We start from the raw sequence: 72,089 nt of genomic DNA on the forward strand, positions 1-72,089 counted from the left end.
CTTAATGTCTAATGGGGATTTTACTTAGCTTTCTTAATCAAATCACACCATATTCAACAATCTTAAAAAGGAACAAGATAATCCTTCATCACACTACCTAGTCATAACCGGCCTTGGCCGGCCAGTTACCCTCTACTATCTCTTCAGGAGGGTCTTCCCTCACCTCGGTCACTGTCTCCATCGGAATCCTTCCCACCATAGCCACCGGACTACTACTCTCCTATTCAACACACCTACCTACACCCCTATCGGACTCCACACTCCCACTACTCGAAGAAGACAATGACACAATATCACTACTACTAGACATACCTTTTTTAAAGATGTCGGAAAAAACAGGGAACTAGTCGGACAAATATAACGCACGCAAGTCTCTGATTACGAATTTCTCACAAATGAGCTAACAAACGCAAACTCTTCGCGAAATCCACATTTATAAGCATGAATTCCAAATCGCCAAAAGTCACAACCCATACCAATCGACACAAAGCACACCAAAGGTCATGAGTATTAGGAACGACGGCGCAAAACCCTTTTTTGATTAGACCCCTGACATCCCCTTACCTGCTACAAACCTTATCCTGTCTTTAGCCTTAACACTATTAATTCATCACAGTTAAAGACTGGGGACTAGTGTACTGCACCTAATGGGCCTAGACGAAATACAACGGACACTTATCACCCTTTACCGACATAATTATATCGACAAAGGCTGGGGGACTGGTGTACTCCACCTAATTAGCCTAAGTTGAATAATAGCAAGCACCACGTACATACTAAGGTACCCGGACTAAACCGCTAAGAAGCGACATTGATAAAAGAAACCGAAAACAACAATAGCGGCCTAAGCCGTTAAAGGGTAGTCGGCTTAGGCCGACAACTCTATAAACAGGACGCTCCAATGAAAGCCATCAGCCCCCAATAATCAAACTAAGGGCCTGGGCCTTAGCCCAGGCCCACCTACGGCCCAAGCAAAGGCACAGCCCATGACGTGGCTAGACGTAATTAATGATCTATAAATATGCATGGACCCCACGAGTTAAAGGTACGCATTCATTACTTCCCTAATCATCTGATTTGACTTTCTGAGAGATTTTGCTGACTTGAGCTTCGGAGTCCCTTCTGCAAGTAACCCCTCCCGGGTCCAAGCAAACATACGCCAACCGGGAAGAGACCTACTGAGGAGATGTCGGACTATGGGTAAGGTGTTACTTGTGCCTAACTTATCTTATTTGTTCTCTGCAGGAACATTTTGTAACTTTGAATATTTCAAATCCACACTTTTAATGACCCAAATTAAACTTCAGTTGCATTAACAAACGTTAGAATATCCAATAATATTTTATGCAACTAAAATCAATTTTTATGCCATTTTTACCTTACGTACTTAATAAATGCAATAATTACAAATCCTAATTAAATCAATCCTTAAGCACAAAACTTCAATTAAATCCCCAAATTTAAACATTATATAAGGACAAACATTTGAACTCATCACAGATGTGAGGTGAGTTGGGAGTAGGGATGTCAACGGTGCAGGTAGGGTACAGGTAGTAGCTCCCCCGTACCCTACCCGTTGGATAAATATTTGCCCCGTACCCGTACCCATATCCGTCGGGTATCCGTTATGCGGGTATCCGTCTATTTTTTTCATATCCGCTGGTATCCACGGGTATCCGCGTGTATTTACAAAAATATTTTAAAAAGCAAATATTTAACCATAGTTAGTGTTTGGATCAACAAGCCCACTCTCTCCGATTGATTCCTGTAAAACAAACAAATAAAAAATCACTAACAATTTATATTGTAGTTTATTTTTGAATGAAATATTAAAGAAATTACTAACTTCATCAATCTCAACATCTTGCAACATTGTATAAAGTTTCATGTTGTCCAATTTTAATCTAGAAGAGCTTGAAAACATAAGAAGTTCTTTAAAAATTTCTAACAATCACTTAATTAAAATATCTAAGTAAAAATGTTAATTTCATTACCTTTCATGTTGGTTCATAACCAATCTTGGAGACACATCAATGCCTCCACAATATCTGGAAGTAATCTACTCTAATCCAATGTGGGGTAAGAATCCAACCACCATTACTGAATGAAGACTCAAAATGATTTTTACTAATATATATATATATATATATATATATATATATATGAGGGTATTTTTGTGAATTAAAGTTCAGCGGGTACGGGTACAAATACTATGATACCCGTACTCGCCCCATTAACATGTGGGTATCAAAAATACCCGTACCCACGGGTAGCGGGTATCCATTTTTAATATTCATTTCCTACCCGTTGCGGATTTTATCCACGAATATATGCGAGTACGGATTTTTTTGACACCCCTAGTTGGGAGAGTATGCGTATGATGAGTTGTAGTGAAGGTATTAGGATTTGGGTTGTATTCACTTTCTTCTTCCGTTGGCAGACACACAGGTTTTGGACTCTTCTTGGACCACTTTTTCCTTGCCTTTTAGCATGGCATCTGCCTCTACCTTCCTTTTAAGTTGTGAATTCTCTTGTCTTAGCGCCTTAATCTCATTAACATCGCGCTTCTTAAAGTCTGTGAACTCCTGCTGCATTTTGCCCTCCCATTCCAAGATGGCGGTTAGGTCCGACTGGTTTGCCATAGTGACCTTAGATCTTACTTTAGAATCCTTTGAGATGCCCACCCTGTTGCAGGTTGAAACCATCCTCTAAGATTCTCGGATTGTTCTTGCACAAACAATAGTAAAGTATCAGGGAGCATAAATTATATCTTACCCAATCTTTGATTCCCTAGGTCAGATACTCTTCGATTTCATTGGGTATGTCTTCATGTCCTATTGTCGGATTGAATATTTTGGAGGTGACCTATAGAAAAGGTCTCCAACGCTCAAGTCAACAAGAGCTCTCAAAAGTCAAATCTCAATTTTGGTGTTAATGAATTGCGTATCTTTAAGTGTTAGGGTCCACCTGTATTTATAGAGCATTAATCATAGATTACCTAGCTTATGGATCGGGCCTTTATTGAGCTCAATAGGCCTCCTTGTGGTTTGTATGGGCCTAATCAAGGCTCAAATATCATGCTTATTACTTGATTCTAGGGGTTTAGCTATTATTTTCTAAGTTTGAAATAAGCGACCCTTACTCATATGTGATATGCTTAAAGTAGGCAGCTTTAACCGCTATGTGTATATTATTTTCCTATATAGTTAATCAATGATTTATCCAAAATAGGACTATAGGTTGGTGACTAGGACCATGTATCTGTTTATACCGATCATGTTTGCCTAGTATAATACAAAATTTAATAGTTATTTATATATTATTTAAAACTAATATTCTTTGATGTTAATATTTATATTTTATAAGTAATTAAAATATATTAATTACATAAATATTTAACGTTTACTCACAAAAATATTTAAGAATTAAATATTTTTACGAAAATAATTTTTATATTTGTGCGAAGTAATGTATTTGTTTGGTAAATTAAATCTAAATTTTATTTTGACTTTTAAAAATTTATTTATCTATTTAAAAATGATATTGTAAAAAATATATAAGTTGATTAATATAGATTAAAACTACAATAATAATTATAAAATACATTTTGTTTCATATATAATTTTATACAATAAGTTGTAATAAAAGATATCACATAGATTTAATTAGATGTATTTTTAAAAATATATAAAATGAGGGAAAGAACTTATATTTATATAATATATGTAAACTATAACATGTTTAAAATATGCTATTGAATAATCTTATAAGAAAAAATACGTTTATAATATCTTTTGTTATAGGAAAGATAATATAGAAATTCCATACTCACAGTATTGTGACCGTAAAATTTGAATATAAAGAAAATAAAATATGAATATAAATAAATATAACTAATAAAATATTAAAAAAAATCAATAGATTAATGTAGAAGTTTAGATTGAATTTCTAAAAGAATATCATACATAATAACATTTTTAAAATAATAATTTACTTAAGGATTTTCTTTAGGTAAAAAAAAACATATTTGAATATTTATTTTTTGAAACCCTAATATAATAAAAATTAAGTTTTTTCAGGAAAGAAACATAAATAAGATAAGCATTCTAAATTTTCTAAAGATTTATTTTATCTCCAAAAAAATATACATTTGTAAAAAAGAAAAACAGCTGCTAATGTATTTTTCAAATCTTAACTTAATTTAAATTTAATCTTTTGTTCCAAATTTTCGACCAAAATTTAAATAAGTTCATTTATATGAGCCCTATGAGCTTGGAAGCCTTCATCGATCTGGGCCAGGAGAAGAGAAGGGGAAAACCCTTTGTTGTAGTGAGAAGCAGCATAAAGCAGAGAAGAAGAGAAAATTGGAATAAAGGTAAGATCTGAACTTTTATTTCATATATCTGAAACTTGTGTTTATAAAACTGTGTGTAAACAGAGGGGAAAACCTATGCTTAAATAGGTTTCCGAAACTAACTAAAGGTGACAACAAACAGTTACCTTGCTAACTGCAAACCCTAATCTAACATCCCCCCTCAAGCTGGACGATGGATGTTTAGAAGGCCAAGCTTGGAGGTGATGGTGTGGTACTGTAGTCGATGAAGGGCCTTGGTGAACCCGTCAGTGAGTTGTTCTTCAGAGCATATGGCAAGAAGATGGAAGAGATTGGCTTGCACTTTTTCACAGACGACATGGCAATTGATGTCAAGGTGCTTAGTGCATTCATGGAAGCTCTGGTTATGGGCAATATGGCGAGGAAATTTGTTGTCGCAGTACATAACAGTTGTATGAGTAGGCTGGATCTGAAGATCACAGAGGAGATATTTCAACCATTGGACTTCACAGGCTGTAGTTGCTAAGGCGCGATACTCTGCTTCAGTAGAGGATCTAGAGACTGTTCCTTGCTTCTTGGATCGCCAGGATACAAGGGAAGAGCCAAGGAAGACGCAAAATCTAGTGGTGGATTTTCTAGTTTCTAGGCATGTGCCCCAGTTTGAGTCACTGAATGCTTTCAGTTGTATATTGTTGTCTGCAAGGAAAAATAAACCCTGTGAAGGATTAGCTGATAACGTTGTCGTTGACGCGATCAAATTAGTACTACTAAACCATAGCAACATCAGTATTGCTAAGATAGTAGTCAACAAAATAGAAAGGGAAAAGTAACCCAAAGTCGTCTCCCAATGAACACGGAATTGATTTTTAACAAATTAGTTCTTATAAAATCTATACGAAAGAGTTAGTCAAATAAACTAATAAAATATAGGAGAATTAAGATAAACAAGAAAGAAATAGAAAAGATAAAAAGAGATAAAAACAATTCTAAAGAAAATAGATTGATTCCATTGCTTTTCCAAAATAGATTCATCATCGGTTATCTAAAGATTATTCCTCAATTAATTATTGTTGTAGATTTATGAATTAATCAATGTAAAGTCTCAATTAATTTGTTGGCGTTTTCACTTTTAACCAAAGTACAGTCTCAATTAAAAGTGAGAACTTTTAGATTATCCACAGTAAATTCAACTAAAGTACAGTCTCAATCAAATTTTACTATACCTAATCATATCTATTCTTTTATCTCCTCACGAAATAAAAAGCTTAATTAATCAAAGTAAAGTCTCAATTAATTGTAGTTAGAGTAAATACCTTTAACCAAAGTAAAGTCTTAATTATTGGTAAAAACTCATTCAATCACATGAAAGTTTCTAAATAAAATCAAAGTAAAGTCTCAATTAAATTTAAAAACCCTTAACTCATATGATCAACATGCATATAGATTTAAAATCATTACTTTTTATGTGATTCAAAGATAAAAGACATAGATGAATGAAAACCTCAACAATATTAAAAAGAACAAAGAAATTATTTCATTCTAACCTCATAATCCATAATAAAATTACAATGGAATCAACCCAAGAAGCTTAGCAATCCATGAAATAAAAAATAAAAAGAAGAATAGAGAGAAGAAAAGAGAGAGAAAGGAAACAAAATTAGGCACCCCTAAGGGTTCCAAAACTCCGAAGTCCCGAACTTTTTTTCTTTTCTTCTACTCCTTGGTCTCTTTATATAGGACTTGGACTGAGCTTCTCGGTTGCTAAAACCTCTCAAATATCTTTTAAAATAAAGATAAAGATAAATATTCAAAGATATTTGGAGAGATCTAAAATAATTGACAAATATAGTTTGGTTAATAATTTATGATATAATGAAATAAATTAATTATTTAAAGATATATAATAAATTATTAACAAATAATATTTGCATTAATTTTCTCAATAAACCATTTTTAATTCCTATAGTCCAAATTTGTTGGAAAATCCAAAAAGATAAATATTTGCACTTAAGTCCCTCTCCTTTGACCAGTCTTTGACCATATTTGAATATTTGACCAGAGTTTAACTAGTTGACCATTTGACTGTCTATTGACAGGATGACACATGGCAGCTCCTCTCCCTCTCCAAAATTAGAGTTTCGCAGATGCTTGTGGTTGTGAATGACGACTGTTGTGCTTACAGGTGAGTGGTGCGCTGCTCTCGTTGCAATGGTGATGACACTTTGTTTTCGCGTTTTCTGCAAGTGAGAGAATGGTGTGGACCACGACGGCTTCGCTCCAGCGGCATTTTTCGGCGTGGCTGCTTTGGCGTTGTAGCGATGGTTGCAAGTTTCACGGTGAAAATGGTGCAGTCCAGATTTGCGTTGATGCTGGGAGAGATGAAGTTGCGCGTTCTTCCTCTTCTCCAGCAACGTGGGTGCTGCGTTTTCAGGTTGGTGGAGTCGCAGGTGCAGGTGATCGCATGGTTTGTTACAGTGGAGGCGCTGCCATGGTCAGAGATGAAAACAGAACTGCAACAAATGCGTGAAAAAGAGGACGCGATTTACGTGGAGATGATGGTGGTTGCGCGTTCGCTCATGGTGGCATGAAGATGGAGGCGTTGCTCCGGCGAGTTGCTGCAGGGACGGTGGTTTGACTGCCGACATGAAATATGGGAGTTAGGGTTTTTGGTTTATGGGAGAGATGGAAGATAATGACGTGGCACCATTCCATTGGTTCTACTTAGTGTGATAGGATAGTGACACGTGGCAACACATGGTTGGATAGTTTCATTAGTGAAGGATTGCCACATGGCATCTTATAAATGGGGCTGAACTTTGAGTGGAAGGAGGTGTGTAGATAGAAATATTAGGGGTGATAGGTTTTTGTGAGACCCATTTGGAAACAGGGGAGTGTATATGTAATTTAGGAGGTGCATAAGTGATTTTTCCAGAACTTGCTAATTTCAGCCTTATTTAAAGGTGATTGTAACTTCAATCAATTTATTTTCCCACTTTGAATGAGCTTAATCTTAACTTCAGCTGCATCAACAAACGTTAAAATATCCAAAAATAATTTATGCAGCTAAAAATCACTTTTTAACACATTTTTATCACACAAGCTCAAACAGTCTAATTATCAAAATTGTTAATTAAATCACTCTTTAAACACACAAATTCAATTAAATACCTCGAATTAAACACCGAATGAGGGCAAAAATACGCACTCATCATTAGCCTTTATGTACCTTAAGACATGTTGAATAACAACATAGTGAGTTACACTAGGAGCCGCATAAATTGGCTAAGAAGATGAATAGAAAAACAGAGGTCAGGTATAATATTAGTGAGGTATAGAAGCTTCCCTATGAGTCTCCTATAGATAATGGGATATGGTAGAAGATCAGCAGGTTCATAGAAGGCATTTGTATCCTTGAGATAGGATGTTGAGCATGGCTTGCATCCAATCATGCTAGTCAACTTTAAAATGTCGATAGCATACTTGCGTTGGGATAGGTGGATGCCTTTGTGAGATTTGACTACCTCAAACTCAAGGAAATATTTGAGATTTTCGAGATTTTTTATTTTTAAGGCTTGATGTAGGAGTTTCTAGAGAGTCTCTTACTAAAATAACATCATCTACATATACAAGAAGAGCTATAAAAGTGTCAGATTTGTTTTGTGTGAAAAGAGAGTGGTCATATTGAGATTGAGTGAAACCAATAGAGCTTAAGAAAGATGAGATTTTTCAAAACCATTGTCTATTGGTCTGTTTTAAGCCATAAAGGGATTTTCTTAGTCTACACACACGTCCTTGGGTGTTAAGGCTTGATGGAGGAGTCATGTATACTTCTTCATTTAGATCTCCATGGAGAAAGGCGTTATCTACATCTAGTTGGTGTAGATGCCAGTTTTTAGTGGCAGCTAGAGCTAGAAGAAGCCTGATTGTGGTCAATTTCGCAATAGGGGAAAAAGTATCCAAGAAGTCTATTCCTTGAAGTTGAGTGTATCCCTTTGCCACCAGCCTTGCTTTGTGTCTCTCAATGGTTCCATCTGCTTTATGTTTAACTTTATATACCCATTTGCAACCTATGGCAGTTTTTCCACTAGGCAGCTAAGCTAACTCCCAAGTCTTATTGAGTTGTAAAGCTTGAATTTCACTTTCCATTGCCTTGATCCATTCAGGTTGAGTGCAAGCTTCATCATAAGTTGCAGCTCATTAGTAGAAGAAATAACAAGAGTAAAGTTTAGTTGATTTGGAGATAGAGAATGATATGAGAGAATAGTGGATAAAGGATAAGGTGTTTTAAGGGTATTTTTGAAATGGGTAGGGTTGTGATCAGAGTTAGAATAATTGACCTGATGATGGTAGTCCTTGAGGTAATCTGGGATGCGTTTAGCTCTGTCTGACCTTCTGATTTGAGCATGGTCACCATCAGCCTCTATTGTGACCCCTACAGGATCTCTTTGCTCAGCAGTACAAGCAGAATTATGTTCAAAATGTACATTAGAATCAATTTGAGTAATAGAGGTAGTGTTATTTTTAGCATTAATGCAGTCATAAATACTATTGTAAGCAAATTCAACATTATTATCTATGACAGGTTGAGTTTTAGCTTCATTAGTTCTATAAGGAAAGACATTTTCATAAAAAATAACATTTCTGTTTATGAAGATCTCCCTTGTTTCAATATCCAAGATTATGTAATCTTTTACCCCAGTTTTATAACCAATGAAAATACCTTTTCTAACTCTAGAATCAAATTTGGTTCTACTATTCTCCATAGTGGAAGCAAAACAAAGACAACCAAAGACTTTTAAATCAAGTAAGGTAGGGGGATCATCATGAATAATCTCATAAGGACACTTGTTTTTAAGAACAGGAGTGGGCAGTCTATTAATCAAGTGAACAACATGTGCAATAACATAAGTCCAGTAGGCTTTAGGCAAATTAGACTGAAACATCAAACCAGGAGCCACATTTAAAATATGCTGATGTTTTCTCTCCACAGCAGCATTTTGCTGTGGAGTCTCCACACAACTTTGTTGATGAGTAATATCATTTTCATTATATAAATCAGGCCCATTATCTTATCTAATGACTTTGATATTTTTCCTATATTGGTTTTTAACATAAGCAACAAAATTTTGTAATAAAGTTCTTGTTTCAGCCTTGGAATGCATCATAAAAGCCATGTATGCCTACTTAGGTCATCAACAATGCTTAAGAAGTATTTGTGACCATGAACAGATATAATAGACATAGGACCCCAAATATCTACATGTATAAGGTAAAAGACAGCATTAGATGTAGTAGAGTTGTGAGAAAAAGGAAGTGTGTGGTGCTTAGCATAATAACATATGTCGCAAACAATTTTATTCAAAGAATGTATGTAAGGAAATCTGATACAGATTTGTTCACTGGTTTTATTTCCACGATGTCCTAGTCTAAAATGCCACAGATCAATATCAGTCTTGATACAATTTAAAGCTAGACTAGAATAAACAAAACCTTTATGTGAAGTAGGAGGTGATTGTGGGTAATAAAGCCCATTGACGAACTTAGCATGCCCAATCATCTTCAAGGTAGAATTGCTTTGTATCTGACAAGTCTTGGTAGAAAAGGTTAGAACATAGTCTAAATCTTTAATCAAGGTTTGGACAAATATCAAATTGAAAGAGAAATCAGGAATATAAAAAACATTAAAGATAGTAAAGTTTTCTGAAAATTGTATTGTTCTAGCAAAATGTGCAGTGACAGTAGAAGAGTTAGGCAACTTTATACATATAGGTTTAATTTTATGGAAAGTAACAAAGTGATCTTTTGTAAAAGTGACATAGTCTGTGGCACCAGTGTCTAAAATACTAGATAGCATGGTTGCTGGTACTAGAATCCTTTCTTTGTACTTGATTTACACTATGCTATGTTTTATCTGTATGCTCAATGATCTGTAGGAGCTTTTGTATATGTTCAGGGCTGAATCCCATAGATTCCTGCTTGACATTCCGATTCCCATTATGTGTAGAGTCCTCCTTGGTATTTAGATTGCACGTAGAATGATATTGGTTACTACTTTCTTTATCTTGATTGGCATGATCTTGTCTCTATTTGATCCAAGGTGGATACCCATGCTTGGAGTAACACTCATCAATGGTTCATCTTATGACAGTAGGAACATTGCTTTCCAGCATTGGGATTTCTTCCTCTCCCTCTGCTCTGTCCTCGCCTACCATTATGACACCCTTGTGGCTTCCAATTATTCTATTCAGATGGTTTCCAACTATTCTGATCTTGCTTTTGATCCTGTTGCTTCCAATTACCTTGTCTATCAACAACATTAACAATGTTCTTAATTTCACTATTATAGCAAGGATTGCCACCAATCTGTCTCCCTTGCTGAATTATGAGAGAAAAAGCACGATTAATGTTGGGAAGAGGTTCCATCAACAATATTTGAGTGCACACAAGGTTGTAACTATCATTTAATCCCTTTAGAAAGCAAATCACATATTTTATCTCCTTGTATTTCACAGAACTCCTGGACAAATCACATTTGCACTGAATATCACAGCTGCAGTGTGGTATAAGTCTTAAAGATTCTAGTTCCTCCCATAAGATTTTCAAATTTGTGAAAAACTGAGTTATATTTCTTTCACCTTGACGAATGAAGTGAATCGCCTGCAATAAATCTGAAATCTTGAAGTAATCCCCCTTGGAAAACCTCTCTTTTAATTCATCCCAAAGAATCTTGGCATTTTCAACATAAATCACACTTTCAGCTATGTATAGAGATAGAGTCTTTATGATCCAAGATAGGACCATCATGTTGCATCTTTCCTATGCATCGTACATAGGGTCCTCTCTTTTAGGAACCTCAATGCTACCATCCACGAATTTTTTATTAATTTTAGAAACAAGACCCCGTTTTAGATTTCTGCTGCAAGAAGAGTAGTTGGTCTCACTGAGGGGTTGGATGACAAGGACAAGCCCTGGATTTTCTCCTGGATGCAGATAGTAAGGACTACATGGATTGAGAACCTGATCTGTTATTTACTTTTGTGCAGAATCTTGATCTTTGCTGAGGTTTGCCATTCTTCAAGATAGCTGAAAGATTGGAAAAGGAGAGAAGATAGCGGAAGCAGGGCAGGTTATGAACCTGCTCTAATGCCATATTCAGTTTGCTGAAGGTGTGAGAGGAGCCCTAGGAGCTTGGAAGCCTCCATCGATCTGGGCCAAGAGAAGAGAAAGGGAGAAACCCTTTGCTACAGTGAGAAGCAGCGTGAAGCAGAGAAGAAGAGAAACTGGGAAGAAATGTAAGATCTGAACTTTTATTTCATATATCTGAAACTTGTGTTTATAAAATTGTGTGTAAATAGATTGGAAAATCTATGCTTAAATAGGTGTCCGAAACTAACGAAAGGTGACCACAAACCGTTACCTTGCTAACTGCGAACCCTAATCTAACAATTTAAATATTTTGAAACACAAATAGTAACCATGACATATGTAAAAATGTTAGTATATTCATTTTAATTGTTAGTTACGAATTTATAATATCACTTATATTAAAAACATAACATATTGTAAATATATTTAAAATTCTAATTGATTAATATATACTTTGATTTCTTTAATGCACTTTTTAAGTGTGTATAGTGATAAATTATTCAATAGACACAATTAACGCTATGCATTATATATTTTTTGTAAAAGTGTGTATATGTTTTCAGGATCGAGTGACAAAAAATTGTTAGTTAAGTGTAAAAGGTGCATTTATCGGATATTTTTCAGCAAAATTGTTCATCGACATAACCTCTGGTAATAAAGTAGGATGGGGTGGAAGAACAAAAGCTTCTCTTGGAGCTCCTAGCCCTCAAATGGGGTCAGGACATTTTCCTTATGGAAATAGTACTCCTTCGGCTTACTTTAGTGAAATGTTCATTGTAGATGCAAAAGGAAAATCTTATAGACAATAACTATCTCAAGCTCATTCCTTCACTGATAAACCTAATGTTTTGGTGTCAAATACTTTGGGTTTGCAGGACCCAGATTTGGTAGCATTCTCCAATTTGGAGGACCCGGTCGCACATGTGGCAATTAATTTGCTTTTCGATTATACTTTATGTTAAGTCAACAAAAACTAATGATTTGGAATAAATTTCTTTTGTATTATTTTCTTTTGTGCCTTAAGATTTAATAATCTTGTTAATCTCTGCTCCTTTTGTAACTTGAAAGTAATTTGGAGAACAAAACTCAATCAATTCATTCGAACTAGACATAATTTATACTATTAAACGGACCAATAAAAATCAAAAGAGTAAGTTTTTTTTTTTCCCATTGCATATTATTGTAATTGTATAATATTAATGAAATGGAGAGATTTGCAAGAAAAACATTTAGAAACGAGTATCATTTGTTAACCCAAAAATATCGTCTAACTTTTGTCTATCATACGTTACTTTACAAAAAGTTTTGAAAGTTTTGAATCATGATTACACCATTCCTCCTTTTTTCGTATGATAAGGAGAAGATTAAAATAGGGAGTTTTGTAAAATATGTTATTAACTCAAGAAATTTATTAATTAGTTTCATTGATTCTTGGAAAACAATATTCAAAAGCACGGGAAAGAAACGAAGAAAGAATAAAATATATATTTCCTTTTGTTCATTACTTATAACTTTCGTTTATATAAATTAACAAACATGATTTTTGTGAGATCTCTAACTGATGCAATATAGTGCTATTTGCATACTTGCAAATTAATTAAAACATTTTTTGGGAAGAGAAATTATATAATTGTGAAAAGGAGTAATTTGAATTTCAAAAATGACAATTATATAGAAAATAAATCCAAGACTTAAAAATGAACCAGAATATAATTGGTAAATCAAATTTAAATGTATTCTCTTTATATTTTTATTCTCTTAATATTTTTTCCAGTTTAACAATCAAGTGATTGTTTCCTCCCTCAGGGAAGAGAGGACTTAATTTATTTTGTTGGAAGTGGCATAAGTTGTTTTTGTTGGGCTGATGAAAATAACATGTCTTGAAAAGTCTCATATCGCCTAGGACAACCAAGGGGTGGGTGTTAGTAACTATATAGTGAGCTTCTCACCCTGAGTCAAAGACACTTCAAGCTTGTATTTGACTTTTCTTATATCTTATACTCTTGTAATAAGAGTATTGTGAGGTTTGGGTTAAATTATTGCTTTGAAGAGTCTGGGTACTCGGGTCAAACGACATGAGAGAGTTGTTTATGTGTTTCTCTGTGTTTATTTTATTTCTCTATTAATAAAGTGATTCTCGGGGTTTTTTCCTAACAGCGGTATCAAGAGTTATGGTTCGCTAGGATTTTTTCTTAGTATGCTTTGTGGTTGCAGTGTAGTTTAATCTTCCACATAAGAAAAGACTAATTCCTTGTTGTTGGAGAGTCATATTTGGTTGTTGAAGTTGCAATGAGAAATTTGATGGAAGGATCATTGTTAGTGTTGTGTTGACGCATTGAATCTACAGTTGGGTTCATGGAGGTGCAAGGAATGTGAGTCGTGCTGGATTTGTAGTGAAGTTTGTGTGTGGCAAGATGCTCCTGGATCTACAAAGGACGTCGTAGTTGGTGCTCGCATGGCTCTGTGAGTGATGTACGATGGAGATCTAATCTGTGTGAGTCACAGCTTGGGCATGTGCGTGGAGGAAGTGCTCTACGATTTACAGATCTGCTTCAACAAGAATCAATTGAGGTGTTATGCTGGTAGTTGTTGCTTCTCCGGCGAGGGAGTCAGACGACACGGTGGCTGTAAACTGCAGATGTTTGATCTATGGCTTTCCGTAATGTTTTATGGTTTTGCATCGTGAGTTGCGGCATGGTTCGAACAAATGGTGTATGGTGTTTATGCACAAGCATTAGCTAATATTTATGCAATGTGTGTAGTGATTATACACGAGCATTGGTTAACATTGATGCAGGGTGCATGGAAATTCTTGGGATGACTTAATTCAAAGTGGAAATTCTTGGAATGGTTTGATTCTAAGTGGAAATTCTTAGGATGGTTTAATTCCAAGTGAAAATTTTTGGGATGGTTTGATTCCACGTGAAAATTCTTGGGATGGTTTGAGCCAAGTGAAAATTCTTGGAATAGTTTAATTCCAAGTGGAAATTCTTAGGATTGTTTGATTCCTGTTAATTTAGAAATGGTGATTGTAACGTCCCTACTGTAAATTACTTAATTAAATAAATAAATAATAATTGAAAATAATACGATGTAATTTTATTATTCCCAAAATGCTGGAAAATTTAAAAATTGTACAACGTGCTAAAAGCTATTTAATAATAGTAGTAAAGTTATTACAATTTTCCAAAATCCAATGAAAATAGCAGTAAACACAAATAAGTTCGTAGCTCAAATCATAAGCTAGCCCCTCTCTCCATCTCAAGCGTCAGCATCATCACCTGTAGTATCATCTACTCTTGTGTGAGAAATTACACGATCATCGCCAAACACAAAAAAAGGGTGAGCTTATAAATAAAATAACATATAAGTTAACAAAAATATAAGCAATACACCCATCTAACTCATCCTAGTTAGTTCTTGTCCAAGACCTTAATCCCCAAGGCTTTTCAACCTTCACAACTCAAATAGTTAGCCTTAGATTTAGGATTTATGATGCTCACACGAACCTGCCCGCTCATGGTCCTGCGTCTATGAACTTTCCCGCTCGTAGTCCTGCTCTATGAACCTCCCCGCTCGTAGTCCTCCTCTACAGACATGCCCTCCCATAGTCCAACACATGTGATCCACCAGCTACGTACCTCCCCGCACGAAGCATCTCTCACGTGTGAGCATAAAACATACGAACCTACCTTGCTCGTATCCCCACACGAGAGTATCAGGATATGAACCTCCCTGCTTATATCATCACGTGTTCATCACCATCCATGAACCTACCCTCTCATGACACAACATCCCCGATCCAAGTATCGCATCATTGCGTGAAAGCAATACACACAAGCCACTAACCGCAACATTATCGCTTGGCACAGCCTAAGCGCTGCCAAGCAAAACCTGCGCATACCACTTGACAGTTCACCCTCATCGCTAGGCTCCAGACAGACCCACTGTTTCAGGGTCTATCGCTTGGCAAATCACACCTTGCCGCTAGGCGCCACGCGATGTAGGGACCTCGCATGTTGGTCCTATCGCCTGGCGCACACACCCGTGCCGCCAGGCGCTATATCAGTAGCAAAAACTCTACTAGATTTTAGCACCCAAAACAGACTGTTTTGTATTCTCCATAATACCTCCTAAGGTATTATCACACTCTCGTTCCCAGTGTTGAACCTTTGGGAACCTCTCGCCCTCACATAAATCAAGTACCTAAAACTCCAATGGCCAATTCCTCTATTTAAGGACTCTAATTCACCAAGTGTTCCTTCATTGTATAATGCTCAATCAAGTATATGCAATTCACCATCAATCCAGTACCTTAAAATAGGCAACCTACTACTCTTGCACTGTAATACCACCTGAACTTTTCCTTCAATTAACTCTCACGTGATAGATACAAATTGACACAATTTTGCACACTAAAGCACCCAATTCTTCAGCTCTCTCTCACTCACTTTCAATATACCCTTATCATCTTGTCTTCAATACCTTACACCACCAAAACAGTTCATATTTTACATGCAACCTCGTTTCCCTCATCATTCGCACACCAAACGATTCCATTCATTAACTTTGTCACAATTTATTCTCGTGCCCTTTTCATTCCAATACTACAATTATGTTCCCCTTCCAATTCAGTTCTAAAAACCTCATCCACAAACATCCAATTAAACCCCAAAACAGTACTGACTCATTGCTATCGCTTGACGGCCAATGAGATGCCGCCAGGCGACACATTAGTTTCTAGAATTCCAGGTTCTTCTACGCCTTTAGTTACCATCCTGTTTTAACCTTCAGAGTCTAGGAATTCACGCAAGAACCCATGGTTCACAATCATTTTATTTCTAGCCACATACTCAACCCACCACATCATACTAAACCAACCAATTCGCAATTAACCCCTATTTCTCTAATTTCGACTCATCCATCAATTTAACATAATTGCTTCATGTCTATATTCCCAATTTAATTCCCACTCATCATAATTATAAGCATGCGATGATATCACACAATACACAGAGTTAGCAATTCACTAGAGAGTCATAGTATCACAAAAATTTGCAGAACACACAAAAACAAAGACAATCCTCAAACGTCGCCTGGCGGGTCCACCCTCGTCGCCAGGCGGTTCATAACAGAACCTAGAAAACTAGGTAGAAAATGATGCATCGCTTGGTGGCACACTCATGACCACCAGGCGGTTTCTGGACAAAAACGTAGAAACCACGAAACACAACGTAATTCTAATGAAATTTCATGCAATTGATCAAATTATCATACAATCTATCAAACACGAATAAAAACATGCAAGGACAACTCCCCTTACTTGGATTTCCTTGCTCCAATTGAAATTCTTGCTCTTCTTTCACACACCTTCTTCCTTTTGCTTCTAAGAACCAACACAATCTCATGTTCGTTGCTTTCTCCACAAACCCGAACTTCTCCACTCACACACCAAACACTCTCTGCACTTTTCCAGCCTATTTTCCTCTCCTTCTCTCTTCACTCCTATTTTAATTACTTTAATTAAAAAAACGAAAATCATTATGTTAAGGTTTAGTAACCATTAGTCCTCATTAACTTGATGGTTTCCAAGACCTTTTGGTTGCTCCCTCTGACGGCTAGGGTTTTCTGACCCTTATCATTCATGCCAAAAGAAAATTTGAGACAAAGAATGTTTAATTCGTTCTTAGCAAGGTTTTGAACACACAACCCCCTAATTACAAAGTCAATGTACAACCAATTCAACCAAATCATGTTTCGTGATAATTCCTATAATTTTAGGATTACATTATCACTAATCACATCCAAATATAACATAAAAAAGGAATGCACCATTTAAAACAACATACAATTAGTATACATAGGACTCAAACACAAGTCCTCTCACACAACCAAGTATTTAAGCTAGTACTTTTCATGTCATAACAATTTGCATTTAATGCCACAAAGGCTCCTATTATCCGCATTTATTAAATAATTATTTATTTAATTATTTAAATTTCTCGAGTCTTACAGTGATTTGAGCCAAGAAGGGGGGGGGAGGGGTTGAATTGGCTTTATAAAACTTTTTCGAAAGCTTAAACCTCTTTTCAATTCAATCAAATAGACTGGAAAGTTAGGATGTAAATGCAGTAGACCAATACACTTTCAATTGATTAAAACATAAAACAACATACTAATTTGTTCTTAACAGTCAATTAAAAAGACAAATCAGTCGGCTAAAATACTAGAGATTTATGCAGAATGCAGAATTAACAAATTCAACTCCAACAATAATATTTTACATACAAGACTTGTTCCAATCAATATTTTTAACAAGTATACAGCCTCAGATTACATAAGAACGCATTAAATCACACCAAAGATCGAATTGCTTAGTTTTCTTGGGTTTTTAAAGAGATTCAAAGTGAGTGAGATGAGGGAGAGAAAATTGCACAATTTTTTTTATATTGGTTTACTTAATCATAGAGCTACATCCAGTTTAACAGGACAACCTGAGCTTGGTTTCCACAATATTCAAAAGTTTTACAAATCACACACCAAGATTACACTTTTGAACAAAGAAACTCACAAAAAGCTAGACACACACCCTGCAAGAATCACACTTACAAACCTGAAATCACATTAGGCAAACCAACCAGAGGAACAAGAACATCCAAACCTGATGGTAGCTGTCCCTAGCCAACCATACATGTGATCTTCAAGCTACTCACAAGCCAAAATGCCTCCAAGATCAACCAAGATCTTCAAACCACAAGTTGCAGCTGTGTATTGCACAGAGAGAGAGTTTTCCAGAGAAGAATGATAAAGTTTCGTGCTCAAAAACTCAGATTCGTACCTCTGCTCACGAAAACATAGCTTATATAGTCTAGTTTAAGTGAAAATAGTTGATTGAATATTTCGTACAGTCAGCTAATTTCACTTGAATTAAATGAAATTAGTCGATTGAAATATAATTCAACTGACTGAATGCATTCATACTAGAAACTATATACAACAAGCCTTTTAACCTGTTAAAACCCATTTTAACAAATTAAAAGAGACACACTAAGGCACACAAGACATCTAACCTATGTCATATAGCCTACCAACAAGATATAACACTAAAAGATTACATTTAACATGTTATTTTCAAATTTAACATACTAAAACTTAATCTTCAAGTGGATCTTCATTAATCTTAATAAAACACCTATGATCTTCATGCACATGGCTTTATCAATTCTTTGCTTCAAGCTTGCTTGTGCCAACAATCTCCCCCTGAATTGATGAAGCAACATCCTCGAGTTGAATTGATGAGCTAAGATCCATAGAGAAACCTGAAAAAGCTTTTGCATACAAGATACCAATATACGAAACATACATCAAAGCATAAGCACACAAGCATACATAAATATCAAATATGCACATGCTCCCCCTATCACTAATAATGTGATTTAACTTAAGATTTTAGATTAAGTTTGCAGTATTATATGATTCCAGCAGATTTATTTGAGGTTTTCCAAATCTAATACAATTTTACTCATTTTTCACATTTTTCTCCCCCTTTAGATTCATCAAATGAAAGTAAATGCATGGATCATTTTGGAAAGATGAAATTTTCATTAAAATAGTAACATAGGGTGGTATCAGGGCAACTAATACGCAAGACAAACAAAGCAGAATAAAAACATAAATGAAAACTACATCATGAAGCTAGGACTGATATAATCAGTCGATTGAAATTGGAATTTAGCCTACTAAAAATTTGGAACAAACATATAGACACAAAATACAACACGAAAATGCAATGCATGACCTATGAGCCATCCCCTTCACTCATTCTTAGGGTTGTCTATGTTGTAGACATTGGATAGGAGGTCATGAACATTGTGGAGTTGGTCATCCAAGTCTTGGAACCTAGTTGTGCATTATGCATGATGTGCATTTTGTGCAATGTTGAGCTCTTGAAGCTGGTTGAGAACCATTCTCTCAAACTGGAAGTATGTAGGTCTAATATTCTCAAGAGGGTTATAAAGCTCAATTGCCATGGGTTGTGGTTCATCTTCCCCTTGGTTTCCTCCACTAGTTCCCCCTTCATGGTCATTGGCTCCAACTTTAATATTTGCACCATGATCTCCTTCAACCAACCAAGTGTTTCCTATCTTGGTGAATCCCATCTTGTGCATATTCAGTGTTGAAACATGATTTAGAAGACCAGTAGGCTCCTCAAGATCTCCTTCCACATCCACACCAAAATGCTCAATAACTTGGAGATGAGCACCACATATGGAAGCTTGAAATCCGTGAGCCTCTTTTCCTTCATCATGTGGTCACGAATGGTGCATATCCAGTCCACCATCACACCATTTTGAATGCAATACATCACCACAAGATCACTTTCATTCAAGGTTGCATGATTGCTCCCCTAGGCATGATGATCTTGGTCACCACCATAGCTAGCAACATTTCCTCTACATGAAGGCTTCCCACATTGCATTTTGTTGAATTCATCCACTACACTAGTTTCACCCTTGCGAACTTGCACACCTCTTTGCCTTAGACCAACCACATCCTTCCATGTTTGCTTAGTGATTTCCATCTCCACACCTTCACCAAATCCGGATAAACATTACCCAAAAGTTCAAGGAATGACTTCAATTTTTGAGCTTTGAGATGTTGCTCAGGGTTGCCAAAGTTTTCTGCCCTTAGCCATGACATACGAATCACCTTAGGAAGGATGATTTGCTTCCTATTGATCTCAATCAAGAAGGTCTGAATTTTGTCTTCATGGCCTTCAAACCATACCTCAAGCCTTCCTTGATTCATGGCATTGGGAGAGGATGGAATAGGTGGGGTGGAGCTTTCATCATCTGAGGGGGTTGTTCGTGATCTTCTAGGCATGGTGAATTATAGGTTTGGCTCTTACTAGAAAATGCCAATGCCAATGCATGATGCTTATGCAAGAATTTGTAGAATCAAAATTTTTATTTTCAAAATCAGTCAATTAAATTGTACAGATATTCTGTTTTCAATGCAATATAGGAAATCATAGCTAGTTAAATGTGAGGGAATCTGTATCGGAGTATGCAATGATGTGTTTCCCATGCATTTTATGAACAATCCACTCACAAACACTTCACATCTAATGCATGCACATTGGAATCATGTAATTAAAGCACTTTATGGTTAATGCGATATGAAAACTTGATTTTAGCTGATGTAATAGTTGTTACATGCTGCTACTACAGTCAAAAAATAGTGTCGCAACAGGGATCGCGGTGGGACGACGAAAATAATTTAAAAAAAAACAGAGGAGTTGCCACCATAGTTTATTATGCGAAACTATAGAAAAACCTTAAAAAAGAATGGTCTTCAAAACCAAATTTGGATTTGGGAGTCAGTTACGTGTGGGGAAGGTATTAACACCCCACGACGCCCGTCTTAAGATGGTTCCCTCTTTAATTAAATGTGCAAAGTATAATTTGATGCTTAAAATATTTGTTATTCCCCAAAAAATCAAACAAAATAAAAACACATACAAAAATATTAAAGATTAAAATAAAATTATTTTTTATTTTTTTTGGGCTCGACGAGGATTGTACCTCCCTCCTACGTATTTCCATTTGGAAAATCATGGATAACGTAGTTCTTTGTAACAAATTTGTTGTTTGATATTACTATTTTGTTTTTTTTATTTTCTATATTTTTATGTACATGTATATTTTATTAATATGAAGAGAACCCGAGATTCTACATGATAAAGATTTAGTTATCAAGGAAATCTGAGATTTGACATGATATTTAAGATGATTTTATATTTTATTATTATTATTATTATTATTATTATTTAGAGAATTAAAGCCTACGAAAAATAATATTTTTAATTACCAAGATAAAAATAAAGGGAAAGAAAAAAGGTTGAGCACATAAACTCAAAATCATCTAACATAAGAATCCCGAACACATTTCATCATACAACAATTCAAATGATCATATATTTGATGTTGTAAGAGAATCATGAATAACATACTAGGAGCAAAAGAAAGTTTACCTTAAGGTGACCTCTTTTGTGTGTGTGCGCTCTATAATAAAAAAGGAGAGGGGTTTTTTCGAAGTTTTCTCTGTCCCTTGCATTAGAGGAATTTTGTGCTTATATAGGCCCTTTGGGGTACCATTGAGATCCTAGTCTTTAATTATGATCAAATATATGAGGAAGGAATTGGTCTTATTAAATCATTTCATAATATCCACGGTATTGATTATAATTATTAACGAAATATTGCCTGTAATGACTAGAATCATATTTTCTGTCACATAGAGATCGTGATCAAATCATAACATATTATTCATATAATTGATTCTAATTATTATTGGGAATATTTGCTTATAAATATTAAAATCGTACCTTCCCAGACTGACAATGCAAAGAGACACATAAGTGTAAATGCAAGATATTTATTCAAATTATTATAAAAAAATTGCTTCTAATATTATACGCTTCTCTAAAAATAGAAATTATGAAACGTCCTTTTCTAACATGTCATGTGAAGAGTGTAAATAGCAAACAGTGGGGGTAAAAATATGTAAAACATTTGGGCTCATGAATAAAGTGTGATAATTAAAAATAAATTACATTCTCCTTCTCTTGTTTTTTTTTTTCTTTTTTCCCATGGTAGAATTAAAGTTAAAAAAACCTACCATCAATCAAAACATATTTTTTATTTTATTTTATTATTTATTATTATTATTATATTATATATTATTTTTTATTATTTTTTTTAACCAAACAAATGCATTTACCCAGACGAAATTGGATGTTGACAAATAGTCATATGATGGATACATTGACTGAGTCAATCAATTAAAATCAATTCAAGCAAATCCACATCAGCATAAGTGATTTTAACGCATAAAAATACAGATTCAGTCGACTAAAACTATACCAGAAAACTAATTTTTGGTGTAGTGGCAGTTTTAAGTGAAATCTGTGTTAAATTTGCAGTTTTAGCTGACTAAAAATTTAAGATCACACGAAATTCTCACCGGACCAATTTAAATGAAATATATGTGTTGTTTTTGTGAGATTTAACAAATTAAAATAGCTCCAGAACATAAATTATGTAGATTTTGACATTTTAAATGAAATCTATGTGTTAAAATTGTAAATTTAGCATACTGAAATACTGGTAGTTTTCAAATTATGCAGATTTGACCACTTTAAATTCAGCACACACATGATCTAATAAGATTAGCAAGCCAAACAAATATCAACATACATTCTTCATGTCAAGAATACCTAATTCAGTTCTAAGCTTATTAAATCTATCACGTAGAAGTGGTTTAGTGAATAAATCTACCAATTGATTTTCAGTTTTCACAAACATGATTTCAATATCACCTTTTTGAATATGATCTCTTATGAAATGATGTCTGATTTCAATGTGTTTAGTTTTAGAATGCTGAATTGGATTCTTAGTTAGGTTGATTGCACTTGTATTATCACAACAAAGAGGTACCTTTTCTAGCTTTACGCCATAATCCATAAGTTGATGCTTTAACCATATGCTTTGAGCACATGCATGTCCAACTGCTATGTACTCAGCCTCAACTGTGTGCTACACATGCTTTCTTCTTGCTATTCCATGAGATTAGGCTTGATCCTAGTATATGCATGTACCACTTGTGTTGTTCCTATCCAATTTGTACCCTGCATAGTCATAATCTGAAAAATCACTAAGAACAATCTTAGATTCAGTAGGATACCATAATCCAACATTAGTTATTCCTTTCAGATACTTGAGAATCTTTTTTGCAACTTTGAAGTGCGATTCCTTTGGATTGGATTGAAACCTTGTACACAAGCAAACATCAAATTGTATATCCGGCCTACTAGCGGTTAGATATAGCAAGGAACCAATTAACCCTCTATATTTGGTTGAATCAACTTGGTTTCCAGCTTCATCTACGTCCATAAGGGAATTGGTAGCAATTGGAGTGACAACCTCTTTACAATCCTCCATTTTGAACTTTTTCAGTAGGTCAAAACAATATTTTGGCTAGCTTAAAAATGTCCCATGCTTGAGTTGCTTCACTTGCGACCCTAAGAAGTAGGTTAGCTCACCCATCATAGAAATCTCAAATTCTCCATGCATGGCTACAACAAACTCTTCACACATGGAGTTATTATTTGATCCAAAGATTATATCATCTACATATACTTGAACAAGTATTACATCACTTGCATGCTTTCTAATGAAAAATGTTTTATCAACAACACTTCTAGCATATCCTTTAGATAAAAGAAAGTTGTTTAACCTCTCATACCACTGTCGTGGTGCTTGTTTCAGACCATATAAAGCCTTTTTCAGTTTGAAACCATGATTAGGATAAAGGTGATCTTCAAAGCCAGCGGGTTGTGATACATACATTTCTTCATTTACGAAACCATTCAAGAATGCACTTTTCACATCCATTTGAGAAAGTTTGAAATTGCACAAACAAGCATATGCTAACAATAACTTCACAGCTTCTAGCCTAGCGACAGGTACATATGTTTCATGAAAATCAATATCGTCATCTTGATTATAACCTTTAGCAACTAGCCTAGCCTTATTCCTAACAATGTTACCATTTTCATCCATTTTATTCCTGAAAACCCATTTTGTATGAACCACATTCATTGCATTAGTTTTAGGATCAAGAGACCACACATAATTCCTAGTGAATTGATTAAGTTCAACTCGCATAGCAACAACCCAATTACTATCACATAATGCATTATTCACATTCTTAGGTTCAATTTGAGAAACAAATACAACATGTTGAAAGAATGCAAGCTTGTGTCTAGTGGATACTCCTTGTTCTATGTCACCAATTATGTTGTCCTTTGATAATCCCCTAGGTTCAATCCACTCCTTGCGTAAGTTGATGTCTGCAACATTTTTAGCCGATTGAATTTCCTTTTCAGTTGGCTGATTTCCTGCAGTAGATTCCAATTTTACAGTAGTTTGCTTTTCCTGCAAAATATCTTCTTCATCTGCAATCTTAGACACTTGATCTTGCAACTTTGGGTTAGTTTCATCAAATACAACATGCATAGACTCTCTAACAGTCATCAATCTCTTATTATAAACTATATATGAATGACTTTGTATAGCATAGCCTAGAAAAATACCTTCATCCTCTTTTGCATCAAATTTGCCAAGACTTTCTTTGCCATTGTTTGAGATGAAACACTTACATCCAAATACTTTTAGGTTACTTAAAATACGCCTCCTCCCTTTGGAAAGTTCATAAGGTGTATTTTCTTCAAAATTGGCCTAATCAACACTTTATTTAAAACATAACAAGCAGGGTTGATGTATCAGCCCAAAAATGCTTAGGTAGTGAATTTTCATTTAACATAGTTCTAGGTAGTTCCTCAAGTGATATGTTTTTCCTTTCAACAACACCATTTTGTTGTGGGGTTCTTGGTGTAGAAAAATTATGCTTAATGACATGTTTTTTACAAAAGTGTTCAAACCTTTCATTTTGAAATTTCCCACTATGGTCACTTCGAATAAATACTATCTTGGAACTCTTTTCATTTTCTAGCATGTTGGCAATTCTTTTAAAAGCATGAAAAGTGTCATTTTTGGCAGCTAAGAACAAATTCCATGTCCACCTAGAGAAATCATCAACTATGACTAATGCATAAAGATTGCCACCAAGGCTCATGGTTCGAGATGGACCAAATAGATCCTTGTGAAGCATCTCTAAAGGTCTTTCAGTTGAAAAAATATTTTTGGGTTTAAAAGAGACCTTGGTCTATTTTCCTTTTTGACATGCTTCACACACTCTATCCTTCTCAAACTTGAGTTTTGGTAGTCCTTCAACTAACTATTTTCTGTTCAACTGATTGAAATGCTGCATGTGTATGTGACAAAGTCTCTTATGCCATAACCAAATGTCATAGTCTTTTGTATGCAAATAATGGATGCTAAATGATGCATGATGTAGATCAAGTAGATATATATTGTTGGCTCTTTTTTCTATCAAAACAATACTACAATATGCATCATATATAAAGCAATTATTTGGTTCAAACATGACTTTAAAGCCTTTGTCACATAATTGACTTATACTTATCAAATTATGTTTCAGCCCTTCTACCAACATCACATTCTTGATGTTGAAAGATGATCCATTGCCTATGACTCCATTTCCAAGGATTCTTCCATTGTTGTTGTCTCCATAGAATACAAACCCTTCCTCCTTCAACTCCAACTTTACAAATTTGGTCTTATCTCCTGTCATATGCCTTGAGCAGCCACTATCTAGGTACCATAGATCCTTTTTTTCTTGTTTTATGACCTGCAAAACAACATAGTATTACATGGTACCCTTTGATAGTTTGGGTCTAACATGGTTATGCCTTTCTAGATACTTTTGGGATCCATTTCATAAATCCCTTAGGTACATCATACTTTCTAGCATAATAATTCTTAAGATCATGACCTATCTTTATAAAATAGTTGCAAGAAATGAATGGCATAGCTTTTGGCTCACTCTTGGAAAAGAAACTAGAGAACTTATTGACTTTCTTTTCATGGATAGGTGTATAACCAAGTCCAGCCTTCCCAAAAACACAATTTTGAGAGCCAAAAACAGCTTCTAGGTTTGTTTTTCCTCTTGTGAACCTTGCACAAGTTTTTAAAAGATATTTCATTTGATTTTTCAAAGTAGTGCAGTTTTCACAAGGTTTTATAACTAGCTGTTTTTCAGAACAATCGATTGAATTACTGTAAATCATTTCCAAATGTTCGAAATCAGTTTTTAAGTCAACTATTTTTTATTCTAGTTGGCTAACTCTGTTTTCTAGCTAGCTATTTAATCCTTTTAGCCGATTTTTCATGACAACAATTTTGTTTTCCTCACTATGTAACTCTTCAAAGTCATGCAAGAATTGGTAATAATCAGTTTTATCTTTAGATGACAAGGAACTTACTTGGCTTGATGAAGATGATTCATATTCGGCCATGAGGCATAAATTTGCTTCCTCACTTCCTTCTTGAAATGAAATGCTTTTTGAATCATCATTGTCCTCCCAAGCTATGTAGGCACGTCTTTCCTTGGCCTTTTTCTCCTTTTTCCTGTCACCAACCTTCTCCTTCTCTTTGTTAACATTAGGACATTCAATCTTGATATGTCCTTGCTTTCCACAGTTATAACATGAGAATGTAGAAGTATTACTTGAATCATTTTGTTTAGAAATGTACCACCTTTGATTACCTTTGTTGCCTTTCCTCTTGAGATACTTCCCAAACCTCTTGACTAGTAGATTCAAGTTCTCATTATCACTTGATTCAATAGCCTCTTCCTCAGTTTCATCACTTTTCTTGGAGCTATCCTTCAAGGCTATGGTTTTTACTTTTTTCTCGCTTGATTCAAGCTCACTTAGCCTTTGCATTTCAATCTCATGCTCTCTTAGTTTGCCAAATAGTGCAGCTGTGGTGATGATGGAGAAATCCTTGGATTCAGATATGGAAGTCACATTTGGTTGCAATTTCTATCAAGACACTTTAGAACTTTGATGTTTAGCTCCTCTTTGTCAGATTATTTGCCTAGACCCATGAGATGGTTGACTATGTGAGTGAACCTCTTTTGAACTTCAACAATGGACTCTCCTTTTTGCATCTTGAAAAGCTCATACTCTTGAATCAAGGCATGCTTCCTTGCTCTCTTCACTTCATTCATCCCCTCATGTGTAACCTCTAGGACATCTCACATTTCCTTTGCACTCTTACATTCTTGAGATAATTTAATTCCAAGGGGATATTCTTGGGATGGTTTGATTCCAAGTGAAAATTCTTAGTATAGTTTGATTCCAAGTGGAAATTCTCAGGACGACTTGATTCTAAGTGATACCCCTTATGTTGGAGTATGATTGCTGGTATAGACAATGAAGATGTCTTTATTTTAATCAGGGTGGAGAATGTTGGGCTGTTGAAAATAACATGTCTTGAAAAGTCCCACATCGCCTAGGACAACTAAGGTGTTAGTGACTATATAATGGGTTCTAAGTCCATGATGTTCCTCGCCTCGAGTCAAAGACACTTTAAGCTTGTATTTGACTCTTCTTATTTCTTATACTCTTGTAATAAGAGCATTGTGAGGTTTCCATTAAATTATTTCTTTGGAGAGTGCGGGTACTCAGGGTCAAAGGGCATGAGAGAGTTTATTTCATTGTATTTATTTCATTTCTCTATTAATAAAGCGATTCTCAGGGGTTTTTTCCAACAATTTATAGTGGAAATTAGGTAGATTAAGTCTCGTTAGAATTATGGAATTTGAAATGTTACATTTTAAGCATAAAAAGTTATAACTTGACTAGCAATTTTAACTTTTGATGTAGTGATAAATATTCAATCTTCAAGATCATGGTTTGATTTTAAACAAAAAAAGAATTATTAATTAGGAGATTGTTGTTAATAATAAAAAATAGTTGTGCGAAAGGCTAGATGGACTAAATATACAGTAAACTCAATCAAAATATATATACACAATAAGAGAAATAATTTTTGTTAGGTTATTTTTTTCATTTCCAACCTCTGCCAAAGGCGTTACCCACAATTTGTTTTTCCCAAGAAAAAATAGAGTCGTTATAACAGATTACCAATGATTTTGACTAACTCCTAGTAAAGCAATACCTACCCGCGGTTTTGAAACCCCATGTACTTACTAGTGATTCTAAAACCCTCGTTACTTACCGATGGTTTTGAAACCCCTGTTACTTACCAACAGTTCTGAAACCTTCATTACTTACTGGCGGTTCAGGAACCTCTATTACTTAGCAACAATTTTGGAACCCTCGTTACTTACCAACGGTTCTGAAACCCCATTTACTTACCGCAGTTCTAGAACCACTGGTACTTTGCAGGGATTTTTCAAACCTCTACTAGTTTCCAATGGTTTTAAATGCTTGGTCGGACTTTTTATCCGTACAATGCAATTCAATATTTATTGGTGTTTTTACTTGGTATTTTAAATCCTCTTAATTTTATTTGTTGCACATTTTTAATGCACATAATTCTAAAACATGAAAAAGAAAAAAAGTTCTATAATTTTGATATTTTTTTTAACTAGATATAACATTCATAAAAGCAAGGAATGTTGTCTATAAGTATAAGGTAAATAATAAAGTTTAAGCATCCAAACTAGTGAAATATTACAATATCGTTGTTCTTATAGTTATAAAGTCAAACATAATCAAAGTCTAATATCATTTTTTAATTATCAATCTTGATTTGAATCCGTTGTTTCTTCATTAATTAATGATCCCTTAATCAGATACTTAACATAAAGTATAATCATAATTATGTAACACTCACTTTCATATAAAATATATATTAATATATTAAAGATTTAAATATTACTAGTGATGGATGAAACATAGGAATTTCATTGACTTGTGATGTTAATGAAGAAACCTCTTGTAGAACACAATTAATAAAAATACTGAAAAGTACACTTATAACAACTTACAGATTGACTTATTAAGTGTGCAATATTGCCCACGTTTGTTGAATCAACTACCACCTCATCGCTAATCTTGAACAACTCCATATTTTATTTTGTTTGGTGTTAATACTAGCAGTAAATGAACTCAAATATTAACAACAATCATAGACATGTCAAAATAGTCTTTTCAACTAATTACCAAATAGACTTCACCTTTTCAACCAATACAAGAAAGATTGGAAGCATGTACACATATTTAAACAATCTTAAACATAATACTCACATAGGAATGTTTGCCTTCAGATGATATTTTGCTTCCCTCATACCTACAACACTACACCTTACATTCACACCACAATACTCAACAACCTACATACAGACACAAGAAGCATGAACTTGATGTCTTTAGAATAAAATCCATATAGATAATTTACACAAATTTGAGTGACTATTAAATTAATAAAGTTACCAAAATTTGACTGACTATTAAATTAATCAAGTGACATCAATGAATCCCAATTTTTCAATGCAAACTCTCAATTTTTCCATTTCCTATTAAGCCAAAAAATTGTAATTGAATTTTAATATTATAAGAGATGTGAATACTTTAGATTCATCACCAACCTATCACACACCAGGTTCGTCATATAACAAATTGGCTCATCTAAATTGTGGCATATATGTGTACCCTTTAAATGTGGCATATGTACCACTTTCTAGCCTTTAAATCTACAACATTTTTAGCTTTAGGCAACAATAAAAAATCGCGGCTTAAGCCCAAACATCATTTCATAATGTTTAGGCAACGAATATGTGAACGTGGTCTAGGTGGTCGTAGGCTAAACTATAGCCAACAATACTTTTTTTTAGGTCACAAAATTTCAAAACCAATGCGTAAAACATGACAATAAGCAATGGTGGGAAACTGTTGGCTAATATGCCATAGGCAACAATAGAGAAGCTGTTGGCTAAAATATAAGAATAGATAACAATTACATAAGCATTGCCTAAAACATGACAATAAGCAACACTTCATAACCACTATACTGCAACAATTTTTATTAATGTTGCTTATTCTTTTAAATCACATATATTAAGTATGAGAATGTAAAAATAAATGATAATTAAATAAAAATAGAAATAAATAATAATTAAATAATAATCTATTTTAATGAAACTTAAATATTTACCTTTTTGTAGGGAGTTTAAATCAATACTTGCTTCGTCTTGGTTTTCATGCTCTTCTACAATATCTTTTTCAATATCTTCCTCTTTGACACTTTCACTTTCACTTTCTAACTCTATTCCTTCACCACCTTGTCTATTTTCTTTGAGAAATTCATCAATCAACATTGACCGACATAGTGAGGTCCTTTGTGTATTATTTTTTATAGTACCTTTTTCTCCTATCATTGGTTCATCATCTTCCATCGTTACCCTTTTGTTGGTTTTCTTCTTTGTCCTAGAGTTTTCATCTTCCAATGTCATCATTTTAAAGGTTGTCGTTCTTCATTTGAGCTCTAACATTTTTCATTGGCACTAACTTTGCTCCAGAATTTCCCTCGGTTTCCTGTTGTCTTGGTTGTTGTTTGGAACTTGACTTGCAAACTCTAGCCATTGTGTTTGCATTTGCCAAAAGCTTTGCCTTGGAATTTTGAGATTATGTTCTTCCTATTGCCTATATTTGTTGATTGATGCAAGACTTTTAAATTACAGCTGCTACTCCCTTCATTAACCACCTATTTGAATCTTTGATTTGTATATGCTCTTTTGATTTAATCATGGATGTTTCAAATGTCAAGTTCTTTTGGGTAAGATTAGGATTAGTCGTCCTTGTAGTAGGTTTGTACATTTTTGTTAATTCAAACTCTTGGAATTTCAAATTGAGTTGGCTACATACTTCAAAATCAGTCAAATTAAATTGTCCTTTTGGTGCAATCTTAGGTCCAATAGTGACCTCTCCAATGCTTATTATCCTTTCACGCTTTATCTTTACTTTCTTTCACAATTCTTTGCTTGATTTCATTTCAGGCACCTCCAAATTTGGAACAGTCATTTTGAACTTATCTCCAACTTCCATTGTTTGAAAAAAGAAAAACATAGAAGAAAGGGATTTAGAAATAATAGGTGTTGCAAACATGTTCATAAATTCATAAGATTCGTTGGAATAAAAAAGATTCCATGTATCATGCACGCTTACGTGCTAGCTAGGATTTTCTTTGCCTATAAATACACTAACATGCAGATTTCTATGTGATAAAATGGTTAACCAACATGTAGATTTTCTTTTCCTTGATAAATAATGTTGCTAACACCTAAATGGCATTGTTATGTTCAAGTGTGAGTTGAAGATTGTGGTTACTCATATCACTTCCCTCTAGCACCCTAAGAGAGTAATTTAATTAATCACATCTTATATGTTTACAAATTTTAACCTTTGGATCATATTTTATTTCAGTTGTGCTTTGGTAAAACTAGTTTTGGATCTAAATTTAGAATGGGCTAATTTATGTTTTGAAACTTTAAAGTGAAAAGTACCAGAACATTATCTTAAGGTTTAGAATGGACTAATTCAATGATCAAAACTATTGATTATCCATATATCTGTGTGTCTTGTAAATAATGCAACTTGCATGTTATGATAGGTTATAACTCATACTTTTTTCATCTTATCCATATAAGTGATCAAAGTATCTCATTTTATTGTATTTACTTGTTTCATATTGCTTCTAGGATATCTAGTGGTCTATTTGTTTGGCAAAGAGCACATTGTAGATGCCATTTATACTCTTGCGACCAAGTTTGTCTGCAAGTTTGTTTTCCTAGTTATTTGTTATAACGTCCCATTTAAGTAATAACATAATTAAATGAAACATTTTGATGAATAATAAAAGGGCAAAGTCATGGAGTATAAAATCTACTCCTTACAATTATGCAAGAATACTTAGAAGGAAAACTAAGGCACACCATGATGCCAATAACAAGACAGAGAAGGAAATTTAACAGTATTAAAATAAGTGCTCCAAGAGCAAGGAAATACTTGGGCTACCGCCCTAAAAGAGAACTCATAATAGCAGGGTCCAACCCAAGATAAGTTATGCAGCGGAATCTCCATCACCCTGATGACCACGAGGAGTTCTTGCATCTGCTCAAATCAATACAGAACATACAAACAAGCATAAAGGGTAAGCTAGAGTAAAATATGATTCATCATACCATTGCATACAATTTTATAGCCAAAGATACATACATCAACCAAGCATGTGAGGACTCGCAAACAAGACACTAAGACTCAAGACACGATTATCTGGATACATATAATTAGTTGGATTCACTGGATGCTTGCACTTGTGGTGGCCTCTATTGCTCTACAGAGCCAATTGCCAATGGGTTTCACCCTACCACTCACAAGGTTAGCCTTCAAACATCTAAGACCATTATCCTGCCAAAGACTAAGGCCTCCTACTACTCTCACCACTTGAGTTAGTACGCTCTACGTGAGACTAACTAACTCTTTAGAGTGTCAGGATGCAATCCTTACTTGAATCCTTACTAAATTATATAATGAGGCACCACCACTAACTTTATGGAATTACATCCTAAGCATGAGGCACCACCATGAGTTCCTACTAATAGGGGTCATGGAATTACGTCATGACCATGAGGCACCACCATGCAACCATCGTGGAATTACGTCCTGACCAATGAGGCACCACCATGAGATCTCACCTAGAGATTCATGGAATTCTGTTCTGACCATGAGGCACCACTACGAAACCTTCGTGCAATTACATCCTAACCATACCAAAATCATGTCTCACCAACCAACGTAATATTATCATTCATACCAATCTCATGCCAATATATATAACCAACCATCATTTCATGTTTCGTACCAAAATCATACCAAACTCATCCAATCCAGACCATAAACCATCCAGTACATGCAAAATCACTCAATTCATACTTTAACATAGTAATCCAACCAAACATGTGACAATCATCCAAGAATAGAAGGGAAAACAACACTTGAGCATATTCTCGCCCAATTCTCGCTCAGGCTAAAAGGCCTCGCTCAGGCTAAAAGGCCTCGCTCATGCAAGAAGGTTCTCTCGCTCAGGCGAACTCCTTTCGCCTAGGCGAGAGCTCGAAAAGTGGGAACAGTGGCCTTCGCGTTCTCTCGCTTAGGCGAGACCTCCTCGCTTGAGCAAGATGGACTTTCGCTTAGAACAGGAGCTCATCGCTTGAGTGACAGCTCGCGCAAGTTCTAGGGAGCAAATTCTAGTACTCTCGCTTTGGCGAGACTGGCTCGCCTAGGCAAAAATACCAGGATTCTCCACTATTCACGCGTGCAAAACATAGAAATAATACCAAAATCACAGTTCAACCAATACCAAGCAACCATAACAACAAGCATACTCATGAATATGGTTTAAACCTAGAAAACATCCGAAAATCATGAAAAGCTATAAAATTCTACTTAAGATGAAGGCCATAGGGTATTTTGTACATGTGACAACTAGTGATGTTTTGATGGTGTATATTAAGGAAGGTTCGATTGATCTTGCTTTGAGAAAATTAAATAAATAAATAAATATTTATTTAATAAATGCGAGGACGAGAGTCCCTAAGTTAATTAATGGTTTTATTATTTTAATAATATGTTGGACCATGAGTTGTGATTTTATAATCCTAGATGCATAGGAATTATCACGAAACATGAAATGGTTGGTTGGTTGTGCATTGGATTGGTAATTGTGTGGTTATGTGTTTCGAACCTTGCCTTATGCGAAATAGGTTCTTTTTGCCAAAAACTCTTTTTGGTCATGAATAAGAATGATCAGAAAACCCTTCCCGTCGTAGGGAGCAGCTGGAAGGTTTGAGAAACCATAGTGTAATGGTCCTTAAATGGCCATTAAGCTATCTTTTTAATTTTCGTTTTTCTTGCCATTAAGCATAGTTAAGGCATAATTAAAAAGCCAATGGTGAAAGGAAATGGAGTTTTTAGAATACCAATTCATGTGAGTTGTTAAGGAGAGTCTTGAGAGCATTAGAACAAGAGTAAAAAGAGTGTGGGGGGAAACTTTGCTGCAAGGGTCAGGAGAGGTATCAAAGTGGAGACAATTCCTTTGGTGCAAGAAAGAATCCTCAAATCACACTAGAGAAGGGAATCCATGTTAGGGGAGCTGCCATTTCTTGTTTTAATGATATTCTATGCAAAAATTCATTTATCATTTAACCTCTTTATGTTTGTTGAATGTGGTTTTAGAGAGAGCATGCGTGTGCTTGTGGTTTTGGTTGTATTGTTATCTTTGTGACTCCATCACTACTATGATTATTATGATTCTTCTTTTTGGCTTGATGTTATGTTTAGAGTTTTTCTTCTAAATATGACACACTTATTATTATTATTATTATTATTATTATTATTATTATTTTTATTCTATTTTGCTATTATTATTATTTTTATTATTATTACTATTATTATTTTTCTTCTTCTTATTATTATTATTTTATTTTATTTTAATATTATTATTATTATTATTATTATTATTATTTTTATTATTATTATTATAATTACTATTATTATAATTATTCTTATTCTTATTATTATTACTAATTTTATTTTATTTTACTATTATTATCATCATTATTATTTATTATTATTATTATCATTATTATTATTATTATTATTATTATTATTATTTTATTTTACTTTTTTATTACTATTATTATTACTATTATTTTATTATTATTATAATTATAATAATAATAATTATTATTATTTCTATTATTATTATAATTATAATTATTTTTATTGTTATTATTATTGTTATTATTTTTATTTTATTTTACTTTTATTATTACTATTATTATTATTATTTATTATTATTATTATTATTTTATTTTACTATTATTTTATTATTACTGTTATTATTATCATTGTTTTATTTTATTTGTGATTTCATTATCGTTATTATTTTTCATTATGATTGCTTTATTTTATTATTTTTATTATTATTATTTTTCTTTATTAGTATTATTGTATTATTATTGTTTCATTTTATTTTATTATTGTTTTTATATTTATTGTTTGATTTTATTATTATTATTATTATTGTTATTAGGTTTAATCATGTCTTTGGTTCCCATTTTGGAGGTAAAATCTCAATTTAGTATCCGTAATTATAAAAGTCGCAATTTGGTTCTTTTTTTTTTTGTTAAAATGTTTCAAATGTGCCCTTTGTTAAGTTGGACTAGACGGCATGAGAAGGTGGACCAGTGGTGGAACTGTGACAAGGAACAGAGCACAATGATGTGGAAAGGGAATTTTTTTTTTTAAATAATAGTAAAATTAAATTTGGATTAGGGTTTTTTAAACTTAGAGGAAATTGGGGATTCTCTCAGCTTCATCTTCAATCTTAAAAGTATTTTAAGAAATAGAGGAAACCTTTCAAAGCATCATCCTCAATAGTTCCAAAAAATCCCAGAAACCTAAAACAATTAACATGGTCCTCTCTCTCAAAACCTTGCTGCTTCCATTTTCCGAGCAACCGAACAACAACAGTTCCCCTACCAACATAATAATTAAAACAAAAACTTTTTGACACAAGAAAAAGCATATCTTACAAAATCTAAAGAAATGGAAGTCCTCCCAAAAGCAATGCTTTTCAACCTTCGTATCATATTCATGGTTGCTGACTCCACTCACAACCCACCAATCCAAACCCTAAATCCCTCAAACCCCACTAGAAAAAATCCAAACATTTTCAAGTTAGAAGAAAGAGAACCCCAACTTTCTTTCCCCACACCTCGCTTCCCAACAACCAAACCAACCAACAAACAAATTAAAAACTAACACAACACAATCCTGTTAAAAAAAAACCCTCTCTTAGTCTCTATCTCTCTAGATTCTCTCTCTATTACTCAAATATAGAACTTCCTAGGTAGTCTCTCCAATTATTTATGTTAAATGAAAAAAAAATCTCAAATTTCTATGGTCAAACCCAATCATTCCACCTTCAAATTTGTACCTCAGTCAAACGCAAAATTGTGGTCGTCAATGGGGGGAGATAATAATTTGAAAGGAAGAAAAAGGAAAGTGAAAGATTGAAGATAAAAATAAAACAATTTCCCCAATTTCCAATGACAGAATCCCCAATTTTCCATACCTTTAAAAACCTAATCCTAATTTAATTTCACTATTATTTAAAAAAAAACATTCCCCTTCAACGTCACTGTGCTTTTCTGTTCCTTGTCACAGTTCCACCACTAGTCAACCTTGCCATGTCACTATTCACTTAATGTCTAGTCCAACTTAACAAAAAGGGCACATTTGAGACATTTTAACAAAAAAGGGTGTCAAATTGAGACTTTTATAAATAAGCGTACCAAATTGAGATTTTGCCTCCAAAATGGGGACCAAGGACATGATTAAAACTTATTATTACTATTATCATTATTATTGTTGTTATTGTTTTTATTATTATTATTATTATTGTTACTATTTTATTGTTCACGTGATATTTTGGGACAATGGTTATGTGTTCTTCCTGGTTTGTATATTGTTTGGTTGTCTAGGATTGTATGTTGGGTATAACACTTTGTTTTCATGATTTTATGTGAATTTATTGTGATTCTCTGGGTTGTATGAAAGCAAGGATATGGTGTTCATGTGTTGACATACACATATAGGAGATGCATTGATGTGTCATGTGGATATTGATTAGGAATGTAGATATTTATGTGGTTGTGTTTTATGAATGACTATATGATATTGGGTACTTAAGTTCAACTTAATGATATGAAAGTGTATTTCCTTGTCATGGATGCATTTTTTGCGTGAATTGAGTGTCAAAAACTAGTAAATTACTAGTTACTGGTGTGGCGCCTAGTGGAACGGTGTAAACCACCAGGCAATAGGCAACAAAGTGAACTCTAGAGCAAAACCAGAAAACTAACGCCTAGCGGTGCAGAATGACCCGCGAGGCGAAAGTTTTGAATTTGGGCTAAATCCAATTCCAAAGGGTTGGCACTTGGCGGCACGAGAAGTTTCGCCAAGTGGCTTGCATCATTTTCACCAGGCGATGCTGAGATCGTGGTAGACGACATGGAGCATGTTGGTGGATTCATTTAGAGATGGCTACAAAACTTTGGATGATGGTCTTTAAAGAGATGACTAGCTAGGGGCCTAGTTACGAGTGCAACTTGTATTGGGGTAACACATGACCACTCGTGGTTGTAGCCTGGTGGTTTTGGAAGTCCAATGGAGTGTGCCAGATCGTGGCTCGTACGAATGAGTTCTGGAAGATTGCCCTCCTCGGTGTTATCCGATGAGTTTGGTAGTCTTGGGACAATTACGAACTACGATTCGTATTGGGGAATTCCATTTGGTGTTGTGGATTGTGGCTATGAAAAGATTATTCCCGCGTGTGGACTATATGTGGTGGCCTGTAGTCGAAGGGGCGAGTAGATAATCGTGGCAGCAAGTATCAACAATAGGAATCATCAAAGGATGTAGAATCTGGATGCTCATGGTGACGACTGTGGGGGGGGGGACTAATGACTAAAGATGGTAGTTTTGTGAGGGTCGTCTGATTAAGTTAGTAAATCGAGGTTTGTGGGGTTGTTTTCTTTTATATTGTCGTTAGTTTCTTTTATTTTGAGCTCACCCTATTTGTTTGTGTTTCGCGATGATCATGTAACTTGTTACACGGAAGCAAAGGATGTTGTAGGTGGAGCTATTGAAGAGTAGCGTTGGAAATAGGGCTTACATGGGGATACTTTTTTAAAGACTTGTATTTATCTCATTTCGTTTTCAGTGGAATATGAACTTGGAGTTGTACTCTTTAATTGAATAATGGTTTTGGAATTTGTTTTCATTTGACGCGATTAATAAAGATGAAAACTTTTCCCACATTTTTTAGTAACATGAATAATTAAATACGACTATTTAATGATATCTTATTTTATTTTAATTAAATTAGTAATATTCGGTCGGGATATTACAAAGTTCATTTAATACTCTACACCTCCATTTTAGCTTATCTTTTTTTAGGTGTCAGGATGAGAAAAATTAGAGGCATTTGATGTCTATCCTTAGTGCTATAAAGCATAAGGCACACATTTTTATTATGGACTTTTCATAGGCCCAAAACATAGGGCACAACATGTGTGATCTTTTATCCGAAAGTTCATTAAAGGTATTGATTATGAATTGGAGGAGGGTGTTGTTAAGTACTTTGTCAATGTTCTTCTCAACTACCTATAGAAAGGATCCTTAATCTTAATAAACATTCCTTGCCCCTCTAAACTCAATGGATCTATTCACCAAACACATGGGCAGATTGTTCAAAGAAAATTTATTTACTCACCTCCTAAAAATAAACAGATGCCTAAAGAGCAAAAGAACAATGCAATTAAAGTTTCATATTCTTGTCTATTGTGCCCTTCTTTCTAAATCACAATCCAACCCTTACTCAATGCTTCCTCCATTTGTTATGTCCTAAGGGTGTGCATACTACCTTTTCCCCCATGGAATTTTCTAGTATGAAAGACAAAAGATGATTCAAAACACTCGGGTCATTCCAATTAAGTTAAACAAGTTTATTGGCACATTACAATTGGACATGATTCATATCTCCACTTTTATTATTTTTAAAGGCAAAATTCTTCTTAAAAATGCAGGCAAAAACTTGAGCTCAAGCAAGTTTAGTAAGGAATCAAACAGCATGTAACATATATAGTTTCGTATGGACCAATAGATTTTAGAAAAGTGGTAATTACTATTGTTATGTGAGGTTAACATAACAATTAAATGCTATCCACATACTATGCAAATCACTAATGCATAGAGTGTCCAATGATAGAGAGAAAACAAACCTTGATTGGAAAATTGTTGCAGAATGAAGTCTTTCATAGGTAATTGTTGCAGCAAATGAGGTTACTGGATGACCAATTACAGAGAATCCAATTTTTAATATTCAGAGCTAAAATCTCTATGAATTATTATGCAGCAAATGTGGATAAAGATGAAAGATAATAAACTAACCTTTACTTGGGTAGTTGTTACGGCAAATGAGGTAACTTGATGTTGGATGTTATTGTTTTGAGACTCGGATTGAAAATATGCAAAACTACTTATCCCCATAAAAGCTACAAATTTGTAACATACATGTAAAAAAATGATAAGATGAGCTGCGAAAGCAAACACACCAGGACTCAAAACATCTAAATATATAAGAAAAACCTAGTTTGTTGTACAAATTACACAAAAATAAAATAGGTTTTAAAACATGAAACTAACCATAATTAATCCATGAAATCAAACAGAGTGTCATCAAAATCTTCTTCATCAAAATCAATTTTATCCATAACAGGTGAAGGTTTCTCAATTACTTGGACAAGCATGTCTTCCCTAACCCAATTGAGTTCACCATCATTATTTGGACCATTTTGTTCAATACATTTGATTTATTAGATTGGTCTCCCATGTTAAATAAATCCCTTAGAACTCTCTTCATAACATACTTCCTATTTGCTTGAAAGGGGTCTTGGATATAAAAACATTGATGAACTTGAGATGCTAACACAAAAGAATAATTTTGGTAGCATTTTCTATTAAAGTACACACAACTTAGTCCATATTTGTCATTCTCACCCTCAAACCAATCACACTTAAACAAGACAAACTTGAAGTTACCATAATAATCTAACTCAATTATATATGTAATTACACCATAATATGTTATGGGTTATATTATTGGAGTTTCATCCTTAGAACTTGAAAAACTTGGAGTCATTGAAACCAAAGTTACACTAGAATTTTGAGTTTTTCGTCTAGCATCTCGCTTTGTAGTATGGAATCTATATCCATTGATAAGGTAACTTGGAAATATTTTTGCAACATTATTTGTACCTTTAGCGAACTCCTTAAGTTGAATTGCTACATCATCTTGCAAGACCTAAGTTCTAACATATTGTTATCATACTTATTTCAATCTTGCCGCAATTAAATAGGAGGTATCGATGTGCTTGAGATTTTGTTGTTGAGTCCAAAGAAAATGGTTTTCCATTATTTCCCCCCTAAAGGATGACCAAAACTTGAAAAGTAATCAACTGAATCTACATCACAAAAATTACCCTCATCATTTCGTCTTATTCTATTTAGCCTTGTCACAACATCTTTATGCAAATATCTTAAGCAAAAAGTCAATGCATCTTCTGCCAAATACCCTTTTGCAATAGAACCTTCTAAATAAGCTTTGTTTCGAACATAACTTTTTAGTCTGCATAAATACCTTTCAATAGGATACATGCACCGAAATTGCACAGGACCACCTAATCTCACTTCATTTGGCAGATGAATAGGTAAATGCATCATTATGTTAAAGAAACTAGGTGGGAGGATCATTTCCCATTGACAAAGTATTTCTTTGATATCCACTTCAAGGTAATCCAAATCTTGTACTTGGATAACTTTTTGACATATGGAGGGAAAGAATGATCCTAAACGAATTAAAGGTTTTGCTACAACATGAGGCATAAAACTTCTTATTGGTACTTGTAATAAGTAATGTAACATAAAATGTGCATCATGACTCTTGTAACTAGATATTTTCCTGATTCCAACTTGCATACACTTTGAGATATTTGATGCACTTCCACCTGGCAATTTGGCAGCCTTTAAAACACCACAAAAATTGGACTTTTCACGTGCATTTATTGAAAAGCAAGTAGTTGTATACTTTGCACGACCTCCACCAATCTCTCGTGGATGAAGGTTCTTTGTAATTCCTTTATCTTTCAAATCATAGCGAGCATTAACATGATCTTTTGTCTTGCTTGGAAAGTCCTGAAGAGTCCCAATGACATTATCACTCACATTTTTCTCAATGTGCATTACATCTAAATTGTGACGCAATGTATTTTGAGCCCAATAAGGTAGTTTAAAAAAGATTGATCTCTTTTTCCATGGACCATCCCTTTTGTTTTTGTTTATCTTTCCAAAATTATTCTTGAAATCTCTTAATATTTCTAGAATGTTCATTCCTCTTAACACATGAGGTGAGTGCCTTAGTTCTTTTTTACCATTAAAAGACTTTTTATTGGCTCTCCAAGGGTGACTCATTGGTAAAAAGACACGATGATCCATATAATACATCTTATGATTATGTTTTCGGTAACATGAATGTGTTTCATAATTACAACATGCACATGCCAACTTCCCTTTAGTACTCCAACCTGACAATATAGCATATCCAAGATAGTCACTTATAGTCCATAAAAGTGTTGCATGCATTTGAAAGGTTTTACACTACCATCAAGGAGGCAAGTTATACACTACCATCACAACATGCCATGTACTATGTGATATGCTCATAGTTCTAAATGGATTAAAGCCATCACTTGATAAATCGAGTCTTGCGTTTCACGGCTCAAGTGAAAACTCAAAATGAAGTCTATCAAAATCCTTCCAAGCTTCACCATCTGCAGGATGTCTCCTTTTCCCATCCTTAGAGCGTTCTTCTTCATGCCATCTCATTGACTCAATAGTCTTTGAGCACATAAATAGCCTTTGTAATCTAGGAATAAGTGGAAATGCCTTAAAGTTTAGGCAGGAACTTTATGATCATTCTTTGCTTGCTCAACATCTGAATTAACTAGAGGGAATTCTTTCCAATGAGAAGCTTTACAGATAGCTCAAACATCTTCACTCTCATGTTCTTTCCAAAACAACATGCAATCGTTTGGACATGCATGGATCTTTTTATAATTAAGGCCTAAATCATTAATCATAGCTTTTGTTTTATTGAAAGGTATTGGAATATTTAAGTTGGGTATGACTTCTTTCAATAATTGTAATAGGTCGGTGAATGAGGCATTACTCCACCTATGAAGACACTTTAATAAATAAAGTCGAATCATGAAAGATAAAGTGGAGAAGATTTCACAACCAGGAAAAAGATCTTGTTTTGCATCATTAATCAAATTGTAGAACTTGTTAGCTTCCTTATTTGGAACCTCAATACTTGTATTTGTGTCTGCCAGATTTCTAAATGTGTCGTACAGTAGGCCATCAATGTCATCACGTGAGTCTTCTTGATTGTTTGTGTCATCATCATTGACAACAAGTGATGGAATTTCCTCCCCATGGTTTACCAAGACTGATTTCTACACTTGGCACATGGACATAAAATTTCATTTCCTTGAGGTCATTCCCTAGTATATGCAAAATCCAAAAAAGGCTCCAGACCATTGATGTGCTCTGTACTAAACCTTGGAAGTTTAGTCCATTCTTTGTCCATGACCCTTAATATAATAAATAATAAAAATGTGTTATATAATTTAAGTTATTCAATAAAAGTACGAGTCAATTTTTCACCCGGTCCACCAAGAACCCACCTCACCCGGGTTGAACCCATGGTGAGTCGGGTTGGCCCACCAACCCGTATGGTCACACACATTATGTTGGACTTTGCAATGTTGGCCTATTTTTTTAACCAAACACATTAGTGTGTTGACAAATGGAAACCTAGCTTCAACTCCAAATAGTTGGGCATAAAGAAGATGCTTCAAGAGATGAAAATGTTGTGGATCTATCCATTTAAGACTTTAATATTATAATTGGATAAGTGACAAGAATGCTTTGTGTCAACACCCAATTTTGTCCGGGTTATAATGTATTTTACTTTTTTTTTCTCGTAATCTTATTTTGCTTTTATTTTGTTTTTTTCTTTTCATCTTATTTTACTTTACTTTTATTTTATTTTATTTTATTATTATTATTCTATTCTATTTTTATTTTATTTTATATTTTATATTTTATATTTTATTTTGTTTTATTTTATTTTATATTATTATTATTATTTTTTTCTTCGATTTAATCTCTTCTTTTTTATTTACAATTTTCTTTATATTCCTTTTTTACTTTTTATTATTTAAGAAAAAATAAAATAGATTAAAAAATAATAAGAGAGAGAAGATTGCATAGATCAATGGAAAGCTGGTGTCTATGGTGGACAGGAGATAGGGTAGCCATGGTGTAAGAAGCAACCACCCTTTTCACTTCTCACATGGCTCAAGAAATACAAGCATCAGGAATTCATCATGAACCACACAGAGGGGAATCAAATTGAAAAACAAATACAGGGAAACGTTACTACAAAATGGGAGAAGTAACATCTTTGAGAGGGGGGAGAGGTATTGAAGAGATTGGCAAGAGTCGTCCTTACAATGTCAACAACACATAACCCCAACCCAATACCATCATGAATCATCAACGCCATTCCACCTACACAAATACAAACACCACCCGAATTTGCATACACCACAAACAAGACAATAAAACACTCCAAATTCATCATCACAACCCAGCACAATTCGGAACAGTAAAGCACAAGTCGAAAGGGGATAGTGATGGCGGCTCCGATCACAGTTGGGGCGTGACAGTAAGGCTCGGTGGCATAGCTTCCAAACCCGGTGTGGCTTGCGCAAGAAGAGGTTCGAGAACCTTGGAGCACCGCGGAGGCCGGCGTCGCTTTTGGTATGGTTTAGCGTCGTCGCCGACGGCATTGACAAACCGGGGAGTTGGTGTCTCGCGTGAAGGGAAGTGGTGCCGTCATGTGGTCACGCGAGGGGAAGAAAGAAGAAAAGAGGCAATTCGGGAGGCTTGTTCTAGCCGGCGACACCTTCGACGATGACCGGCGACGACGACGTCTTTCGCCTGCGATTGGACGTGCAGTGATGGCAGTTGTTGTTGGAGTCGTGGTGGTGGTCAGCGATGATGAGGAAGGAGCTGTTTGTGTTTGTGAAGGAGAGCTCACTTCATTACGGTTAGAAAAATTGGATTTATTTTACTCTACGTACCCCTTTGTCCTTTATCTCGCACCCCTGTTTTAATTTTATGTTGCGACTACCCCTGATATTTACTAACCTCGCACCCCTGCCACACTTGTTTCACATTTTACTCTACGCACCCCCTTTTTCCTTTATCTCGCACCCTTGTTTTAATTTTTGCTGTGGGTACCCCTGATATTTACTAACCTCGCACCCCTGCCACCCTTATTTCATGTTTTACTCTACACACCCCTTTTTTCCTTTATCTCGCACCCTTGTTTTAATTTTTGATGTGGGTACCCCTGATATTTACTAACCTCACACCCCTGCCACACTTGTTTCACATTTTACTCTACTCACCCCCTTTTTCCTTTATCTCGCACCCTTGTTTTAATTTTTGATGTGCGTACCCCTGATATTTACTAACCTCGCACCCCTGCCACACTTGTTTCATGCTTTACTCTGCGCACCCCCTTTTTCCTTTACCTCGCACCCCTGTTTTAATTTTATCTGCGAGTACCCCTGATATTTACTAACCTCGCACCACTGCCACCCTTGTTTCATGTTTTACTTCGTGCACCAACATAATTGATAACCTTGCACCCCTGTTTATGTTTATCTTGTTTTGAGCCTGTGTTTTATGTTTACTTCATGCACCTCACACATTACTCATGAACCCTATTATTATTATTATTTTTCTTTGCTTTCTTTCACTTTTGTCCTTTTTGTTATTAAATTTTCTTTTATCCTTTTTTTTTATTTATCTATTTTTTTTCTCAAAAAATAGAGAAAACAAAAATGTTTTAAATTATAAAAATGACAAAGAAAAAATAGAAAAATCTAAAAGAAAAATGTTCTCTTTTGCTTTATTGTGTCTGTTCGGTCGTCCGCACCGTGTGACACTCATTTTCATAATGCCAAAAATAGTTTTCTTTATATTTTAGTGTTTGTCCGATCGCTTGCATCATATGACACATGTTTTCAAATAATTCAAAAACACCAAAAAAACTATATAAAATTTCAAAATATAAAAACATCAACGTTTTTAAACAAGATATCTTTTTAAGAACTACGTGTCCTTGATTCTCCACCGTGAGATACGTAGGAGCAAGGCCAGTCCTTGTCAGGTTCACCTCTAAAAAATCAAATCTTTTTCTCAATTGTTTTTCAAATATCTTTTAAAGAACTACGTAACCCTGATTTCTCATCTTTAATGAGAATACGTAGGACCAAGGCCAATCCTTGTCGGGCCCAAAAAATTAAAAAAAATATTTTTGTTTCTTTTTAGCAGTTTAGTCTTATTATTTGTGGGGAAATTAACATTTTGAAAACCACATCAACTTTGCATTTTTAATTAAAGGTACCGCCCTCAAGCGGGCGCTGTAGGATGCTAACACCTTCCCTGCGCGTAACCGACTCCCGGATCCAAAATCTAGTTTTTCGTAGACTTGTCTTATCTTTATGGTTTTCCATAGTTTTCCAAAATAACTATGGTGGCGACTCCAAATCTCTTTTCAAACTTGTTTTCTTTTTTGGTTTGCCATCCCGTCGCGATTCCGGTTGCGACAGCTGGCAACTCCACTAGGGACGCTAGAGAGTCAAGCCATTAATTAGATATGCAAACTGAATGTGGTTTTTCCTTATGTTTTCTTTTCTCTTTCTTCTTATTTGTTTATTATTGTCTTTATTTGCATGTGTATATATTTGTCTCTTGAAATAATTGCTTGTGAATTGTTTTGCTTATTTTGTTACATATCTGCTTGGGAATTTTATTTTATTTTGCTGTTTTGCATGTGGGGGTTATGGTATGCACCATTCTCTCTCCACACACACACATTGTGCATATCATGAGTGGGCCCTATACCCGGGTCTGTGTAACTTAAAATTAGAGGGGATTGTGTAGTGGTGCCATAGTGGATGAACTTCCCAAGTGGTCATTGTGAGAATCCCAGCTAGAGTTTGCTTGTTTCCTAGGTACTCTCACTCCTTGTTGTATACATAAAGGGCATGTACAAATTAGCCCAAACAAAAATCACATTCAATTGTTAAAAGATGTTGGATTCTTTTTATGTTGGATTCATCTCCAAGGATGTATCTCATTTAGAGGAAAAATAAAATAAACACAATGTAAATAAATAAGAAATAATTCAAGAAAATATAGATAAATGAAAAGAATAAACATAATGTAGAAAAGTGAACCAAAGAAACTAATACAAGTAACTAACGTCCATAGAGAAAGGGTAAACTAGAGAAACTTAAATATTTTTCAGCATTTGGTTTTCCATAAGGTCCATATTATACACATGAGAATCAAACATAAAAGTAAATGGAAATGACAATTTAAAGTCCACCAAAAGTACACAATCCACAAACTTATAAAATAAAATCATAGAGTATAACAACCTACTTTCCTTAATGATACATCCAATATTCGTAAATGATAGAAATAAGAATTTGTATCCCTACCCAAAAGTTACCATTCACACAAGTTATATTATTACAGATGGGTCAAAGACATTTTCTTCGAAAAAAAAAAAGTTTCTTCTTAAGAACAGACCTAGTTAGCAGCATTATCTAGATAACTAAATAGAAGAATAAAAGGGTAAGAGGAATCATTCTACAGTGTTACTTGTTTGCATTTGAGAGTTGAGCAAGTGTTGAATAATAAAAGAGGCTTTAGGAGAGATCTTTCTCCTTTTTATGCTCCATTTTAAGCCAAGAAATATAATCATAATTTAACCTTCTCTATTTCAATTGGTGGAATCCTAATCAAATTGTTGGCGGAGGTAAAACAAAATATTCATTTAACTTACCACAAACATTAAATTATTCCAAACAAGATACGTTTCACAATCAATTATAGCATAGTAGAGGAAGTTTCCCTTCAAAGGTGTGGTTTTCACAATGAGATGATTTCTGGATTTCCTAATTCTCTATATTTCTTAGGGGAAGGCAATATGGATGATGTGCTCTTCTTAAGTCCCACAGCACCTAGAAGATCAGGACATGTAATGAAAAATAATTTTATTCCAACAAAATAGCTTTCTTCCACTTTTAATTTTTCTTTGAAGGAAATGATGAGAAGGTAATTTCCACAGTAAGTGAATAGGAATATATTATAAGAGAAGTTAAATGACATCTACTAACTATCTATTCATGTAAACAATTGTTTGTGTAACGTGCTATCATGAACAAATCCATTGCACTTCCAACCCAACCACAATTAAATTTTACTTTGCTAAAATACAAATATGCAGGTTAAACTCATACCTCACTGTCATTCAAGGTCATAAAATAGAAATGTCGATGACCCTTCAAAGCATATTCTCTTTGTCGTGCCTCATACGTTTGCATATCAAGCACCTTTTTGGACCATATATTAGATATTTAAGTTCCTAAAAGTGAATTATGTGCACACATTGTTCATCACCTTTGCATATATAACATAAAGTGCATAAATGCTCCAAAAGAAGAATAATAGTGCAAATTCCAACACTATAAGATACAACACAATCCATTAATTATAGAATCCATTCAATCTTCTTACTCCTCCATTAACGAGAAAATTAAGTTGATTCCGAGACATAAGCTATTCTTTATCCCCCATACGACCATAGACTATATGAACATGGTGGTAATTAAACTAAACCTCAGCAAAAAGAATGATTAGGGGGAATGAAACGAAAAGAGAAGAGTTTTGTGAGACCAATTTAACATAACTGCAAATATAACTTCATAAAAGGTAATATTAAATATTTCTTCTCCAAAAACTTCAGCTAAAATAAGGAACCAAAGCATAAATATGATCACAAAAATTAATAATCATCCTCAACAGTCAATGGATCATGTATCATAACAAAATAATAAGTAAAACTGCTAAATTACTATAGGGATAATAAAAAGGATCTAAAAATTGCCCTCTCTAACATATTCAATAGGAAACTAGCCTTTAGCAATAATGCCAAGTGCCTTTAGTCCATAACCCTTTTTCTCACATTTAAATCACCTCAGGCCAGCATACTTGCGTTTCTACAAACTTAACAAAGTTTTTATTAATAAAATTAAATAGATTAAACTTTAATTTTTTAATCAAAATAACATAATAAAATAGTATTTTTTTTTTACTTATTAAGGAAACTTCTCAAAATTTATCAATTTTTTTTTTCAAACTATCATTTTCCTTGTATTATCAGAAGTCGACTTTGAGAAGGCAATATATATATATATATATATATATATATATAATTTATTTTTTATATAATATATTAAAATATAATATTTTAAAATAAATTAAATTAAAATACATTAACTTTTTAATATATATATATATATTAAACAAAATAAAAAATTAAAATGTAAAAAAGTTTTTAAAATGTTAAAAATAAAAGTATAAAAATAAAAAATAAAAAGCAAATTAAAAAATAAAAGAAATAATAATGTATATATATATACAATCGGATTTTTTAAATTTATTTTATTTGAAAATGTAATATTTTAATATTTTGAATAATATATATATATATAGATATATATATATATATATATATATATTAATTATTTATTTCTAAATTATATATTAAACAAATTAATAAAGCATAAAATTATAAACTAAAAAAATAATTAAAATTTTAAAGAAATTAAACATTAAATACAATTAAATAGAAATAAAATATATTTTTCATTTTTTGTTTTTTTATTTAAAGTTTAATAATATTTTTGTTTTATTTATTTTATATTTATATTTATTTTTCAATATATTAAATAAAAATTAAATTTTATATATATAGATATTAATATTTTATTTTATTTTTCAAATATATATTAAGAAATATGAAAACATAAAAAATCAATAAAATAAAAAAACATTTAAAATTTAAAAAACATAAACTTTAAATAAAATTATAAATAGTAAAAACAGAATTAATATTTTTTTAATATAAAGTTTAAGTATTTTTAATTTATTTTATTTCTTAAGTATTCTTAATATATATTTAAAAAGTAAAATTATATATAATATATATATATATATATATATAAAATTTTTTATATAATGTATTAAAAATAATATTTTGACTTCTAGAAGTTGACTTCCAGTAATATATTTTGACTTTCGGAAGATGACTTCTGATAATATATTTTGACTTTCAGTGTTGAAAACGTGTAGCGGAATGATTAGCGTTTGAACAAAAATCAAGAGGAGGGTGAATTGGGTTCTTAATAAAATTTGTGCTTTTAAAATTTTTCCTTTTAATATCAAAGATCAATTAAAATTTTTTCCTTTATTTTAATAAACACAATAAAATAAAGAGAGTAGAGAACAGGAAATTGCACAAAGTATTTATACTGATTTAGATCAAAGGACTCTATGTCTAGTTGTTAATCTCTCGAAAATGAGATTAACTCAGTCACTAAAATAAACCAAACTTACAATCAATGATAAGAAAGATTAAGTTTAGAAAACACCTCTCTTGAATCACACAAGAGATGAAGATACCTCCCTTGAAATCCATAAGGGATGAAAACACCTTCCTTGAATCACACAAGCAATGAACACCTCCTTTGAATCACACAAAGGATGACAGGCTTCTTGATGAAGGATTGACCCCAACCAAGGATGGAGACAAATGCTTAAGAAGACTAAGCATGTTTAGAAAGGAAGTTCACTAATCCTTCATCCCTTTCATTTGTGTTTGCTATTTTTGATTCCCTAAGTTGACTTAGTTGAATCAACTTTAGTTGACTTGTTGACCTTTGACTAGGTTTGACTTGTTGACTATAGTTGACTTGACTTAAGCCAACATGCTAATCTATGTTTATTTGCTTTGTAGGTTAATTAGGAGTAAGAAAGCAATGCTAGGTGGCACATGGTGATTGGGGAGCATAAATGATGTGGAGGAGAGAGTAAAGCAAAGGCATAAAGCATAAAGTAAAAGGCATGAAGCAAGTATACCTATGTACCTTTGGTCTCCTTTGTTTTTAGCACACTTTGGCCACTTTTTGGAGACATATGAGACACATTCTTTGTCTGCTTTTGTGCTAGAACGAAATTAGCCTTGCACACACCATAGTTAGCTCTTTTGTCTCTCATTTTTGTAACCTTATTTGACCTAGTTTCTAGAAGCTAGGGTTAGGTTTTTATAGAGACATCCTTAGGTATCTTTTATTTGCTTAGAGGCCCTTAAACTCTTCTATATAAGGGGTGCTCCTAGACATGTAAAAGGGTTGAACATTTTGAAGTAAAAACACTCTTGTGTCTCAACCATTTGTGAGAGTTTCCTCCCTAGGGAGTGAATACCTTTAAGCCTTATCTTGCATAGCAAGTGGCGGCACACATCCACTCATCTTCAAGGTTGTCATGGCTTCTAGCCTAGCTTTGTAGTGGCGTGCTTCTCACATTTTTACCATTTCTTTCCTTTCCATTTTATGTTTTCTTCTTCCTTTAATTGTTCTTGGTTTTCTATGATTTATGTGCTTTCCATTTCCTTTTTGTTTTCAATCAATCCATTATCTTCTTCTCTTGAGCTTTGTGAAAGGAACCTTCACATCTAGATAGCTTGCTATCTTAATGTCCAGTGGGGATTTCACTTAGCTTTCTTAATCAACTCACACCATATTCAATAATATTAAAAAGGAATAAGATAATCCTTCCTCATTTCTCCTAGCAATAATAGCAGCACTCAATCACTCAAGATCCCACTTGATGAAAGTTATCGCTCTACCCACACTAGGTTTTTCAAATCCTTCCCACAAAGAGTTCTCAAGTTCTTAGACTTCTCTAACTTTTGTATTTGATAATGAAAGTCTACCACTCTATTTATAGAAGCCTATTTAGGAATTAGGTTAATAATATGAAAAGTTAAGTCACAACTGCCATAGATAATCAATTATCATAAGTGATAATAGATTATCACAAAAACTTTTATGAAAATATTTTTCTCGCTATGATAATTTATTATCAGCAGGTGATAATCGATTATCAGTAGTGATAATCGATTATCAGCAATGATAATCGATTATCACAAAGGCTTTTCTCAAAAATAAGTTTTAACTAAGATAATCAATTTGCACTAAGAATAATCGATTATTCTAGTGAGTTTTGCAAATAAATAAAATTCTCTTGGTGCTCTACTACTTGGGTTTTGCCTTTTGACTCTTGACATACTAATTTAACTATTTTAAATAACATACATATATTGCAAGACCTAAATAACTAAACCCCTAAGTCTTCAATGTATCTTTTGAATCCAAGCATTCTCTCAAATCTTCAACATTTTCCCATGCATCATCATCAAGTCTTCCATACTTCTTTATAAGTCATCATCATCATCAAAACTCCTTATTGAAGGAAGATGTCCATCTGCTTCCTTTTGTCAACATTCTGTAGTTGACTTCTGGTAATATATTCTGATTTTCGAAAGTCGACTTATGGTAATATATTTTGACTTCTAGAAGTTGACTTCCGATTATATATTTTGACTTCTGAAAGTCGACTTTCGGTTATATATTTTGTCTTCCAGAAGTCAACTTCCGATTATATATTTTGACTTCCGGAAGTCGACATCAGGAAGTAATTTTGAGGGTGTGATGTTCGTGGCTTTACTTAAATGGTCAAAGCATATTTTTGGGTTTTAAAACTTTTTTGGAGGGGTAGAAGAAATTTTGGAGGTGCAGGAAGAAAGACCCCTCTTTTACTTTTTCTTCTATTTTCTTCAACATCCAGAGGCCCTACTCTAATATGCCATTCAGTAACAAAGAGAGAAACATACTACACAACCAAGATATTACACATAAAACTTCTAAAAGTAGTTGAGGAATTAATTGTTTGGATGTCGACAACTAGGCTATTTATTCTTGCTTAAGATCCATATAAAAGGATTGGAAATATATAGCAATACTTTCTTTAATCTTATGCAGTCTTATTTTTATATATTTGGTCATTTTAACCTTTTGTGTTCATGCTCCCTCCCACATACCATTGCAGCATTAATCATTTTAACCTATTGTGTTCATGCTACCTACCACATATTATATTACTGATTTCACACAAATTATAGATTATGAAAACATGCAATGGTATAAATGGATGCAGCCACACTTTCACACAAATTATATGATTATCCAACAATAAATCTTAAATTGATTCAAATTTCAATAGAATTAAACTCCTCATCAAAACAAACACAAATTATATGATTTCATGCACAAATAAACACACTCAATTTAGATTATTTGAAAAGATTTGATACTTTCTCTCCTACAATAATAATGGACTAACAATCTTCTTTAATCCACATGCTCCAATCAAAATAACGAAACCCAAAATTGAGCAGCCTCAAACACAAAAAATAAACTAGAAAATTTACTCACAAACATAATGCTATCAATTAAAAGAAACAAGAACAAGTCAATCCACAAAATTTCATTACATTGATCCAAATATTTTACACTACAAGAAAGTTACGTATTAGCGAGGGAATAATCCCTAGGTAATCTCTCGTAAGAAAATAGCAAAGACACTACGCCATAGCTAAAATATAGGTAGCTAAGTAGCTAGAGAACCACTTTGTCGTTAATCCCTAGCTAATCCCTAGCAAACTAGTTGTAGCTATTCCCTAGCAAAGTTATTGTAGCTAATCCCTAGCAAATGGGTTGTAGCTAATCCTTAGACAATCCCTAGCAAAGTAGTTGTAACTAATCCCTAGCTAATCCGTAGCAAATGGGTTGTAGTTAATCCCTAGTTGATCCCTAGCAAATGGGTTATAGCTAATCCCTAGCAAACTAATTGTAGTTATTCCCTATCCAATCCCTGGCAAATAGGTTGTAGCTAATCCCTAGCTAATCCCTACCAAATTGGTTATAGTTATTCCCTAGCTAATCCTTAACAAACGTATCCCTAGCTTATCCCTAACTAAGCCCACGCTAATTGAACAATTTATCTCTAACTAATCCCTATCAAAATCATAGCGATTTACATAAGTCCAAAATATTCCATGCTTTTACTTGTACCTTATGAAATGCATTTTAACATAAATATAACATTAAGTAATAAAGCTTGCCAAACATTTTATATGAAACATGTCAAATGTTACCACATTCAAAATAATAAAAGTGATGAAAATAATGAAAGTAGTCTTCACAATTGTCAACATACATCACTAAAATACATGTTTAAAAACAAAATAAAACTTCGTCATCTTCATATTTTCTTCTTGCCATGTTTCTTAACAGACGATGATGAAGATATCTTTAATACATGAATTATTTGTGTCTTGAAAAACTCCATCCATGTTTGCATTTGTGTATGCATTTGTTGTTGTAAAATTTTTTGCATTTCTACTTGTTCTTGCATTTGTGCTTGTATTTGTGCTTGGAATTGTACTTCAAATTGTGCATGCATATCTGCTTGTGCTTTCAACTAAGCTTGCACCTGTTGTGCATGTGCCTCTATTTGTGGTTGTAACTCTATCTGTAGTTCTTTTGAGATTTAGTTTGTAAATGTAATTGTGTTTGCATCTGTTGTTGCATTTGAGACATTTGTGTAGTTATTGTAGTGATTTCTTTTGTTGGAGGTGCATGATTTGGATTTGTGGAAGGACCTACAACTGATGAAGATGAACCATTCACACTAATGATGGCAAGTTCCAAGCTATGATTAATACTGTGAATTCTACCATTCTTATTTTCACCTCCCATTTTCATCCATACTTCAGAATCAACTTTAGGATGCTTTGATACATCTTCTCAATATTTTTCTACCATAGCACTTTCAAATGATTCCTATATATAGTAAATAAATCATTTTGTAATATAAGATTAAATAAGTAAATAAATTATCTTACATGTATACTTACGATGAAAATTTTTGCTTTATTGGAGACATATTGGCTGTCTTTTCTGTTATGAACTTTGTTGTATAGTTCACCATAAGAAATAGACCCATTACACTCTGCATCCTATAAAATAATATGTAATTCTATAGAATGAATATTGTAACATCCCGTCAGGATATTATTGATTTTAAATAAAAGTAAAGAAATAATAAATATTTTCATTTAATAATACCTCATTTCCCAAAACGCGGGAAATTAAATTTTTTATTAACCTCCAAGGATAAAAGCAAAATCCATAGTTAATAAAATTGAACAACAAAAAAAAACCTCTCATAAGAGTTTACAAAATAGTCCAACTCGTAATAATACAAAAATATATAAAACTCCCAAGCTTTTCCCACGCTCCGAGACTAAGCCTCACCAGCACCACCTACATCAACATCATCTGCTCACGTGTACCGCGTACACGATCATCGCCACACACAAGCAGATAGGGTGAGCTTAACAATTAAAGCATATAAAATTTTATACATATATAAAACAAATCAATATAAAGAACACAATTATTCTAGAGGGCTTCCATTCTTTTAATTCTTACCACCTGGCCACAACCAGGTTATTTGTGTTCTACATCTTCTAGTGATTACCCCAAGGTGACTTGCTGCCATACCTATCGGCCACAACCGATAGAGCACGTGCGGGAAACCATGCTACAGATCACACACCGTAACGACAAGTGGAGTTCCCAATACGAACATAGTCCGTAACGTCCCAAGACTACCAAACTCGTCACCTATCTACTAAGGAGGGCAATCCATCTGAACCTATCCATATTAGTCACAACTAGCACACTCACACTGGTAACACTCGCCAACCCGAGCTCAACTCAAGGGTTCCTCGTGTTCATCCGCCATCTGGAGCTCAACTCGAGGGATGCCACTCCTAGCTTAACTCGAGGAATGCTACGTGCTTAACCCCTATCCCGAGCTCAACTCAAGGGATACGTTCCGAGCCTAACTCGCAGAACCCCCTTATTTCACATCTATCGCCTAGCGGCCTAACCCCACCGCCAGGCGCCACACTAGTATCACCACTTCTACTGGTTTTGCACCGTGCAGCCAAGTTCCATTACTTAGTCTGGCATCCTCCCATAACCTAATTGATAAATTCTCTAAATTAGGTATATATGTACGCTTAGACAGTAACCACCATCAGATACAATTAACCAAAAATTGTAATATCCTTTAATTCCCTTCTTTTGGTTCATTAACCTAGGTGGATTAAGCATTCTCATCAATATTTCATATATGATATCTGGAGTCACAGAATCGGGAACAGACCTTCTTCTACATGTTCAAATAATCATTTTACAAACCAAAAATTAGCAACATTGAATTCAATATTTGATTAGATGTACTTACGGTCTACTAACTTTTTGTACAGATATGACAAGTCTCCTATGAACTTCATTATGAGAATATACACTTGAAGGATCTTGAGTAGGTAGGTCATAAGATGTTGGATTGACATTTGATTGACCACCATCAAACACTGAGGTGGTAGGTGGTGATTGATTACCATCAATTGAAGTAGCACCTAAAAAAAACTCATTGAATCTATAATTGACAAAGCTAATTTATTGTGTTCTTTCTTTCTTTTCTTTTAATCTAAATAAAATGAATTGTCATTTGTTTTTCATGAAGATAAATGTTGTTAAATACATAACAAAATTTGATTCTTTTTACATATAAATGGTAGTTAGGTATTTGCTTAAATACATATAAAAATTTAGAGTGCTTTCAACAATTATACCTGGTGATTGCAAAATAGGATCTAGTTCTGAAGGACCAACATGACATTGAATAGGCTTAAGTTGACTTACAGTGTAACTACCTTGACCTCTACCTCTTCCTTGAATAGTCATTTCAGTTCCTATCATTGAAATATAATTATGACATTATTTATAGCTAAATAATTGATCCACCTAGCCTGAAAACTTATCTGACTTCTTATTGAATATATAAAATAAATTTGTATTGTCAACTTAATGATTAAATAAAATCACCATGAGTTCATTACCAACTTGAATTATTATGTCTATCTACACATTCATATGCATATGAGCAACCCTTTTAAGAAATGAGTAATGTTATATTACAAACTTAAGGAGCATAGCAGAGAACTATTTTCACGAGAAATTTTGCCAAATTTAGTAAATTGTTAACAAATTCGATGTACTGTAACCACCGCAGTTCAAGGTTCAATGATTTAATAAAATAGCATGTTATATATTTATCAAATAGTAGGTTGCTAGAAAATTTGGATACCTGCTATAAGATACGCATGTTGTGGGGACCATCATACCAAACAAAAATATATAAATTAGATGATAGATGGAAATGCATGTTGAATCCCTTTAACATAGCTAGAAATAATTAAAACATTTACAAATCCATACCTAATCTAATGTCTTCAGCTTTAGGGTAAGTTGGTTCGTGACAGTATGGGTATTTGTTTCATTATTCATTGTTTCATTCATTGTTTTTTTGTCTTTGTTGCCTCTTTTACTGTCACTATTTTTTATTCACATTTATGTTCACTTATACCATTTAAAGTAATGATATTCCAATACTTACTAAACCAGTTATACTTGCCCAAAACCCATTACAACTAAACACCTTGTTTATATAACCCGTACCAATTATTTTTGCAACCCATGTTCAGTTAGAATTGAACTGGCAAAGAAATTATTTGAGATTATGCATTGGTTCAATATTTGAATATTGCTATTTGTTTAGTAGGAGAAACCAAACAAACTCAATTTTGTTGCCTCTAATATCAACCCAACCCCACTTAAATTTTGCGCTTTAGGTTAAAATTGTATTAATATGTATTTTTGATAATTCAATTATTTAATTTTGTGTTTATTTGTTGCTTTATTGCAGAAGCAAAGGAGAAAGTCCCTTTTTGTTACTTCCTTCTCGCTCTAGTGTCTCACAAATGAAGATGTATGTTTCCCTAGTGTTGTTTGTTTTCAAATTAATACACTATTTTCAATTGAACCTTTTCCTTATCTATTGGCATATGGCTGATGTTTACTAACTTTGTCATAGCTTAGAGGCACTACTGCCTCTAATCAAACAAGAGAGAGAGCATCAAAGAGTTTTTTACTTGTATTAAATGGCATGATCTAGCAAGAGCCAAGGTTTTGAACATATTAAACACTAGGCCAGCGGCTAAAGTGGAATTATTCCCTATAAGTATCAAAATTTTAATTTTCCCACTTATTTTACACTAAACCATATAGTTAGAAGCTATTAGCTCTATAATGTGTTTACATTATTTGCCTTCAGCTTTGAATTATGAGGTATGAAGTGTTGTTTTAACTTTGAGTTGTGATGTAACTTGTCAACTCTAGCATATAAGCATCAAACAATTAGGACAAGCTTAGTGAACTTTTAAATCTATCTATTTTGCTACCTTAGGGAACTTTTACTTAGCAAAAGCTTTGCTCATTTAAGGGGATGATGGAGTATATTATTAGACATTTTTAACTTATTATACACGATAACTTGTAAAAGATAAAGATAACCTCTGTTATGAGAATACTGTAAAAGATAAATCCAATACCATCAAGAATTACATCAAACCATTTTGATGGGATTATTATCTAACTTTGGATAGTCTTGGGCCTTTTTGGGCAATGCAATTTTCTTTACGAAAAAAGATGCAATTTGTTATAAAATTCCCAAAAATAAGAATGATTGTTTGAGTATTTATGAGTAGTATTAATATAAGATTTGTTATGTGTTTAATTTGTTAAGCTCACCCTATCTTCTTGTGTTTAGCGATGATCGTGTGCGGTGCACGGGAGTAGCTGATGTTGATGCAGGTGGTGCTGGTGAGACTTAGCCACGAAGCGGGGAGAGCATGGGAGTCTTTTTAATTATTATGTTTTGAAAACAAATTGTAAACTCTCATGAGACATTTTGTTTATTATTTCAGTTTTATAAACTATGGTTTTGGAATTATATTTGGCAGTAATAAAATTTTAAATTTCCAGCATTTTGGGAAATGAGGTATTATTAAATGAAAATATTTATTATTTCTTTATTTATTATTAAATCCGTAATATCTTGTCGGGATGTTACAGTATTGTGTTGTAATGAAGGATTATCTTGTTTCCTTTTAGATTTACAAATATGGTAAATTGTTTAAGAAAGCTTTTCGAAAATTCCCACTGGACATTAAGATAGCAATTATCTAGATGTGAAGGTTCATTTCTCAAGCTCATGAAAGGGAGAAGAGAGTTTGATTCAAATTCAAAATAACACACGGATTTAACAATACCTAGATAACCAAAAATGAAAGAAGAAATAAATAAAATGGAAAGCATAGAAGGTGGTGTAATTGAGGAAGCACGCCACTCATAAGGGGGATCTAAGCCAACCAAACCCTAGAGATGAGTGATGGTGTCGCCACTTGCAAGCAAGATAAGACAAAAGTGAGTTCACTTCATGGAAGGAGAGCTCACGGTTTTTGGATGGTTGAAACACAAGTTTTGTAATATCAAATGATCAACTCTTTTACAAGACAAGGAGCCCCCTTTAAATAGAAGTCCATAGGGGTCCTTTAGCAAAAACATAAACATGAAATGGATCAACTAGCAAATCCTAATTTCCTATGCTAGAATGCCACACGGCCAAAATGAGATCTCTTGGTTGGTGGATGCATTTCCATGAGGATTCTAGGCCAAAAGAGGAAGGAGACTAAGTAACCTTCAAAGGAATAAACCAAAAAGGCAAAAGGAGACAAGGTACATGTCTACTTTTGCTTTTACTTTATGCTTTATGCTTCTCTCTCTCTCCTCCGCATCATCCACATGCTCCAATCACCATGCGTCACCTAGCATGCTCTACTTTCTTTAATTACCTACAAAAACAAGACAAACAAGGATTAGCATGTTGGTTTAAGTTAAGCTAATCTTGGTCAAGGGTCAACTTTTGTCAAAGTCAACAATTCAACCAAAATAAGTCAACTCAAAACCAACTTAGGGAATTTTAAACTAAAGTAATGGAAAACAAAGATAAAGGTGATGGAATAGAAGGCTCCCCTCTAGACATGCTTCTAGTGATCCTTTTTTAGGCTGCTTCTATGGAGGTCTCATGGTTGGTCACGCCTTCATCATCCTCCCCTTCTTGGAGAGAATTCGACCACGAATTCTTAAACCCTACATCAAAAGGAGAAAGATCACAAACATTGAATGAGTTACTTATGTTGTAGCTTGGTGGTAAGTCTAACTCATAAGCATTGTTGTTAATCCTCCTAATGACTTGAAAGGGGCCATCCCTCCTAGGGAGAAGTTTAGACTTCCTTTGAGTAGGGAACCTTTCCTTTCTCAAGTGAAGTCATACCCAATCTTCCTCTTGGAAGATGACTTCCTTTCTTTTCTTTAACATTTGAATTTGGTCCTTATTGACTTCTCTTGGTGAGAGAGGTAATAATGTAATCTTTTTGCCTTGGAATTTAAAGGAAAACTTGTTGGCATGGCCATCATGAAAAACTTTTTTTATCAAATTGTCATGGCCTTCCTAGTAAAATATGAGTTTCTTCCATAGGCACTAAGTCACATAATATCTCATCTTTGTAATTTCCAATGGAGAAGTTGATAAGAACTTGTTTGTCAACTTTGATCTCACTTTCCTCACTAAGCCAAGATAGCTTATAAAGCTTGGCATGAGGGATGGTTTTCAAGCCAAGCTTGTCAGCCACATTGACACAACTTTCACTATCAATTATGACGAAGCAAGTTTTGTTGTTGATTTGGCACCTTGAGTGAAAAATATTTTCCCTTTGGTTTTCAAATTCTTTAGGCACTTGGCCTAACATGCGCCTAACCACCAACAAACCTCCTTCATTGGGTTTGATTTCATCCTCACTTGAAGATTGGGAAGAAGTGTGGGAGGAAGAACTTTTTGGAGAGGGGGGAGAAGAATGCTCACTTTCAACCTCTCCTTTTGGGTTCAAGATCATGTTCCTTTTTGTTGGGCAATTTGAAGCAATATGACCATATCCCAAACACTTAAAACATTTTATGGAACTAGTTCTTGAACCTTGGGAAGATTTTGCATTTTCATGGGAGACTCTAGGCGCATTTGACCTAGGTGGGTGGTCTTTGGAAGATGGTTTCTCATCTTTTCTTTCTTTTCCTTTCCAAGTCCTAGAGTAGTAGTCAAATTAAGGAGTACTCTTCTTGGCCTCTTGTTTATTTTTCAATTGACTTTCAACTTTTAGGGCCAAGTGTAAAATTTTATCAAGAGTAGAGTACTCATACAATTCAAATACATCTTGAACTTCTCTTCTAAGACCACTCACAAATCTAGCTACCTTTTCTTCTTCACTTTCAAATTCGAGTCATACTTTGAGAAGCATGGACTCCATCATTTGGTAATACTCATTCACACACATGAACCCTTGTTGAAGCCTTTGGAGCTTCAATAGAGTCTCCCTCCTATAGTAGGAAGGAACAAATATAGCGCGCATCAAATTTTTAATGTCCATCTAAGATGCCGCGAGTGGCTCTTGGTTGATATTGTCCATACACAATTGATGTCACCATGTCATGGAATAATCCTCAAATTCTAAGACTACTAAATATACTTGCTCTTGATCACTAACTAAATGAATATTAAAGATTTGGTCCACTTTTTGCTCCCATTCAATGTAGATGTTTGGATCATTCTCCCCTTTGAACTTTGGAATTTTGATTGGTGGAGGTTGCCTTTGTGGGAGTTTATTGCGCCTTCCCCCACCATCATGGTCATGCCTTCTTCTTCTTCCACCATGGCTTGAATCTTCGGAAGAAGATCTCCTTCTCCTTTCATCTTCTCTAAGTTCAAGCCTTTGAATGTGTTCTTGAAGGAAAATCTCACTTTGTCTCCTATCTGCCCTTAATAGGTCAAAAGTTTCCCTCCTACTAACTTCCATTTCACGTAGGATGTTGGCTAGGGTGATTTGTTCACTTTCTTGGGCCATAGGAGTCACCATGGGAGGAGAATAAGGTGAAGTTTATTCCTCCTCCTCTTCTACCTCCAAGATTGGATCCATATTCATGTTCCTACACCAAAACTCACAAAAATCGAGACAAGAAAGAGGTTAGGGAAGAAAAACAAGCTAAAATCGAGACCAAATGTGGTCTTCAAAAGCACCCAAGTGTTTTTGGTGACACTCCCTAAGCATACAAGCAAGGCTAACACTCAAATCCTTCCAAACAAGTGAAAAAGACCTTAAATTGATGAAAACCTCTCAAAAGCAAGACAAGTGGCTCGGCCACAACACTCTAGGAAAGCAAGAAAATGGAAACAACTAAGACAAAACAAAGATTACCTAGAGACAAGCAAGAAAAGCTCAAAAACAAGAAAGTTAAACTTCTAAGGAAATTTGTTTTAAAGAAAAAACTTGAACAAGACTAAAGCAAGGAAAAGTAATTTTAAAGACTCCATGGAAAGCATTTGAACAAGTCAAGATTATACCTCAAATTATGTATACACCAAGAAAGATCATAACCCATGTAAAAAGGTGGAACTAATTTTCCAATATCACCCAAAATCCAAGCATAAAATTTGGTAGCATAACACCTAGTAAAAATTGCCAAATGGAATCACCAAACAACACAAAAGCTCTCGGCCAAATAGGTTTTTGCCATGGAAACACTTTTTCTTTTCAAAACTAGGTGCTTAAGATGATGAGAAGGATATTTTAGGGTGTCTTGAACACTTAGTTCCTTAAAAGTTAGGTCAAAATCAATTTCAAGGAGCATACAACAACACAAGGCATAGATCTCATGCAATAGCTCAAATACTTAGAAACAAGAACAAGAAAACTCAAATAAGCATATGATAAGAGAATAAAAAGTAGCTAGGAACATTTTAAGAAGACTTTCAACATGTGAAGAAAATTTTTTGGCATGGTAACAACTAGCAAGCTCTCGACCAAAAGGACAAATAAGCACCAAAATTCATGTTTTCACTTCACCAAGCAACATATATTAAGAGATGGAGTTTTTGGATACTTTAACCTCAAGTGAAGTGGAAATATTACGTGCACACCATCTTGAACACTACAAGGCCGATGGTCCACCAAGAACCAAGAAACAACAAACAAGAAACAACAAACATCATTTGCCACTATTCTTGCTAATTCTAAGCTGTTTGTAAGCTTCTCTTCACGTTTTACTGGATACAATTGCTATAAACATGTTTCTCTATATTAGATTTATGCTTTTCTTTCATGTCTACCATTTAATTACTATGCTTTACATTTTCCACTACTTAATTGAGCTCATGATTCAAGTTTGAATGATTGAGTGATGTTCATCAATCACAACACTGAATTCGACTTGGACACGAGTTGAATCTTCAGAGGATGTGTAGTCATTCTACTTCAACCATACATAAATCATCAGCTTAAATCATGAAACTCGCTTCTGAAGAATAACGTCATTGTTCCATTCACGTTCTAATTTTGAATTCATTGATTTTGCGTTTCTCGTGTTTAATTCATGTTTGCATCTTAATCGTGATGTTATGCACATTGTTTATGAACCATTTGCACATCCAATTCATCATTCATTGCATTCAATTTCTCTCGTTCATGTGTTAGTTCGTTATTTCGGTTAGTTAGGTTCGTCAATTGGGATTTCGAGTTATATTCAATGTTTTTTCACGATTCTTGTTTTTGTGTTCTATTGTGATAATTTCCAAACATTCTGCATCATAACATTTTCATATCATGCATTAGAATTTGAGATTCGATGTTGTTGTGCACTCTTGAGATGAAGTTCTCTCGGGAAATTTTCAGAATTATGAATTGCTTTGTTTTTTAGTTTTAATTCAGTTCAGAAATTCAATTGAATTCTAATTAGGTGGTATAGGCATTCCGCATTGTTAGATTGAATTTAGGATCATCACATTGGATACTCAAACATAGATTGATGAGTGCTATTTTTGCCCTCATTTAGTCCTTAATAATGGAATTTTAATTGAGTTTTGTGCTTAAAGGATTAATTTAATTGGAATTTCTGATAATCAGGTTATTTGAGTATGTGAAATAAAAAGGATTAAAAAGTGATTTTAGTTGCATAAAATATTATTGGATATTCTGACGTTTGTGAAATTGAATTGTTTCGAATTACAAAATAAGGCTAAAATAAGAAAATTCTGGAAAGAAAAAATTTTTTGACTGCTCAAAACCTACTTCTACACCCCTTCGTCGTTCTATTTTCTACCCACCTTCCATGAAAAAATCAAATTCATTCATAAGTTGCCATGTGGCAATTCCCCACTCACAAAATTGTCCAACCATATGCCACGTGGCAGAATCCTAACATTAAAAGTTTGTCCAATAAAAACATGACACCTCGTCATACATTTCCTCTCTTACCAACCTTCATCTTCTGCAAACGATTCATGGGAACCACCATGTCAGCGCAGCGCCAGCGTCAGATTCCTCCACCACAATGCCTGTAGCAACCGCAAACCCTAAACGCTATTGCAATAACGTTCAAGCACTACAACCAGCCCACGTTCTTCCTCACGAAACCTGACACTACGACAAAGACGCGTAACCTCACCATGCCTTGCTATCACACACAACATTATTGAGACGCAACCCACGAACCCACTACAACGAAGACGCGTAACCACCTGAAATAAACCTACACGAGCACAAAAACAATGACGAATGTGATTCAAACGAAGCTTCATCGGAGAAGAAGAACGACATGTTAGGAATTATTTATTATATATATATATATAATAAATAATTAAATGTGTTAGGACCATTATATATTATTAGCCAAAGTGTTTAAGTGATCTAATTAATTAAATCTATGGCTAAGAGCATATATATATATATATATGTGTGTGTGTGTGTGTGTGTGTGTGTGTGTGTGTGTGTGTGTGTGTGTGTGTGTAAATGCCAGCAATATTCTAATTTGATGAAGGGAATATTTGAAATTAAGTAAGTAACTGATAGTAGTTACATAAGGGGTTATGGTCCCATTAGTGAGCACACTACGTTATGCATTATTCCTACTCCTTTCTCTCCCTCCGCATCAAAAGAGAAAATCTAGAAGGAACCTTCAGGTGCTCTACAATTGGAATACCAGGTACCATCTTTCTCCATCTATTGTTCTCAATCCAATCATAAGGTACGCATACACATTCAATTCTTTGAAGTATTGGGAACTGCTAAATTTATTATTTGTAGAATTTATTGCTTTTATTTTTCATAAACCAACAAGTAGTATCAAGGTATTGTTAGTTTATTGTAACGTCCCATTTAATTATTAAACGAAATTAAAGGAAACGTCACGCAAACGATAGTGCAGTAGCGTAGTCTTGAGGTCCTTAACCCAACCCCAACAACCTGGGCACACCACGATGCCAACGGAAACCAGATACAAGTCTAACAAAGAGTGTAGAGTGGAAATGCATAAAGCGATACATGGGTCATAGCCCTAAAAAAAACATGAAGAAAATAACTCTAGCCCAGATGACTAAGCAGCGGAATCACCATTCCCTTGTTGGCCACGAGAACCTCGCCCATCTGCTCCCATCAATCAAATTGATGATCATCGCAAAAAAAAAGCCACACCACAAAACATACAACAAACAACAAAAAGGGTAAGCTATAGCCAATAACATATTCATCATACAGTCAATTATATTTTCACCATCCCATATCCATACAACAACCAAACATGTCATGACTCTTCATTCAATACACTACGACTCGACTCGACTCATCCGGATACGTATAACCTGGTCGGATTCAGCAGATGCTTGCACTTGTGGTGGATACCTCTGCTCACCCCTGAGCTACTTACCCCCGAGCTGTGTGTTACAAATGTTACAATGAATCAAATTTCCCTCACCACAAGGTTAGCCCTTAATGAATTTCGGGCCTCCTGCTACTCTTACCACAGGAGTCAGTCCGCTCTAGGTGAGACTAACTGACTCCTCAGAGTGTTAGGATGCAACCTTACCTTGAATCCTTACCTAGCTATACAGATGAGGCACCACCATGAACACCCACTAACAGGGGCCATGGAATTACGTTTCGACCACTGAAGCGCGACCCTGAAAGTCTCACCTAGAGACCCCAAGGATTTATGCACTGACACAGACCAAATACGATCATACAATCAAACAATATTCACCATGCAAAGATACCCTCATTATGTCAAACTTTAAAGTCGTTACCTTTCACATTTCCAGATCCAACTCATCATAATCCATCCATGTACATAGAATCCAACTCATCTCATTATCATGCCACTTTAACAACACCAAACTCATTTAGTTCACATGCCAATACTCATACCAAACCCATCATTTATAATTCATGAATCATGCTACGTATGCATCACACTCCATTATATACATGTCCCTCATCATAACATTAATGCCCAACCAAAATAGATCATTCAGAAACAAGCAAACGTCCAAACATAGCATTGTCTCGCCCAGCACCTCGCTCAGGCTGAGGTCTTGCTCAGGCTGAGGTCTCGGTCAGGCGAGACAGTCTCGCTCAGGCGAGTTCCCCCTCCGCCTAGGCAAGGGCATAAAATAGGAACCGGAACAACGCGGGATCTCGCTTAGGCGAGACCCCTCTCGCCTGGGCGAGTTGTCTACTCGCTCAAAATCACACTCTGGTCGCCTGGGCGACCACTCGCGCAGGAAGCCCTGGGCGAGCCCCTGCACATCTCGCCTGGGCGAGGCAAGCTCGCCTGGGCGAGACTATTAGTGTCCGCCACTGTTCGCACCTGCACCACGCATACACACACCCAACAGAGATTTCTAGCCAGTTCAAACACCCATAGCAGTACACAATCTCAAGGGATCCACAAACCACAACGATACAAGACAAAAATACACCACATGAAGAGGGTCTAGCTTCCCTTACCTGGAAGTAGCTAGAAGGTGCCTCGACTCTAACCAACGGAGCACGACAGTTCAAGGAGGGGACTTGCGAGGTGGAGTGAGAACAGCTTGATCGAACTTGGAACGGTGAAGAGGTAAACCCTAGCAGAAGTGCAGTTGTGACTCTTTAGGATTAGGGACAGTTTCTGAGAATGAGAGAAATGTTAGGTTTAGGGCAAACTTAGGGACCTTATCTATTGGGCCGGCCTTAGGCCCATTTACAAGGGCAACCCATTATTCTTAGGGCAAAAAAAAATTAAAAGATTTTTAAAGGGGCTTTACATTTATGATTATATTTATTCCCGATTGACATTATGTCTAATATGCGCTTTTTCTCAATTTTGTGTAAAACCCTGATTGTGAGATTTAGGGATTTTAATTGTCTTCCGCTGCAAATGAAATGCAAAATTGCCTTTGCATGAATTTAATATTTGCACTGTGTACATGTGTTTAATTCCAATTGGAATTGGATGAAAGACCTCGACACATTTTTGTTTTGTTTATGAGAAATTTTGAAACCCTAAATCCCTATTTTCGAACTGCCTTCGTATCGAATCCTTGGAGATCCCGATCTCTATAACGTTGGTGGTTTGGTGACGACGAGGTGCGCGACTTCCCCTGCGTCTTCCATGGTAAGGGCTTGCGCTGTTCATCGTCTTCGATGGCAGCATTGTCGTTTCAGCAGCGGTAGCGCGTTCTCAAGGAGCGTCGTGATGGCTCCCGGTCTGGTTGCGTTTTGGGGGAGTTGCGATCTTGTTTGTGTCCAGTGATGTTGCTGGGAGGAAGCTGAGGTGTTGGTGGCGTCTGCAGGAGTCACGGTAGTGGCTTGCTTTGAACGCGCAGCAGTGGCAGTGATCGGCGGCAGAGTCTCATGGAAGCCATGGTGGTTTCGCGTTCTCGCATCTAAACTGTGTAGTGGTGGTGCATCGTGGTTTTGAGAGTCGTCGTGGTTCACTACGGTGGTCTCTCGTTGTCGCGGTGAGTCTGGTTCGCGGTGGCTTCCCGTAAGTTTGCTGCTGCCACCAGCGGGGTGCTTTGCGAGTGTTGATCTGGTTCGCTGCTCGCCAGTGGTGGTTCTCGTTTTCGCGCGGTCACCAGTGGTGGTTCTTGTTTTCGCACGGTAGAGACGTTCTCGTTTTCGTTTTTGTACAGCAGCCCCCAACGATGGTGATGACGGCGGCACAGGCGCGACGTCTGCAGGCTCCGGTGGCATTTACATGGTTCATTTTAGGTGGTGGCTTCACGTCGCAACATTGATGCGCTGGCTTCTCGCCATCGATCTAGTTGTGTTCGCGGAGGTGACTTGCGGCGGCGCCGATCTGGTTCACGGCTGCAATGGTGGTGGTTCGCGACGGTGGTTGTGCTGCAGTGGCAATGGATTTTGATCAGGGCAGTGGCCAAGCTGCAGAGGACGTGCGTTGCTCACGGTGGGGGTTCGCGTCAGCACAAGTGGGGGTTGTTCGTGATGGCGGCTTCGCAAGCGGCAATTCTGTTTCGAATGACGTTTAGGCACTCACAAAGGTTGTCGTAGTGGCTCCTATCTGACGCGGAGGTGATTGCCATGGTGGTTTCTTGTTGTAGTGGCTTCATCGTCAAGACCTTGCATCGTCACAGAGTTTTGGGTGGCGATCTGGGGGAGATGTGCTCTATTGTGTCTTTTCGCGACGGTGGAGGCGTGCATGGCACCTTCTTCTTCCTGGCGAGGTGCTCGTGGGTTCTACAATGGTCACGGCAGATCTAGTGCGCACTGTTCCTCGCGATTCAGGTGCAGTTTTGGTCACGCGCAAGAAGACCATAGTTTCTGGTTTGTGTTGGCTACTGTCGCAAGTGATGGTGGTTTGGGTATCTAATCTAGTTGTTTTTTGACTCGTGCCAATCGCTCAATAGGCTGGATTTTGGTTAGCCAGTTGTGCGTAGCTAGTTATGGTTAAGGTCATGTCTGACTAGTTCTGGTCACGTATGCAGGAGTCTCCAACTGCAACTATATTCGTAACAAAGAAGAAAGAGAATCGAAAAAAAAAATCTAATTGAATTAAAATAAATAAATTCATTTGAATTTTGGGTTCAAATATAAAAATTAAATTAAGATATTTGAACATAACGATTTATATTTTGAAATATAAATATAAATATTTTAGTTTTGGAATAAATAAATATTCAAATTTTGGTTTTGTTTAACATTTTCTTTATGAGCAAATTTAATCAAGATGTTCCCAAAGTAGCATCTCTCTTGAAGAGATAGTTTGTAAACAATGTTAAATGTTTTTGTTTATGTATATTCATGCAAGTAGAGATGATAAATAAATCCACTCCATGGATTGCTCGAATCCGTCCCTGTTTTGACAAGGAATCTCCGACTTTTTCAATTGGGGATGGGTATAGGAATGTACATATCCCACCATAATACCCATCCCCGCCATATTTCTCTTTCTGTTTAAATTATTAAAATATTCGTAATTAATTAAGTAACTATATATATATATATATATATATATGTATATATATATATATATATATATGTATATATATATATATGTATATATATATATATATATATATATATATATACATATATATATCCATTTTTTGTTTCTTCTAAGCATTTGGTTTGTCATGAAACTTATTCGCATCTCTAATATATTTTTCATCTTATAACTTTTATGTTAAAATAATGTATGTCAATTAAAAATTTTTTATGTCTCACATTTAAATATTTCTATTATTTTAAATATTTTATTTATTGTATATTTTCCTTTCACATGAGAATGTTTAATATTGTAAATTTAAGTATTTAATAGCATAAACCTTTCATTTACTAGGTAATATAAAAAAATATTTACTAATTATTATTAATTTTTGTTTAATTTGAAGAACTCTTTTGTTTCGTTAAAATAATTTTTGTTATTTCTCAACCATTGAGTATATATGTTAGTATTTGAAAAGTTTTCTTAGATCTCTGAGATATTTTTCATTTTATCATACCCTTAATTATAGATTTATTTTCTTTTGTGTGATTTCTTTCAATAGTCTCTCAAATTGTTCATTAGACTCACATTTGTTAGTTTTTTAATATTATTATTTGTTGTATATTTTTATCATGTAAAATACTATTTCGATATATTTAGATCTCTAAGATATTTTTCATTTTATCATACCATTAATATATTTATTTTCTTTTGTGCGATTTTTTTGAATAGTCTCTCAAATTGTTCATAAGACTCACATGTGTTAGTTTTTTAATATTTTTATTTGTTGTTTATTTTTATCATATAGAATACTATTTCAATATATTTTATCTAATTTATTTTTTATTTTCTAACTTATTATCAATCATACTATAATTTTTCACTATAATTGTATAAATAATTTTTATTTACTACAATATAAAAATTAAATGTAATTGCCATGAATATTTTTTTATCACCATCCAATGAAGTTCAAAAGATACAATATCTATGTTAAAATTTTATTATTATGTTTATTATTTATTTTTTGCATTATTTTGATTAAATTATGTATTATAACTTTTATTAGTGTATAAAAAAGATATTCATTAGAATTTAAAAAATTGAAATAAACAAAATTTAAAATATATTTTAATTTGAATATTTGTTTTCCTTTTATATTTTTTTAAAAATATTTTTAAAATTTCATTAATGTTTGCAAATTTAATAAATGATTTGATTATCATGAAATTTTATTTAGTATTGTAATCTAAAATGTATACAATTATAATTTATTTTCAAGTATTTGACATCAAAGAAACAACCATCCTCCTAATATTGGATATTTGATAATATTATATTTTCTTTACTGTAATTGTTTATTATTTTATAAAAATGAATTAAAATTAAAATTGAAGTAGTAAGAAAACGAGTATGGGTATGGGTACGAGATTATACCCGTTACCCGGTGGGGATGGGGATGAGACAAAAGTTTGATATCCATTGGATTTGAGTATGAGGATGAGGATGAATTTTTTCTACGGGGATGGGTATGGGATTAATATTTGGCCAGATTACATACACACCTATGATGGTAAACACGTGATAATTATAAGGTTTTGCTCTGTCGATGATAAATCAATCCAAAGATGGGTTTGTTGTTGGACATGCGGTAATATAAATGTTTGATCATTACAACAAGATACTAGTAGCAGTTAATATTACTATCCAAAGACTTGATATTAATGGTGCATTAGGTCTCTTGTGATGGGTTAGACTATTATTTGAATTTATTTATTTATTTTTAGGATGTGAGCTTAATTATATTCTCTTGTTCTAAATTCTGTTACAATTCCTTTTATATCTGTCAACCCGAACCCAGTTCTGGTTCTTAGTGGATCAAGTTTTAAGAACTCAAGTGAGAACATGTAAATTTCTCTTGACTGCATTCTTGACCTTACACTAAGAATTGAGAAATTCACTTCTTCTACGGACTCTGGTATCTCTGAAGAGATAAAAGGATATGAGAAGTGAGATCCCTCAAATTGTGTAAGTCTTTCGTTGGTCTATTTTGAGGTCAATTTAGCTTTAGTACCAAGAAACAATTATTGGTTAGACTTTGGTGTAACAACTAACATCAGTGTTTCAATGAAGGGTTACATAACCTAGCGAAAGTAAATTAATTCTGAAATATGGATCTATGTTGGAGAGGGCAAATCAGTGGAGGTGAAAGCTATAGGGGGAATTTTAGATTATTATTGTGAACCAATTTTTATTTATTTGAATTTTAAAGTCAAAATTATATTTCAATTTAAAGACAACCTGAATTCTTTGTTTCCAAACAAACACAAATAACCTAATTGGAACCGGTTCACTTTTGGGCAATGATAATCTATATATGTTTGATATGTGACCTCCTTATAATGAATCCTTCAATATGGGATAGTGTGGTACTAAGCATAAAATTGAAAATATTGATTCAGGAAGCATTATGACACAGACGTCTAGGTCACATCTCTAAGAATAGAGTTGAACGACTTGTGTCAAATGGGATCTTGGATTCCATTGACATCACAAGCATTAATGTTTGTGTTGAATGCATTAAAGGTAAACAGACCAAATCAGCGAGATTAGAGGCTGAGTTCTATAATCCCAAATTAAAGACATATTTTGAGACGAGAACTGTCACATTCTTTGAGGATATTGAGTTTGGGGGGAAGAATAAGGTTAGCGACTTCGTCTTTGAGGAAGAATCGGGGACAATTCCATATCCGATTCATACAGTTGCTTTTGATGAGCAAGTTTAGATCCTCAAGAACAAACTCAAGATCCTCAAGAACATGTGATGTTTCATGAACCAATATCTTTGTGGAGATCATTGCAAGATCCTAATTTGGAAAATTGGATTGAAGCAATGAATGAGGAGTATAAGTCCATGCAAGACAATAAGGTTTAGGAACTTGTCCCATTACAATAAGGTGTGAAACCCATTGGATGTTATTGATAATTGTCTGTATCACAAGTTCAGTGGGAGCAAGTTCAGCTCAATCTCATTCAATGTCCAAAAGGAAATTCAGAAATTCAGGAAATGCAGAAGATTCCCTATGCATCAGCTATAGAGAGTTTGATGTATGTCTAAATATGTACGCATCTGGATATAGCATACATAATTGGGCTATTAGGTACTTTTAGATGTGTTGTATTCTAACAACAATAAGGTACAAAGTGGACAGTTTTAAATAGAACAATAAGAGACACACTCCGTGATGACAAATTCTCTTACTAAGGTACTTCCACCCATGGTCTTTCATGAGCATATTCCTCACATGGGTGTTTTGTTGTTTGAGGAATCTTTGGTTTAGTGGGAGTTAGTTTATATGTTTTGTGTTCTATGTTTGATTTTATGCATGCATGCAATGTCTTTGGACATACTTTGGATATTATTCAAAAATTACACTTTGTATATTAAGGCTATTATATTGATCTTATTGAGATAAAGTAAGGACAAGTTGAAAATAAACGTATACAAATCACCTTCACGTAATTTTCATGCTACACATGTCATGATGAATCCATGTCATTTGGTTCTGTCAACATTAGTGATCATTGTCAGGTTTAGTTGCAATTAATGCAATTAAAACTGTTTTGGTTCTATATGCGGATGTAATCAATGGATGGGATCTTTTGAGTATGCTCAAGGCATATAATGGCAATTCTGAGTTCATAAACTTTAACACATTTATAAGGATTTATAAGGATATAATATATATATATATATATATATATATATATATATATATATATATATATATATATATATATAATTAAATGTGTTAGGGCCATTATATATTATTAGCCAAAGTGTTTAGGTGATCTAATTAATTAAATCTCTGGCTAAGAGTATATATATATATATATATGTGTGTGTGTGTGTGTGTGTGTGTGTGTGTGTGTAAATGCCAGCAATACTCTAATTTGATGAAGGGAATATTTGAAATTAAGTAAGTAACTGATAGTAGTTACATAAGGGGTT

At 34.3% G+C, this 72,089-nt stretch overlaps 1 long non-coding RNA gene and 2 pseudogenes across 4 annotated transcripts; 1 reads left to right on the top strand and 2 right to left on the bottom strand.

The window, feature by feature from the left end:
- Positions 1 to 4,239: 4,239 nt before the first annotated feature.
- On the top strand, positions 4,240 to 12,484 carry LOC146885494 (uncharacterized). 4 transcript variants are annotated; one of them, XR_014995681.1, is made up of 3 exons: positions 4,240 to 4,375; positions 11,377 to 11,625; positions 12,355 to 12,484. It is a non-coding gene; the product is annotated as an uncharacterized LOC146885494 (long non-coding RNA). The 4 variants fall into 4 exon arrangements; XR_014995680.1 differs by lacking the exon at positions 12,355 to 12,484 and adding an exon at positions 12,043 to 12,347; XR_014995679.1 differs by lacking the exon at positions 12,355 to 12,484 and having other exon boundaries at positions 6,430 to 11,866.
- Positions 12,485 to 39,271: 26,787 nt separating this feature from the next.
- Positions 39,272 to 42,267, bottom strand: LOC146885495 (uncharacterized; annotated as a pseudogene).
- A 10,727-nt stretch (positions 42,268 to 52,994) lies between these two features.
- Positions 52,995 to 55,552, bottom strand: LOC146885496 (uncharacterized; annotated as a pseudogene).
- Between the last annotated feature and the right edge of the window lie 16,537 nt (positions 55,553 to 72,089).

This window comes from Vigna unguiculata, chromosome 6 (assembly GCF_037176805.1).
Source record: "Vigna unguiculata cultivar grain cowpea cultivar isolate G323 ecotype 2 chromosome 6, ASM3717680v1, whole genome shotgun sequence".
Lineage (NCBI taxonomy): Eukaryota > Viridiplantae > Streptophyta > Magnoliopsida > Fabales > Fabaceae > Vigna > Vigna unguiculata.